At 40.4% G+C, this 70,543-nt stretch overlaps 7 protein-coding genes across 9 annotated transcripts in view; 4 read left to right on the forward strand and 3 right to left on the reverse strand.

The window, feature by feature from the left end:
* Window positions 1-648: 648 nt before the first annotated feature.
* Window positions 649-8,722, forward strand: LOC117439760 (uncharacterized). Its single transcript, XM_034075821.2, has 10 exons — window positions 649-961; window positions 1,037-1,101; window positions 1,186-1,294; window positions 2,446-2,594; window positions 2,731-2,879; window positions 3,027-3,186; window positions 4,642-4,729; window positions 4,853-4,931; window positions 5,535-5,605; window positions 7,037-8,722. The coding sequence occupies exons 1-10, from the start codon at window positions 948-950 to the stop codon at window positions 8,022-8,024; spliced, it is 1,872 nt and encodes a 623-aa protein (XP_033931712.1). The 5' UTR covers window positions 649-947; the 3' UTR covers window positions 8,025-8,722.
* A 1,155-nt stretch (window positions 8,723-9,877) lies between these two features.
* Window positions 9,878-15,486, forward strand: LOC117439821 (interferon regulatory factor 1-like). Its single transcript, XM_034075922.1, has 8 exons — window positions 9,878-9,973; window positions 10,086-10,188; window positions 10,338-10,437; window positions 12,983-13,162; window positions 13,253-13,414; window positions 13,511-13,563; window positions 14,215-14,305; window positions 14,834-15,486. Exons 2-8 carry the CDS (start codon window positions 10,099-10,101, stop codon window positions 14,950-14,952), a joined length of 795 nt encoding a protein of 264 aa, XP_033931813.1. The 5' UTR covers window positions 9,878-9,973; window positions 10,086-10,098; the 3' UTR covers window positions 14,953-15,486.
* Window positions 15,487-17,648: 2,162 nt separating this feature from the next.
* On the reverse strand, window positions 17,649-24,539 carry LOC117439886 (CDC42 small effector protein 2-like). The gene is made up of 5 exons (XM_034076015.2): window positions 24,442-24,539; window positions 22,207-22,450; window positions 19,404-19,505; window positions 19,234-19,312; window positions 17,649-18,324 (listed from the first exon to the last, which is right to left on the reverse strand). Exons 2-4 carry the CDS (start codon window positions 22,258-22,260, stop codon window positions 19,238-19,240), a joined length of 231 nt encoding a protein of 76 aa, XP_033931906.1. The 5' UTR covers window positions 22,261-22,450; window positions 24,442-24,539; the 3' UTR covers window positions 17,649-18,324; window positions 19,234-19,237.
* A 1-nt stretch (window position 24,540) lies between these two features.
* Window positions 24,541-26,878, forward strand: nip7 (NIP7 nucleolar pre-rRNA processing protein). Its single transcript, XM_034076003.2, has 5 exons — window positions 24,541-24,690; window positions 24,812-24,898; window positions 24,985-25,123; window positions 25,650-25,790; window positions 26,453-26,878. The coding sequence occupies exons 1-5, from the start codon at window positions 24,635-24,637 to the stop codon at window positions 26,570-26,572; spliced, it is 543 nt and encodes a 180-aa protein (XP_033931894.1). The 5' UTR covers window positions 24,541-24,634; the 3' UTR covers window positions 26,573-26,878.
* Window positions 26,879-26,980: 102 nt separating this feature from the next.
* On the reverse strand, window positions 26,981-35,945 carry terfa (telomeric repeat binding factor a). Of its 2 annotated transcripts, none has more exons than XM_034075841.2 (12): window positions 35,476-35,945; window positions 33,813-33,908; window positions 32,161-32,297; window positions 31,979-32,065; window positions 30,720-30,857; window positions 30,402-30,529; window positions 29,398-29,934; window positions 28,895-29,008; window positions 28,662-28,799; window positions 27,764-27,846; window positions 27,351-27,400; window positions 26,981-27,235 (listed from the first exon to the last, which is right to left on the reverse strand). In XM_034075841.2, exons 1-12 carry the CDS (start codon window positions 35,609-35,611, stop codon window positions 27,077-27,079), a joined length of 1,803 nt encoding a protein of 600 aa, XP_033931732.1. In that variant the 5' UTR covers window positions 35,612-35,945; the 3' UTR covers window positions 26,981-27,076. The 2 variants fall into 2 exon arrangements, with proteins under 2 accessions (XP_033931732.1, XP_033931724.1); XM_034075833.2 differs by having other exon boundaries at window positions 28,895-29,044.
* An 11,523-nt stretch (window positions 35,946-47,468) lies between these two features.
* On the reverse strand, window positions 47,469-58,037 carry zdhhc7 (zinc finger DHHC-type palmitoyltransferase 7). 2 transcript variants are annotated; one of them, XM_034075910.2, is made up of 7 exons: window positions 57,946-58,037; window positions 52,635-52,979; window positions 51,812-51,936; window positions 51,192-51,288; window positions 50,553-50,634; window positions 49,420-49,550; window positions 47,469-48,594 (listed from the first exon to the last, which is right to left on the reverse strand). In XM_034075910.2, the coding sequence occupies exons 2-7, from the start codon at window positions 52,977-52,979 to the stop codon at window positions 48,412-48,414; spliced, it is 963 nt and encodes a 320-aa protein (XP_033931801.1). In that variant the 5' UTR covers window positions 57,946-58,037; the 3' UTR covers window positions 47,469-48,411. The 2 variants fall into 2 exon arrangements, with proteins under 2 accessions (XP_033931801.1, XP_033931792.1); XM_034075901.2 differs by having other exon boundaries at window positions 47,469-48,615.
* Window positions 58,038-68,622: 10,585 nt separating this feature from the next.
* Window positions 68,623-70,543, forward strand: part of LOC117439844 (regulator of G-protein signaling 9-binding protein) — a 2,079-nt gene continuing 158 nt past the window's right edge. Inside the window, exon 1 of the mRNA XM_034075954.1 lies at window positions 68,623-70,543. This exon is cut by the window's right edge and continues 158 nt beyond it. Coding sequence (XP_033931845.1) covers window positions 69,241-69,981 — 741 coding nt within the window. The 5' untranslated portion in view covers window positions 68,623-69,240 and the 3' untranslated portion in view covers window positions 69,982-70,543.

A 70,543-nucleotide genomic window follows, 5' to 3' on the forward strand; every position in this document is an offset into this window, starting at 1 on the left:
TTTTACACTTTTTGCCACATGTGAAGCTTATCTTATTATTTTGTATCAAACCTTTAGGGTATCTAATCTAATCATTCTCAAGGTACAACAATTAGTGAGTGTTTTCTATTTGAGTGGAGCAATCTGTCAATTTAATAAACTATCAATTTTCGAAACTAGCAAAAGCATACAAAACTATACATTCACCCATGCAGTAAATGTGTAAGCATGCAATAAACACCTTACACATATTAATCCCAGCATTGATTTGGAGTCTATGGGGCACAAGATATAAGCTTTCGGAAAGATAGTCTAAATACAAAATAAATACAAAAAGTGTGTTTTTGTTTGTTCAAATCAAATAGACTTTGGGCCAAAAATGAAAAAGAGATGTGTCTGATATCTGATACGGATTTGGAGTCACTGGATCACATGGGAGCTGTGAGAACAACATTTAACTATTAATGAGCACGAAGATATTTAGAATAATAGTGGTTTTATTACATTTAAACTATAATATTCATGGTCCCTATCATATGTAAAACACTGTGTGTAGGAGGAGCGAGGGATCGGTTATGAACTAATCGTCCTCTAACTGCAGACAGTCTGTGATCCTTAGTAAAAAGACCGGAGTGAATGTTTGACTGACATCCTACCCATAAAACTAACTTCTCCTCGGTGAAATACATCAACTACCAATGAATGTTCCATTTAAAGTAGTCCTATTCCACACAAATCAGATGTCGTCCGAAGAGAGTGAGTTGCTCACTGTCAACTCTTCGAGGAAATGGGAGTGGGGATGAATTTCCTCTGAATCATGGCGCAACATTTCCCGTAACAGCTTTCCATATCAGGAAGCCTTTGAGACTCATTACATGCAAAACACGCAGCAAGTTCCCACGAAATGGGTCGGTGCTGCTGAGTTGGTTTAGTGTTTTTGAAATAGAAGTGGAATACATAGTTTCTAAATGGAGCCAACCAGGTAATGTGGACTTTAAGAAGTTGTTACTTCAATAATTATATCATTAAAATAACGCTGCTATTGTGTTTGATTCAGGCGAGCTCGCGACAGGATGCTTTTCGTCCTGATCATTTTAGGGAATATTGCAACAGCTCTCTGTGGTACGTATATTGGACAGTGTTTTATATTCTATATGCAATACATCATTCTCATAATGAATGTATTGGTGTTTATGTATGTTTCAGGACTGACTCTTAACTGTACCAACGACCGCGAAGAATTGATGTTCTGCCAACTTGAAGCTCAAAATTGCACTGAATACCGTATGATTCTAAAGAACCTCGCCTGGGACAAGTGAGATGTTGTTTTTAATTGTTCACCCCTGCAATGTAAACAATAGGGTTCTGCTACAAAGCTAGTTCATTTATTTACACTATCGGTTTCTGAGCAATATCAATAGTGCCGATTACGATTCAAGATTCATAGGGCAGTGGTTCCCAACCCTCTTCCTCAAAGGACACCTTTTTATTGATTAAACTAACGACCCCTGACCAGAGGTGGGAGAAGTACTCAGGTCTTGAACTTGAGTAAAACAAAAAGTACCGGAGTGTAGGAATACTCTGTTAGAAGTACAAGTCCTGCAATCAAATGTCACTCGAGTGAAAGTAGAAAAGTATTATCATCAACATACACTTAAAGTACTCATTATGCAGAGAGGTACATTTTAGAATAATATATATTTTATGTTTTGATTATAAATATTGATGCACTAAAGTGTTATCAAAGCTGGTAAAGGGGCAGCTAGTGTTAATCACTTTGAATACTGCAGGGTATGTGCATTTACTCCAGGTGTAGCTAAAGTTTGAGTTAAGTGTTAATTATATTTTACATCATTAATCCAAATCTGCAAAGTAACTAAAGGTATTAAATTAATGTAGTGGAGTAAAAGTACAATATTTACCTCTGAATTGTAGTGGGGTAGAAGTACAAAGGCTACCATATGGGAATACTCAAGTAAAGTACAAGTATCTCAAAATTGTACAAGTACAGGACTTGAGTAAATGTACTTAGTCACTTCCCACCTCTGCTCCAGACTAATGTGAAATGAGTGTGACATCTTTTAAATGTTGCCTCAGCATCTGTTTTACTCTTATCCTTTGAAGCTTTTATTTAATGTTTTTGCAGCAATCATACATACTAAATCGGCTTATTTTATTTGACAAAGTCAGTGTTTATTCTTCCTGATGCTTGATCAATATTCTATTAGCTTTGTGGGTTTAAACTGCCTACTTTACTAATGCAGGAAGAGGCTTTCTTAATATAGCTTGTGATCAGGTCTTCACCTTGCCCTTTCTTGTCAGATTTAAACGTTTTTGTCCAAAAATAATAATCTATTCTTTAGAATTGGCTATTTAGATTTTTCATAGATAAATAAAATCCTGTATAATATGCAACTTTTAGGGACCCATTTAGGTTCAGAACATAATCTATGTTGTATTCCACAGGCAGCTTGTGTGCATTTTCGAACAGTGTGATGTTGGACCGTGTTGTTGCTCTATTCAAGTGATATTCGTATCGGGGGAGACTCATAATGCGACAGTTTTGAAAGGAAACAAAATCATGGGGTCCAAAATCATTGACGTCAGAGAAACCAGTAAGTAGATTTCCCATAAATCTAATCTGTAGCTCTCAGAAATATACTGATTCAGAAAAGCAGTGAATGAATGTTAAACTGGGTTGAGGATGGGAAATAACCTACCCTTACTTTTCTTATCTCCATTCTTCAACAGTAAAGCCCAAAACCCCAACAATCGTCTCTGTGAATGAATCCAATGGGAATTTTCAAGTCAAGTGGAAGACAAACTATAATCAGAGAGAATGGTTCAGTAACAGCTTGGATGCTATAGTGACTTACCATAAAAAAGGAGACAAAGAAGAGGTAGGAGCAATGTCATATGGACTGTATAGGTGAACATTTTCCCTGGAGAAGTAGACTTTCCTGTGGTATTTGAATTATGTCATGTTGCCGTTTAGTTAAAGGAACTATAAAAGCTATCTTTTTTTTGTCTTCCTTATTTCTCCTTAGAAGCATTCTGAACCTTTCAAACCAAGTCAACTTGGTGGAGACTATTACTATGAGATACTTGGTGGACCCTTGGAGCCAAATACGAAATATGAAGTCAGCGTGAAAAGCATCACGAATAACAAGTTCAGCGACAGCAGTAAGGAGTGGGAATTCACAACCCGTAAGTGTTGTCATTTATTTATAAGCCTGATTAAACCTCATATTTCTTAGACGTGATACCTTCAGTATATATATTCATATTTATTTTGTTAGGTGAAATATGTGATTATCTGGCTGGATTTGACTTGTAATTTGAAATATTGGACTCTTAAACCTTCACAATCTCAACTGGAACCTGTATTTTATGTTTATTGAAATATGTTCGGAAATAATGAACATATTGTTGTTATGATGCAATTTTACATATTTAAATGCAGTTTGAAGTATGAAAGAATGGGTATGATTTATAGCGCATCCACCAAAAAAGTCACTTGAACCACAACAGCTTTTACTCCAGCAAGGGTGCTACCAAACTGCTACTCAAGCACACAGCAGCTACATCTGTTACATTAGATCTTTGTTGGTTTTAACATTAGCTCACATTGTCAAAACGGAAAATCGTATTTTTGAGATTTCTATGACTTTGATGCTTATGTCGGAATTCATTGTTGTTATATATTTTTTTTCATTACACTGGTATGTGAAAACAGAATCAATTTGCCTTCCTTGTCTTGGGTTTTCCCCAGGATCTGCCAGCTATTTTCCTTTTAACAATCTTCTACCAGGGATGTGCTCTTGCATGCCCTATTTTGGTATTGTGCGTCGGAGTTTTATTGCATTGCACTCCAAAAAAAGGGTCAACTTGTATCGAAGAAGCCGTCCACTTTGGGCCCCCACTGCAAACTCAGCGGTCTCATTGAAATGAAAAGCAAGGCGTTTGAACAGCTGTGCAGTGCTTTTTGTGTGATATCTCATGGATTTATTAGCCAAACTGGACTCTACTTACTCTGTGTTTTCTTCTGTGTTGTTCCACTATAATATCGAGCACACTAATTGCAACCATCCACATTCTCTACACCCAGTGGCAGTTAGAGATGCTGCGCTCTACTATTGTACTTTCAGCTTTACGTGTTACAACAAGTCAAAATAAAGTCTTACTCTTTGTTTTAGTTGCACAGAACACTGGACATTTGCCATATGTGTGCATCTGTGTACAGAATGTGAATGTGTGAACATTACGGGTGGATGTTAGGCTATTAGCATTTCTGTAATGAGATGCAGTCACTGAAACAGAAATAAGTCTTGAATATTAAGGCACTTTAAAGATGTGATAATGCTTACAGCTGCTGGGTATTAACAGTTGAATCTTCCCACATTGTGTACTGTCACAAAAAACACACGGCCAGGGCAGATTTACAGGCGAACAAGAGCCTCTTTAGTTTATATCTCTGCTGCATGTAATCTGTACACTATGGAGTCATATCTAAACTTCATACACGTTTTTTCAAAGCTGTGTACGAGGACACTGTCACTACCCGATCTGCCCCCCTGCCCGATCTGCACTGCGCATGTGCGAGATGGTCCGCCATATTTGACAACTACATACGGCAACTCTAATAACTCTAATCAATTCTAGCATCAGCTCTCCCAACCGTGGTCATCATCATCAGCCTCAGTGTTGCTGCTGTCCTCATCAGCGCTGCTATGTATGGCTGTTATATAAAGTAAGTCATACAGAAAAAAAGATATTGTGTTGTTGTACGTTTTTTGAAAGCCTTACACTGTAAATCGTGTTGTGTTGTGTTGTGTCATGTTTGTGATGTGTTTATTTGTTTGTGCAATTTTAGGCTCAAAACAAAATGGTCAGACATAGTTGCCAAATGTCCAATTCCAAAACTACTGCTTATGCATTCAAGTAAGCAAGAGGTGAGTTACAAAGTGATCTGTGCCAAAAACTGAAAACACTACCATCCGTTACTCATTCTTTGAAATATGACAGTTGCAATTATTATTAAATTACTCATTATTTAAATAATGTAAAATGTATCTACATGTGCTGGAAATCTTGGCAATGGCAATATAGGAGTATCAGTTTATGTGGTGTTTTCAAGGTTGGAAAAAAGCTTGAATTAGAGTTTTTATTTTAGTCAGCTGCAAATATGGTTTGACCCCAAAAAATGGCAACAAAAGGTTTTTCAATGTATTATTGTAGTATCAGGTGAATTTATCTTTTCACCCTTTTTAGAATGATGTCACAAAAAACAATTGTGGTTGTTTAAATCACAGGATTTTAAGTCATAAAGAAGTGTACTAATCAGTATACTGTATTTACATTTGTATTTAACAATAGCAGAAAGGTGCTGAAAAAGCTTGAAAATTCACCTTGAAAGGCTTCAAAATGGCTTTAATTTCACTTTTAAAAAGGTGAAGGAACCATTAAGTATATTTGGCTGCAAGGTTAACAGATAAAGCTCGATCAGAAAAGTTCCATATCTATATTTTGAATTGCTTTTATCATCCTTGTTTCAGGTCTTGAAGCCTGCCCCGCCGATCCTCTCCTCTGTCTGGGTAGACTCCCCCGATCCAGAGGACAGCACATGGTTAGTGTGGCTGCAATAGCAATATTTCCTTCAAGATTTCTATGGTTATATTGGCAGTTTAAGGCTGCGGCCCCACGAGGACGAATTTGGTCGTTTGCGTTACTGTTTAGTGTCATATAGACCGTTCGGCCACACGAGGACGACCGAATACGGCACTAAACGACTGAGGAAACGACAACGGGTCCCAAGGTGGATAGAAATGCATACGCCACTCTCTGGGGGGTCAAACAGCTCCGTGTGTGCGCCCTATACGGACATTTTCAGATCACTGATAGTGATTGCGCAATAGCCCCGCCTCTCCCCACCTCTTCTGCTCACCTCCGCTTACCCCGCGCCAGTGCTGAAGTGTTTCGCCACCAACAACAACAACAATGGCGGATCGCAGAGTTGCTATCGTGCTCCGGACGCTATTGACCATGCTACAGTTGTTTGTGCAACATCTACAGCAATAATGATGAGGCAATAGCCCCGCCTCTCCCCACCTCTGCTGCTCACCCCCACGTCAAAGTAAACTGCACCCTGAATTCAGATTATTTATCTTTCTCTCGCGAGTGAAGTCTAATCTGACAGGACGGAGACACGCAGCTCTGCTCACCTGCAGCTCCTCCCTCTGCAGCAAAACACACACTTCAAGTCAGATCATCACCCTTAGCTATTTTAATTACCTCTCAAACTCCCTAAACTAGTTATAAATATGTTTATTTTTACAGTCGGCCGGGTCACTGATTACTGGATGAGCTGCTGCATGAGACAGACACTGGCGCTGTCCGAAGAGAGGGAGGAAAAAGAGAGGCTCCGTGTATTTTATTATTATATTATATAGAGTCGTTATTCATTTGTTTTAAAGCTCAATAAATAACAAAGAAGACTTTTGACCGGCACTTTTATAATTTTGTCCGGAAGATTTCAACTTTAATACACGCTGACTGGCGAAAAACTCTGCCCGGTTCCCTCGGCCCCCACCGCGGAGAATAAACAGAAGGGCAACCATGACAACCTTCTTCTTCGCTGCTTTTGTGGAGGAAGTTACAGCGCCACCTACAGGCTCCTGCATATGTACTGCAGCTTCTCCAGCGGTTGGAGCTAAACGGAGCGGTCTCGTGTGGGCAGACACTATCCGGATAATTATTGCATGTGGACGGAAGCCGTTTGCGATTGCGTTTGCGTTAATCCTATGCGTTTAGCCGTTTTCGTCCTCGTGGGGCCGCAGCCTAAGGCAGCCTAAGGCTGCGGCCCCACGAGAGGCCCCCAGAGAGTGGCGTATGCATTTCTATCCACCTTGGGACCCGTTGTCGTTTCCTCAGTCGTTTAGTGCCATATTCGGTCGTCCTCGTGTGGCCGAACGGTCTATATGACACTAAACAGTAACGCAAACGACCGAATTCGTCCTCGTGGGGCCGCAGCCTAAGTAACCCATTTCTCTGTATTCAGGTCGGAGGGTTCAATGAAAGACACAAGCAGTGGGAGCCCTCAGCAAAGCAATGGAATCAGCATGGGCTCTTCTTGTCTTAGTTATGCTAATGCAGAACCCACTGACATTATAGCCAGAGTTCAGGATGCCCTTTGTTTGGCCTTCCCTGATATACGCCGGATGTCACCTTTGACTACCAATCTGCTCACAGAACCAAAGAAAGACTTTGGTTTGCCCTCCTCTCCCTACAAACCCTGTGGTGTCAGAGCTAATGACACAAATGTTGGATCATATTGCTTTGACAATCAAACCTATTGCAGCCGACTTCCCTACTTCGATGGCTCTGATGTCAAGGCTGAAATTCTTTCTGACTCTGAATACCTTCATAGTTCGGGTGACATTGTACCCCGTATTGACCAACAGGCACTGGCTTGTCCGCTTTTTAAGTTACCACCAGGGGATTCAGCTCTTATACCAATCGACATGTCATACCAGCAGAACAATACAGATTCTTGGGGTGTTTCGCATGCTGAAGACTCCAGTTTGTCCTCAGTGTCTAGTGGAACCGACACAAATGCGTCATGTGATCATGTGTCCGGAGTTAAATCTGACGGTGAGGGCTTTGATGAGGCCGTCCACGATGCAACAAAGCTAGTTGAAAAAACTGAAGGGGTGATAATATGTGATGAAAACCCCTTCTACGGCGGTGTGCCTGCAGGCTTGCAGAGCCTCCCTCCAGTATACGACGACTACCAGCCATTTCAGAGTCTGGTGGAGCAGCCTGGTCATTTGTTTACAGAGGAGAAAAGAGGTGAGAAAGAGGAACATTTAAACACATATCCAGAGGAAGCATTCCCCAAGATCCTTCAAGGCTTCTTAGGACCACTTGCTTCAGGTTTCATTAACAATGTCCAGTGTCCCTCCACGCCCCAAACACAGTTTCTCCCTGTGATCCCTGCTGACCAGTCAATGCCAATCATCACAGACAGCGGCTATCACAGGGTTTAGCTCTGACTTTTTTTGCATTCATTTTTTGTGTTAATTTCGTCCTTTTTTTAATTATATTGAGGCATTGTTGATAAAATGTAGAGCACAAGGGAGAGGGAGGATGTTACAGACTTTGAATGGTGTTCAAGCCCTTAGGAAATACTCAAGTTTAAGTTTTTAGTATTACTATTTTAAAGGCTGTCAAGGATATAAGCTGCAAATGAAAAACAAATGAAAAAACATTGCACCTTAAGAGCAGTTGATATTGATATGTTGTAAATACGTTGCAACTGTGTATGATTGATTTTGTTAAATATGCAATTTTGTACATAAGAAACATTCATGTAAAGTGTATTAAAAACAGAATATACTTGTTTTTAGTTTTAAAGGTGCGCTTGTTACTCGGTTCATAGGACATGTTTTCCATAGATGTTGTATAAAGCTTGTGTAAAGCTTGCTTAACCACCCAGTCTGTATCGTAAGTAAGACTTGTGAAACATACAGACGAGTCATTTCCGGCAGTTTACTTACAAATATGTAAACTCACATGAACTCGTTTTACTATAAAGTTCAGTTCATTATGTGCAAAGAAGACATTGCTGCTGATTGTTAAATTGTTGTTTTAATGTAAAACAAGCTATTTTCTTATTTTAATTGTGTTGTTGTAACAGAGGACATTGTATATCTGCAAATAACAATAAAAAACAAGTGCATGGATAGTCTTTATTGCATTTGAAGGAACTTATGAAAGATGGCATGAAGACTTCCTAAAATGTACTTAATTTAACGCAGTTTCTGTTGAAACTGGGTATAAGGGCATGACAGTATTTGGGGATGACAAGTATGTTTACGTTTTATTTTCTTAGGGCCTCCAAAGAGTAGAGACTTTTTGGAGTTAAGGTGACAATTGGTTCAAAGGACAGACACATTTACTTGACCTCCCAAGATATTATGTTAATATAAACATGGGTAAATGCTTATTAAATTATAAAACAGTATAGTAATATCATCTCAAAATATTACCAAGATTAAAATAAATAATTTACTATATATTGAAATGTAATGTATTAATTCAATATTATTTTAGCATGAATACAACATAATATTTTAACATCACTTATTTATCAATTGAATAGGATTGCAAGAGCTACACTATTTTATTATAAATAGCACTCCAACACATTGTACATCTCTAAAAGTGGTTGACCTGTAACAGCTACAGCTAACCAATCAGAGCAGACTGGGCTCTGGTTTCAGATAGAGGGTGAAAAAAGGTGCTGCAGCACAGGCAGTCTGAGAAAAATGTGTGAACATTAAAGCATGTAAACATGTCACAGTAGAGACACAAAATACAAATATGACACCTGAGAAATCAGCATAATAGGACGCCTTGAAACATGACGAGGCATGAAAACATTATGCTCAAAAGAGAGGAGGCCAGATGTAGCTACAAGCTAATTTTCATCTGCAGTCCCTGGGCAGGTACTGACATGACAATCAACAAACAATAAAAACATTACTCTGTCTCTACTTATTAAAAATAAAGACAGTTCAGAGCAAGGATAAACATTAGAATACCAGTACAAGCAAAACATTTAAGTTTTTTTTCACCATGGGATAGCGTAAAGGTCTGTGCAGTGTTAACTCTGCTTCCATCTGGTGGTTTTACATGAAAGCCCAGTGCCTCACTGCTACCACAGTAACTTGATAGAAAACCACATCCAAACAAATCAAAAACCACATTTTGTTTAGCACTGACCTAAACCCAGCAGGTGACTTTGAACTAATGCCGAGTCCTCAATTCAGCATGTAGAAACGCAGGAAAAGAATTAATACACTTTACATGCTTTCATACTGTACAGTATTTCCTGTAATTGGAGGAGCCGCCTAAGCAGCGAGGCAAGTTATTGGAGGAGGAGTGCTTGTCGTACCTGTGAGGTCCTGGATTGGAAGATTACAGCAGAGAAGGGGTGGGTGTCCCTGGGTAACCTCTGATTATACTGAACTCCTAGGAAAAGATCTGTTATTGCTGAAACTCCTGTGTAACCGGTGTCACTTCTCTACATGTATGTATAACTGAAGCTGTGACTCCAGTATGCAGCACCCAGGCCGGCTGAGGCTGAGGCCGTGGCTGGAGGAGCAGATCGAGTCTGGGAGCTACCCAGGAGTCAGCTGGCTGGACCAGGTAGACCCCTCACCATCATCACACATGCATTCACACCTGGGGGCAAACTGTTCTGCTGTACATCAATGTGGTTATATAAAGGACAAATAATAAGGGATTAATATTAGTATAATGTTTTCTGTGCTTCTTTTTTGCATTTTATTCAACAGGCAGCACAAATCTTCCAAATCCCGTGGAAACATGCCGCTCGTCATGGATGGAGTATTGACCGAGATGCTACACTCTTCAGGAGTTGGGCCATGCACACAGGTAGGACCCTGTCATATATCTATATAAAGGTGTTTTCTTCTCTATTGTCCACTCAGACATCAGATTTCTTATTATCTTTAGCATTGACTTTGATATTATATCAATCTGAGGGACTTCGTTTGATACCCTGTGTTAAGTTCTTACATTTACAGCAGAAATGTGTAAAAACACAACAAGCTTATATGTTGTATCAAAAGACTGCTGCAATATGTTGAAACCATTTTCATATGAGTATATGTCGGTAATGCCAGGATATATTGTGTGCCACATGTTTGAATCAATGCTGAATGTTTTAACTATAATGTGTACACATTTATAATACTAATTACTCTTGCCTCCTCATGTAATGGCATTCACCTTTTCCCCTTACATGGTTTTCTGGTAGACTGGGGGCAAAGAAACTTAACCTGTGTTCATGTCACTGGTTACATGTTTGCCCTGTCATTGAAGGTTACATTACCCCATAAAGATTTGTTTGACTGGATGGCCTAATTCATGTAAACAATTTCAAAGAATAATCATCAGTTCAACATATCAATGATTTATTTTCCTTGACATATATATATATTTTTCTAAGGTTAAAATGTGCTCGCAGGATAAGGCAATTTGTATTGCATTACTTAACACATCCTGCTAAGATTTGCATACGGTCTGTTTCCTGCTAAGCAGAAGTATTTATTCCAGTCAAGTGTAGCCACACTTGTTCTGATCATGTCTTTCTAGACTTACCACATTCATACCTTTCCAGCTTAGAGATATGAAGTGCCTAGTAGCCTTTACAGTAACAACAACAGTGTATGACAAATAAACAAATAAAGAAAATGTCAAAAGATCCGACTTTAAAAATAAAATGATTGATTGCTTTATGTTGTTTTTAGCGCTCACATTGCCCAGACTTGTTCTTACGTTTCACACGCAAAGTTCATCAGACACGTACAACTCACATATTAAGCTATCTTTGGCTCTTACCGACCTGCTGTAACAATGTACATTTCCCCTCTGTGGGACGAATAAAGGTTATTTGTTTCCGCAGTAAAACTATTTGATGGTAAACATTTCATTTATTTGACATCTTCTCATGGGAATCATGACAATTGTTTAAAGATGTGTGTCTGAACACACACACACACACACACACACACACACACACACACACACACACACACACACACACACACACACACACACACACACACACACACACACACACACACACACACACACACACACACACACACACACACACACACACACACACACACACACACACACACACACACACACACACACACACACACACACACACACACACGCGCACACACACATTATAGTCTTGGGAAAGTCACGCTTTGTGAGTGTAAAAGCATCACATCATGGGAAAGCTTCAGTTCAGTTGCTGTGAATGTGCCTGGTGATCATATTGCTGTCAAAGTACAACAGGCTTTTCTAGAAAAAAAAGATAATCATGTAAAAGCGGACACTGTACGGGGATGTTTTTAAATTCAGCTCAATATTCAAAAGTTTTAAATAAAATGAAGCCAGAATACAGACTACATTACAGAACAATTGGACAACAAAAATACACATACCACGTGGAGGCTCTGTGAGTCATGGCGGTTGGGGTTGCAGCATGTGAGTAATATGCTACCCGTGCTCCCTTTCTACTTGTTAGCCCTTGTCAGCTGTAAATGATCCCTAGTGGATCTTTTAAGCTCAAATGATTTTATAATTGAAACTTAGAAACAGAGGCTTGGTTGGGATCCAAATCATTACCTGGGGACACATGTCAGAACTCAACTCAATGGAGGAAGTCACACACTTGATGATTTATGGATCTAATTAGTCTTTAAACAGTAGCTTAAATGTGAAGGTGTCAAAAGGATCTCTGTGCAGTGAGCCAGGTATGGATGCTAGGTTTTGTGTTTTACCTTCCAATAGATTTAGAGACAAAAAAACATAGTTATTTAGGAAAGATTAGCAGAAAATAGAGTCATAATGGCCAGATTTATGCATAATACATGGAGTTAACTATACTGGAATTGTCCCACACAACACCCTGGAAATATTGTTTTGCTGACGACCAGTTGTTTAACTTCTCCTCTCAATGCAGCGCTATACAGATGTAGTCAAGTACGCCGTGACAACACTGATGGGTGTAGTTACAGTGGCAACAATGTACACTTCTGACAACACTTTATTAAATGCCTTCTTTTCATCCTTGTCCTATAAAATAGCAACTCTTTAAACATTACATGTTACTTGTTAGACGCTTTTATCCAAAGAGACTTACATACTCAATACTGTGGGCAATCCCCACAGGAGAGATTTGGGGTGAAGTGTCTTGCCCAGGGACACAAAGACATGCTGACTGCAGTGGGGTTTGAACCTGTGCTCCCCTGATCCGAACACACACAATCCACTGCGCCACACGCCTCCTTTAAACTTACAGCTGCTGAGCAAAAAGTTGTCAGAGGCTTCTGGTTTGAACTCTGGTTTGCTTGTTCAGGTAGTTGCTAATATGATATGTAAAAAAAAATGTTTTCAGGGCGGTACCATCCAGGCAAAGATACACCGGACCCCAAGACATGGAAGGCAAATTTCCGCTGTGCCTTGAACTCCCTGCCGGACATCTGTGAGCTGCGGGAGCACAGCAGAAAGAGAGGCAGCAATGCCTACAGAGTGTACAGGATGCTGCCCAAAACACCAACTCACAGACGCAGGAGGGGTAAGACAGACATGCCTTTCAAGTGTATGCATCTCTTCAAAGGTTAACATCCTCAGACAGACCTCATGAGACAGTGCTACCCTTTCCCAGGGCTGCAGTTGTTCAGCAGGCCGGGAGAAAGACATGGGAGTTTAGTTGATGAAACACAAACTACACATGCCTGGCAACCAAGAACAACAAGACCCATTTCAGACACACCGCAGAATGTTGTGACGCCCGCAGAAGGCCCATTTGGTAACATGCAAACACACGGTGAGACGCTGGTTGTCAAGCGTTTTATTGTTGTTTTGGCTGTGATTTTAAATGATGTTGTCTCTGTAGCCTGGTACAAATTATACTGATTTTCAGGCATGTGGGATGGCAGACCAGAGGAGCAGGAGCAGAATGAAGCTGTGTTTAAGGTATGTTCTGACTGCCTTAACATTTTGGGGCTTAGTCTTTAGTGGAGTTTCTTTCTCTGGCAGAATGAGTAACTCCCTTAAAATGAGAAGGACAAGTTTACTGAAGAAACTGCATTCCTCTAAATGAAAGGGACAGTTCACACGTAAATGTAATGTAGTGATTATTTTCCATCACATTAAGAAAGAAGCCTGTTATTTAACATAATACAGCTCAGTCAAGGAGGAAGACATTTGTTGTTAAACGGTTGTTGGTGTAGTTTGGGAAAAATAAAATTGATCCTGCATGAAACTGTCACTACAAGGTCTATGGATTATCTTGATTGACTGGCTCATGATTTCTTGAAAGAGAATTGCTTCTGAGCTTTACACTTGTATTCTTTTGGCGCTATAAGCACCATGAGCCTAGCGCCATTTACTCCCATCTTTATGGACGATAATTCCAACACTCAATCACACTGAGACAATCTAGTTTTTAAAATAGCACTGTCTGTAAGAGATCAGTGGCATAATACAGTGCATATACATATAATGTATTTTTTATGTCTTGTAATTGCACTGTTGAATCTTGAATTATGAATAACACTGGGATGAATCTTGGGCTGTGTAACGCTCGAGAAGTCTGACTGCCTGAAGGTGTTCTGTCTCTCGTAGTTGATGGACCACTTGAATAACACTGACGTCTGGAACCAGTCTGAGGAGCAGAGGGAATGGAGAACACACACACTGTGGGACCACTGGCACCGTAAGACTTTGTGTGTCTGTGTGAATTAGGAAGTCCCCGACTGTCATACTCATATAGTTTGCAAAAAGATTTATTATTATTTTTAAAGGTCACCTTTCATGCAAAATGCACTTTTTCATGTCTTTTATTCATCAGCAACTTTCAGGAAAAAAGATTCTCTCACTTTTTGTCCTGATCCATTTATATAAAAAACGTGTGGATAAACAAATGAGCTGATCAGATTTTGGTCACTTTATGACGTCATAACGATGTGTTGGCTTGTGTAACCATTAGCCAATCAGCAACCAAGGTAACCCCCCCTACACCTTATCACCTGCATCTCCTCCTAGAGCACCATTGTGTTCTTGTTAACCAAATATCTCTCAGAGGGGCGTGGGGAGGGGCTCCTTATTTTCATCTAAAGTAACCGACAGAGAATCAGCACTTTTGAACCAGGGCTGAAACAGAGGGGATTATGGGATGCTGCCATGATCTGTTGTAGGTAGGAGCCTTTGCATTTGGGTCAAAATGTTATTTTGTGCTCCTCAGGTGCTGGGGATGATGACCCGTACTCTCTGCACACGGAGAACTACAGTGAGCTGTTTGGTCCAAACCACATGAAGGAGCTCTCCGATTGGTCCACACACCAGCAAACACTGATGCTGTAGTTTTGCACTAAACAACTCATCGTTCCTGCAGTTTGCATTCTTGCTTATATTCAGCGTATTTCTTCCTGCTGTCTGTGTGATGAGCTGACCACTGGAAATAAGAAACTAAATTGCTCTGTGAGTCAGTCGGGCGGTCATCCCCTCTGCTGAGATGCTGAGATGAAGATCCTGTTCCAAGCCAAGCTTTTCCTCTGTCATCGTCAATTGGGTTCAGTGCCTCAAACGTACTGACATGACACCAAGCTCTCACCACAGCTCACTCTGTCTCACGCTTCACTGCAGGATCACTTATTTCTTTGAGTTTCACTGGATGTTTAGCCAACATAGAAGAAGCACACAGAGGCATGACATGTGGCTGCAACAGTTTGTAGGCTCGGGAGTGGAGCTTAAAGCACCACATAACTACACATTCATGTGATTTAACCTGCTGTATAGATGTTATGCCCTTTATACACATTAGATAACTATACCTTTATGCCTTAGGTTAACCTATTTTTAAGTATTGTCAGAAACTCAATTTTGTATATTTTTCAATTTTTATAGCTGGTTGTTTTTTGGTGAAATTGTACAACCTGTTTTTGTGTTTGCTTTGTATTTTTAAATTAAACTGAAGAAACTAAAGTATAATTTTGTCTGAAATGTTGTGTATGCATGAACTGAAGGAGATGGCTGTTATTTAAAAAAACATTTATAAGCAACAGTGGAATTAACTAATGTTGGCAGTCACCCAACCCATTTTCACATCCAAACTTCTAAGGTTTAATTAAAAAAACTTTTGCTATTCTATTATTTCACAAAGAAATATGAGATTTTTGTATTTATTTGAAGCCTAAACCCACAGGTTAAGAGGCATTTAAATAAACTATAGCTAAAGCTGCTTACAGCACAATTGAGTTAGTCCTTGTAGTAGAGTACTTGTTCCTATTGTATCTGTATTTTAGTTAAAGGACCTTTGCTTTGAGTCAATGGTCGTTGACAGGAATGCCTTGAGTATTTTGAGATTAAAATAGTTTCAAATGTTCCTTTCCTAACCCAATAGATGTTGGAGTCCAGCCTGAATTAAAAACATAGGAGAGACATTTTGTTTAAACTTGAACATTTAACATTTATTTCTCATTGTTTATTCTGAAAAATGCAGAAAAGACAGATGAACTTCCCTTAAAGTGAGAAGGAAACCAAAAAACATTGCTCCTACTCTCTGACTTCCCAGTAATGTTGTACAGAAAACCAACCTAAGATACGTATGATCCTGAAAACAAACCAACCATGAATCCATTACCTTCATGTTAAGTATTTACAGTTTCATCATAAAAGAAGTCCCATGACAGGAATCCCAAAAGGAAACATTTCTTAAGTCACATTCAACCAATGCGCTAGCACAGCCTGCTGGTCACATGATGATATACAGCAATCCCAGTCTGTGTTCACACCATGGTTCACACACCCTACAGCGTTCAGCAGAGAGCTGGAGAAACACTGACTAGTCTACACATAGGAGGATCTCTTATCACAAAGGAATTACTACAGGACATATAAAGAGGAACAGATGAGCTTTGAACAATACCGTAGCCTGATAAATCACATTAATAAATCTATGTTGGGATAGTGGTCACCAGCATTGTAAGGCTGTAAAATGATAAGATATTACAAATGTGACTATATCTATCAGGTCATTCGTGCTGCCTGGTACCAACACCAAATATTTCATTCTTTCATCATAAACATTTTGACAATAGCACCCATTGAACACCAATTGACACAGACTTTCGCTTGAATTGATAAAAACAACCACATTCAGTTGTTAGTCGATCACACGATGTATATGGAGGACACATAATCACACCTACTGACCCAGGCCGGCTGGTTTGCTCGTCACATTTGACCTTTTCATTAAGAATGACAGGAGGCAGTGATGAGCAGCAGGAGGGGCCATCATTTAATATTCATCCTGCAGCTGCTGCATCACTATTGGCAAAGATATTATCAAGATATTTTCAATTCAGCCTGGTTAAGAAATGTTGACTACATGGTGAAAATACTGAGGGATCAAAATGTACCAGCCATTCAATAAAAAGGAAAAATATGAACTGGCAACCAGCGTAATCAGGCAATAGCTGCACTCATTTACTTTCCCCTAAGAGAGGAACCCTTTAAAGAAAATTACACCTCCTTGAAAAAGGAGGTATAACTTTGTGTAATTTTAAATGCTTTTGACAAAATATTTGTTATCATCACATGAAAACATTTTTTAACGCTGAAGCAACTTCATCACGAACACTGCTACAAAGGCGGGTCGCGTTAGATTGAATGACATTTAGTAGCACGTGTCAGATTTTAAGAGATCTGGCATTTGAATTGAAGAAACAAGAAAGTATTAGGACCTCTGGAGGGACAAGATAACGACAGAATTAACTTATGTTATAATCAAGAGAAATACAAAAAAATACAGATATATATGGAGTAGGTAAATCACAGGTTGGGGAATACTGATATCTGCATCAAACTGACCCACATTTGTAGCCATGTTTGCATTTGGTCACTTCTGAGTTGAATTCTTGGTCTGCTGTTGATACACAAGCATTGAAAAGAAAAAATACATAGAAAAATATGAATCTAAGAATCACTAAGCTAAGCATTTGCAGCTTCAAGCTCCGAAACGAAACCAGTTAAACAAATAATGAACATGACTTCAGAAGGCAGATTATATGAAGTTCATCGTTTATTAAAATTCTATATGGTTCAATCTAAATGAGTATAAAAAAAACAGTTGAAATCAATGCGAAATTCCTAAGCAAGTGTGAGTGTACAATGTTTGATCCAGTGTACTCTACTCATTTCAAGTTTATTACAAGACAGTAATCTCAAACCCTGAAAGCAACTCAGAGAATCAGGAGTACTTCTCAGAACAAAACAATGAACATATAGCTTGTTGCCTTGCTACCTCTACCTGTCCTTTGATAAACCTCTGAGAACAAAGAAGGAAACTGAATGTCCCAAATCTCCAGCGTGGCCCAGCCACCATGAGGTCCGTTTACAAATCAGATAATAAATACAGGCATCCAAATGGGCTACAACAGCAAATATTTTTGAAAATATTTTCCTCATGCATACACACAAGCATACGTCTGACTGAGACTATGAGCTTTCTAAACCCTCTTATCTATTCTTAACAGTTATTCTTTACAGTGCAACAGTATGGCAGCAAATGGATAGCAGTGCTTTCATTAAAAAAAGGAATGGAAAATAAAAATATATACAACATTATGGAAAAGCAGTAGTTTCATCTTTTGGTCCTGCGTCCTTTACAGACAGAACTGCTTTTTGAAAATGCTTCCTTATATCAACAACAGTAGTTTCCACAAGACTGAAGGGCTGTGAAGGGAGAAGAGTGAAACATGTTAGGATGTGAGGTGCCAATGATAGGATGAGGGTGACGAGGCCGAATCACACCAGTTTACCATTTAATACGAGCCCGTTTGGTCAGACTTTAGGTGAATTCTCTTTGGAGAGGGAACAGGATAATAATTCAAAGTGAAAGTGACCATGGCAACCTCCAGTGGGAGTTTCTAAACAAGGCAGGGTGCAACACTAACAGCTGCCTGAGGCCAGGAGAAAGGAATGCTACTGCCCTAATCAGGCCAGAGTTGGAAAGCTAAAACTTACAAATAAAGACTGTAGAAATGAAGAAATGAGTCTGCTGTGTCATTGTTACTCACAAGGACAATGGAAGTGGTTATATCTGCACATGAGAGCTAATCAGGAGGAACAAGGACATCCAGTCCTCCATGAAGGCAGGGCTAAATTCCCCGAATAAAAAAAGACCATGTATAGAACAGTTCAAATATGTGCTGGGAGCATATCACCAGTTTCCTTTTAAAGACATAAGACAAGCCTGCTGTTGTGTGTAAGCATGATTTACCATAAAAGCATGGGTCAAGTCAGTGACTTTTAGTTGAAATAGTCAACTGGGAAGTCTTTAAACTTAAAAACGGGTGTCTTAATCATAAAGGTGTCAAAGCTAGAGGCTAAAAACTAAGCCCATATATTTGATAACACTTGTTTGATCTGGATTGAAGCATCAAAGGCAGAGGATATACCCGCTTTCTTGGGAAATGAACATGCCGCGTGTTGCTTGCATTGTTAAATCTGCAGGTGTTCACATTATTCCTCAAAACAAACTTAACATTTTATCGAAAATATCTATTTGCACTCTGGTGTGTCTTTTGGGTAGTGAAAGTTATGTGGCTGCACACCAGTTTCTCCGTGTAAAGAATCTCTCACCTTGTTACAACTGAGAGCCTTCGGATCCTCCGTGCACGTAGCCGCCTTTAGACTTCATCTGGGCCTGGACAAGGTCCACCTGCAAACATCAAGGTGTGAATGTTACTTATCTCTGTTGGCTTTACTCTGTTAATCAAATGTTCTGTAGAGGTGATGGTAAGAAATCGTACCGATGACAATCCCAGGCCCATGTCCCCCGAGCCTACGTGTGTGGTGTGAACAAAGTTTGTTGGCTCGCCGATCATGGAGCGATCGATCCGTCGTCGCCGTTTCTGAAAATGAGTGACAAAAATATCATTTTTTTAGAAATGTATGTTTAGTCGTCTAACACAGTGGTTCTCAAATGGGGGTACGCGGACCCCTAGGGGTACGTTGGAGTACTGCAGGGGGTACGTGAGATTTATTTTTATGTTAATGAAAAAAAAAAAGATAAATATACCAATTTTAGGAAAAGTAAGGAAGTTTGAGCAGTGTGGGTTTTATATGAACAGAGTTACACATATTTCTAAACACGAAGTGTAATAACTGCAGTTTGCCTCCCTGCCAGAATGACAAAGATCCTCAGTGAAGCTCAAGCCCATGTTTCACACATTGTACAACTTATTAAAAAGATCAGTTCAATGCAACTAATGTCGTCTTAGTGTTATTGCATGATGTTAAAATTGGTTTGCCATGAATTTAGTGATGGATTGTAAACATTTGAAATGTAGCATTTAAATGTTTCTCATGTGTTGTTTTAATAAATCAGACACTGATGGTGCAGCGCTGCACTGTACCTCTTTATATAGGCTTTTTCCCCCTAACAAATAGTTTTTGCGCTGATCAGGGGGTACTTGGCTGAATTTTCTTTTCAAAGGTGGTACATTATTGAAAAAGTTTGAGAACCACTGGTCTAACATGCATTTGTGTCCACTAATCTAACAGCCGAGTTGATTTGACAGACCTTTGAAACTGAGTTACTCCAGAGAGCATCACGCAGAAGCACTGCATTTTCTCTGGTGTTTACCAGAGGTGTGGTCATACGCTTGTTTAAGTAATGTCCATGGACTGCCCCCCCTCCCCCAGGGGTATTCATCCACAAAAAACACTGGACGCTGCACTAGGTCAGAAACCAGAGGAGACTGTGAGGTCCACCGTAGACGGACCACTTTCGGACAAAATGTTTATCAATTAAAGGCAGCTCTTTGTGGAATAGCCTCCCAACTGAGATACGGGAATGTCCCACTCTCAATAGCTTTAAAGGTTAACTCAAAGAATGTTTGAGAACCAAACAGACGTGCGATCACCGCTAAATGCACTTTAACACAGGGGAATCTCCTCTTGCACTTGATGTAGCTCTTGTATCTCCTCCTGCGGTAAATGCTTGTATGCTGCTCATGCTCTTTCTGCATATCATGTATTTCTGTTTGCCATGTATATAAATGTCATGTTCATAAATGTTGTATGTGACGGGACTACGGATGGAAATTAGCTCAAAGCTAAAAATCCGGCTCATTTATATTTGAAAGCATTATTTTGTTTAAAATGTTCATTAATGTGCATTGTCCCGGTTCAAATAAACGATTAAATGAAAATAGAAAAAAAGAACAGTAACAAATAGGGATGCTCCGATCGCCAATTTTGGGGCCGATCGCCGGAATCAGTGTCGGCCGATACCGATCGCCGATCCGATGGAGTGGGCGGGGCCTATGGGGATCTTCCATTGAAAGTGATGTTTAAAACTCAGTTAATGGGGCTTCCACAAACAACAACCAACATAATTATTACATTCAAATGAAGTACATTATTCAAGTTTACATTAACTTTGAATAATAACACGGGAGAAATGAGCGGAAGCGCTCTCTTGCTCTCTTTTCCTCTCTCCTGACAGCCTGTCAGTATCGTCTCATGCAGCTCACTGATCCAGTAATGCGTGACCCGACAGTGAAGATTACACACATTTATAACTAGTTTAGCTTGTTCCAAAGGTAGATAAAATAGCTAAGTGTGTTAGGTCTGACTTGAAGTGTGTGTTGCTCCTCTCAGCGGTCCGTCACAGCAGGCAGAGCTGCAGGATTTCTGCTTCACACACATTGCTTACCGCTGATACCGCTATTTTATTGTCTTTTTCGGACACCTTAAAATACTGCCAGACCGGTGAAGCCATTTTGGCGAGCTTGTTTTGCTGCGCACAGAGAAAAGTGTCATGTATTTTACCTCATGTGATCGGCTCTCACGATCGATATCGGTAAACCTAGTAAAAAAGGACATGTTTCCACTGCATGTTACGGCATGGCTCGACTCACTCTTATTTTAATTTCCATTTCAAAAAGCTGTGGATCGTACATGCCTGGTACTTTCTTGAACTACCACTTTGTCAAGTTTCAGGTATAGTCAAAATACTACAGACCACTGACTGGCAGGGAGCTCTAAGTCTTACCCCCATGTAATACATTCAAGGCTATATTACTTTTCAGTGAGGATTGAGAAGAGGCAAACATCAGCCTAAAGAAAGAGTGTGCTCATTGCTCTCCTGTACACATTTGTATTCATAAGCAGGTTAATACCTGTGCTGTGGAAGACAATCATGATGCCTGTTACCGTATCTGTTAGCAAACACACTGGCAGACGACAGTGAGGCACAACGAGTGGCTGTCACTATGGCAAAGCTTATTTAATTTGTCATTCTCACGTCAGACAGACAGGATGTGGTGAGCTGGAGGCCCAAATCTCTTTTAAAAGACGATGTCATATATATTTCAGGCATGACCCAACCACACATTTTAAGGAACTTGATCTCGGTATGGGGAGTATTTACTTCTCAAATGGAAAACATATTGGCCAGTACACTGAAAACACCATATACTGCTCTATTTATTCACCTATATTACTTTGAAACAGCATTTCATAGACGTTTTCCACAAGGTCAGCAATGCCTCTACATTAAAGATTGAGTAAATCAATGTGTCTTCCAAGTTCCACATTCGTACTCACAGGCTGTGGCTGCTCTGCAATGCAGCAGCTGAAGCAAACCCAGAACTCAGTCATTCTGAGGCCGACGTAGAAGACGCAGCAGTTTCCTCTCTCTGCTCAGACGTCTCTGTGCGCCTGTCTTCCTGTTCAGTGCTACCAGAGGCAGACACACGCCGGAAACTGATGACAGACAGACGGACCACTGGCTTCTCTGGGGCAAACCGTTGGCACAAGAAATGTTCTCCCAACAAAGGGCAGCACGCTCCTGTTTAGGAAAGAACACATCTGTTATTTTCTCATTGAATGCTGATCTTCTAAGACATATTTGTCATTATTTTCACGGTTATACATAATGTGACTTTTTTGTTTCTCTTCTCAAGCAGTTCGTGATTTGTGAAAGCTACTTTGGTGTTGGATACAGGTCTAATGTTCCAAGTTAAAGTTGTGGTAAACCACCTGTTAACAATAACAAGAAGGGAAACTGGTAATCAAGTTGATTTAGTTTTGAGGCCTGACGTGCGATTAGAGGGGCTCTCTCTTCTGGGGGAAACACAGATAATCAGGTCAAATCTAAAAGCAGGTCGCTCTTTTAGAGAAATATGCTTTATTTCATATTTGCATTTAACTTTACAAACATTTACTATATATAAATTGCATATATTCTGACTCTCACATGGTGCAATAGGTTGTACAACATGAAACATCATTTACAATCTTTAAATAGAAGAAATTGGGTCAATGTTTTCTGTACGTTTCCATGTGGGATGCCGAGCCGACACCTACTTTGAACACGGATTGAAGTGATCAATGTTTAACCTTTCTTTGCATTTGTAGTCTTGCGTAAACAATAAAGTGCTAGCATATAACCTTGTGCTTTCATAGCCTCTGATCAGCCCTTAATGTAGTTGTCATCATGACGCCTACAGCACTGTAGATTTGATACAGCATTCATTTTAATTAATATTTCCCTGGAGAGGAAATAATACAGAGGCTTTTTCCATTAATAGGGCATACAATAAAATGAAGAAAATAAAATCTTGGGCATCAAATGACTGAAATTGCATGATTGTTAATACCAACAAAGTTATGTTGCGTATTACACATCACAGGTGATAAACAGTTGCATCCTAGGTTCACCGTAGACAACTAAAGAGCAATTAAGTTTAATGTAAGGCTGAAACTACAACATTATTTACATTGTTAATTAATCCGTCTATTATTTAGTTGATTCATTTTCTTTCCATTTGATGTCTGTCAGAAATGTTAATCAGTGTTTCCCAAAGCCCAAGATGACATCCACAAGTCTTCTTTAGTCCACAACTCCTTACTGACACAGAGAACCAAACATCTGAACATTTCAAAAGCTACAATCTGAGAATCCAGACTTTGTTTCTTACAAAAAAAATTACAAAATATATAGCTGACAACTAATCCATGAATCTTGGCAGCTGTACTTTAAGGCTGTCCCACATTTTAGTTCTTTATAAATGAACAATTTCAATTGTTTTATGTATGACTGAACTGAAGCAGTATCAGATACTTCGAGAAGTGTCCTCTTAGTGGAAACAATCGTTTAGCCTGGTATAACTTTACTTGGCAGCATCTGAAAAACAAGATCAGGGATTTATATCGGATATTATTGCTGTCAGAGAGGAGGATCAAATTATCCGCCAAGTGCAAAGAGCTCGCTGACAAAGTAGATTTCCTTATTTGTAACCAACTCTGGCTGACATTACACATTGCTGACATTGCGCTGTTACTGTCCATTGCAGGTACATTATTGTATCAGGTTGACTGGTGAGTTTATAAGCCTGTGTTTTGGATCACTAACACGTACATTTAAAACAAATTAACGTTATGTAACTTGCACCGCTGCGGCAAAGACTCTCCTCTTCAAACCGCGGGTCCGAAGAAAAATCACGACCGGGCGAGACTCAATAAAGAGTCTTGTGACATCCCATTGTTTCAGAATGGATTTGAATGTGAAACGCTTAAGTGGAACAGGTTCGTTTCCCGAAGCGAACCAGCGTTAGCATCGTCAGCTGCTAACACAGTTAGCTCACCAATAGCAGCAGGTCCGTGTTTTTTTCCACTGACAGCTAGCTAACCAGGCTAACCGAGCCCGATTTCGAAGGTGTGACTTCAATGTTTAACAAAAACGGAATGTAAAACCAATTAGTGTTCAAGTAGCGGTTTTCCAGCTGTAAAATTATAGCGTAAATAACAGTTTTTATGATTGTATGTGAATAAACTTACCAGATGGCAACCGGTTTGCAGGAGTAAAAGCGAACGATCGACTGAAAGCTAAAGAAAAAAACAACCAGGAACTACCTCCCTGATGACGTCAACCAACTTCCGGTGTAACGACTGACGACTTCCGTGCTTACCCACGTTTTTCTCACAGAAGATACAAGTATTCGTGGATAAAGGTTGCTTTAAAATATTCACTATGAGGCCACTTACAGAAGAAGAGACGAAAGTAATGTTTGAGAAGCTGTCAAAATAGTAAGTTGACCAAGAGGGCGGTTTTACCTGCTTATTAGAACTCCTATTATTCTAAAAATGGTAGCATCCGTGTTAGCCTGCGTGTGTTTTGTAGTAAGCCATGTATTTTCTCCCACAACAGCATCGGAGACAACATTAAACTTCTAGTTGACCGACCTGACGGTTCCTACTGTTTCAGACTACACAATGAGCGTGTGTACTATATGAGGTAATCTACGATATATTACGTTTCATGTTCTGCTATATATCCCGAAGTCATTCTGAAATTCATACACCCTCGTGTTTTGTCCACAGTGAAAAAATTCTTAAATTGGCCACAAACATTTCCCGGGATAAGCTCGTTTCAGTGGGAACATGTTTTGGAAAGTTCACAAAGTCCATTAAATTCCGCCTGCACATCACAGCTCTGGATTTCCTGGCGCCCTATGCAAAGGTGAATGGGTTTCCATTTCTTATTTGTATCTTGCCCTACATCGTTTGCATTTCCTCCTCTCTCATAAAACCTTGTGAATTAAGTTTGGATTAAGAGATGCAGTAAGGAGAAATTAAAGCCATGCAAATGTTTAGTGAAGTGGTGCATCATTTTCAGTAGTGCATCAATTTGCATAAATGTCAAATACATTTACAGGAAGAGCAGTGGATTAACTGAGGCCAACCTGATGGTCCAGCTGCAGTTCTCATACTTACTCTCATTTGACACTTGTAAACACCATGTCACACCAGCTACTGTCATACTGAACTTTTCTAAAACATACCTCTGTCCTGTGTCACACAAATATAGGACGTCAATAGCTCTGTTAAATTCGTAGTAGAGTGGTACATGCAGGTTAATCTAACAGTTTGTTATTTAATACTGTTTGATAATCTCTAATTTAGTTTGGAAATGTATTGTGTACCTTCATATATTTTTCTAAAGAATTTAATATATAACTTGAAGCTTCTTGTCATGTCTTTTTAAGTTCAAGGTATGGGTGAAACCTGGACAGGAGCAGTCTTTCCTCTACGGGAACCATGTGCTGAAATCCGGGCTTGGCAGAATCACAGAGAACACGATGCAGTACCAGGGAGTCGTGGTCTACTCCATGACGGATGTGCCCCTGGTAAGATGTGTTACTGTGATGCTCACGGGTGTTCTGTCAGAAATCAATATCTTTTGGACCTAACCTCTTTTTTAAATTTGAACACTTTTAGAACATGGTTTTATTAACCAGAATGACCAATCATTCAGGAAACAAGAACCCTCAAAGTTGACGCATATATATTTGAATCGATAAGATTGACCTACCCACTATATTTCTCTGAGTTGTGCTCTTGCTAGAATGCTAAGGCACAACCAAGTGCGATATCATCGCTGTACATCATCACTTATTTCACAAATGAATGAACACTTAACCCCGTGCATCTGGTCCTTGTGCATACATGTGTCACCTGTATTCTTGGTTGATTAGAAAAAATACAATTGCTATAGGATGAGGTCATTTAGTGATTATTTTCTCACAGAAAGCCATTTACAGTATTGAGGGCTTATAGCTGGGGCCACTTGTGCTGAAAATTCACATTGCAAACCACTGCAATATCAAAGGTGCTGCCATCAGTTTAATGTCTTCCCCTCAACGCCTCACTCCTGAATCTTATATTACCACACATACTAAATGTTCAGAATACATATTAGCTAGAGCAGCTCAACTTGGCATCATACGACACACGTTGCCATTGTTCAAAGAGAGGATTTCCTAACCAGTAATGCGTCTTTATTTCTCAGGGTTTTGGAGTGGCAGCCAAAACTACCCAGGAGTGTCGGCGAGTGGATCCCATGTCCATCGTAGTGTTCCACCAGGCCGACGTAGGAGAGTTCATCAGGAATGAAGACACGTTAACATAAAGAAGCAACAGCTGAACTGTCAAATGCCCTTTTTCTTTGTCATTTTACACCCAGTCACCTCTACTAATATTCTCTCCAAGAATATGTTTTCTTAACTGAGTGGTTGGATATTAAGGCCTGGTTCAAGGGCACTTTAATAGCCGATGTCTCAACTCCTCCATATTTCAAACTCAGCCTACGGACTGACATGAAAACCTGCTATCCACAGAATTAGCTAGTCATAGAGGCTCCTGATCAAGAGAAAATATTTTCTATGTGTTTCTTTTGTAAATGTCCTCTTTCAAATAAATCCATAACATATTTGTATTCATTTGTCTTGTTGAGCGTGCGACTGTATAGAGGCCTGCAGTGAAAATGCGTATCAATCACCATTGCAGTTTTATTTATTTTTTAATAAGAAAACGAATCTTAAAAAAAAAAATCTGAACATTTATTGAACTACAAACTCATGAATTCTATAACAGTATCTTTAAACATGATTCCATTCTGGAGACAGGATTACATTCAAACCATTTTTGAGTTCTTCATTGTTCTCCATCGGTCCTTCAGGCTGACATTTGACCTTTCTTTGAAGGAGAAATGCAATTTTATCTTACTCCAGTTGCCTTCTCCAAATCTTTTGACCCCATCTATTAACATTTGCGTCTCCTCTTCATTCCACTTCTGCAACACAACAGGAACACAGTTACTCAGCTTTGTTTTCTTTTTTAAATGATAATGCAATCCAGTGTGTTTGCCTTGGTGCTGTTATGACCTGACCGTGTATTGTTATGCTCACCATCTTTCTGTGGCATGCAAGTGTCTGATTTACGCTTTGATTCTTCGATCCTTTAGGGGGAAGCAAAAACAAATTACTGCATGAACAGGATTTTTCACAATTTACACAGGTTTAAGTAGACGCAGATAGAATCAGAGGGGTAAAACCCCTCTTTAATGGTCACACATGCAGAGCGCACACAGTGAAATTTGGCCTCTGCATTTAACCCATCCTAGCAGTGGGGGGGAGGGGGTTGTCCGGTGCCTTGCTCAAGGGCACCACGGCAGGGCCCATGAGGTGAACTGGGACCTCTCCAAGTAGCAGTCCACACTCCATATGTTATGTCTGTTCGGGGACTTGAACCGGCGACCCTACGGCTCACAGTCCAAGCCCCCACTGACTGTGCCACTGTCGGATATTTGCTCAAATGTTACCTTTATTATTTTTGCCGCTGAAATATGTCTCTTCGTCGCTCCATGTATCCCTACTCTCCTTTGCGTTAGTGTACAGCACTTTCCTGTAAACAAGAGCAGAGTTTCTTACCTCGGGTAATTTATTAACAGCTCGGAAAAACATAATGGCCACACCTTAAGAAAACAAACACGTTTCACTTATAAATGTGCGGTAGCATGTATTGCCAGAATGTATTCACAACAGGTGAGTGAATCTATTCATACACTGAACAAAAATATAAACGCAACACTTTTGTTTTTGCTCCCATTTTTCATGAGATGAACTCAAAGATCTAAAACATTTTCTATATACACAACATAACCATTTCTCTCAAATATTGTTCACAAATCTGAAAAAATCTGTGATAGTGAGCACTTCTCCTTTGCCGAGATAATCCATCCCACCTCACAGGTGTGGCATATCAAGATGCTGATTAGACAGCATGATTATTGCACAGGTGTGCCTTAGGCTGGCCACAATAAAAGGCCACTCTGAAATGTGCATTTTAATAATGTAATGTTGTGAATCGAGTGGCCTGTGTTTGTCGTCCATAACATACGCCTGCCCATACCATAACCCCACCACCACGGGCCACTCAATTCACAACATTACCCTACCCCTAACCCTACCCCTCACACCAGATACTGACTGGTTTTCAGACCCCCCCAATAAAGAAAAACTGCACGTTTCAGAGTGGCCTTTTATTGTGGCCAGCCTAAGGCACACCTGTGCAATAATCAGCATCTTGATATGCCACACCTGTGAGGTGGGCTGGATTATCTCGGCAAAGGAGAAGTGCTCACTATCACAGATTTTTTCAGATTTGCGTTTATATTTTTGTTCAGTGTAGGTTGAGCCTCTGCTGTACTATTTACTTACCATTTTGAGTGTGCAGGACCTTTTTCCAGAGCAGAGTCCTTGTTAGGAGTAGAGCTTTTCTGAGGGACAGGGTGAGTAGGGTACAGTTCTGGTGAGCTGTCCAATGAAGAATCTCGGATATGGACTTCATCTGGAACCCTGTATAGTTACTTGAAAGTTAATCAAATGACATCCATTGAGACAAATCAATTAAGTGACTTCAAATAACGACAAATGAGCACATTTCAACTTGCCTGCGGAGAAGAATTCTGGCCTCTTTTGATAGAGGTTTCCGCACTGGGGCTTTGCAGGGAGCGGGCGACTCCTGTGGTTCCTCATTACTGTCTGATGATAACGGTTCTGACTTTCTGCATGATGAGAGTTCAGATTCAGTCAAGAAATATCTAGAAAAAGAGGGACTTTCAATCATGCTTTGCATTGTCGATCATAATCTATAACTTTGCAATGTCCTTGACCGTTTTAAACAACTCGTGTTCTTATGTGTTCTCACTGACATTTAAAACGTACACACTGAGCACAGTACGACAACTATTTGAGCAACTATTTATTATTGACATGTTTACACATATTTCTCAAAAAGCAATAAATGTAAAACCATTGCAATAAATATCTGCTGCGGTTTCACATTTGATTAAGCCCCACCTTGACTCGATTTGAAAATGAGACATAAAGATTCTGTGATTTCCTTTTAAACAAATCACTTCTAAAAACGAATATATAAATATGATTTACATACCTGCTGCAGATGTTGCTTTCTCGTCTGCGTAGCTTCCGCACAGGCAGGCTATCCTCATCAACCGTTACCACGCTCAGCTCTGCTGATTTATCGGGTGCAGCCGGGGGCTGTGGAGGCTCCTCTGTTCTGACTTCTGTCTCCTCCACTTCCTGTGAAGCCGGTGAGCTGCCCTGGCTGTCCGGCTCCACCACCAGTCGTGCCACAGTCCAAAGGCGCTTGTTTCTCAGCACTGAGGATGTCTTTGAGAGCCATTCTGCCTCCTGTGCTTTAGGAACAACATCTGTTTGGTCTGTTGGGGAAGCTTCCATGGGGCTGCCCGAATCTCCCTGAAATATCACGTCCTGCTCCGGGTCCTGATTGGTCTCCTGTTCCGGAGAGGGTGAGAGGCGCAGGGAAAGATAATTTCTTGCCTGGTGTTCTTCCTCCACTTCTTCCTCCTCTTCTTCCTCCAGCTGAGCAAATGTTTTGTCATCTGAACATGTAGACAACGCTTTGAAGGCTGCCTCCAGTCTGGTCCTCTGGAGTATTGTATGTTTACTGTTAAATGAAACAGAGACAAGAAACAGAGAGTGAACAGGGTATCTAGAATAGGAAAGGTTCTTTATAGTGGAAACATCATTCTGTCCTTCTACACACAACAGCTGTAATGAACGCTAAACATATTACAACAAAACACAACTTGGATCGGGTACGCAAAGTAATAATATATGGTTATATGGGTCTGATCATCTTTGTATTGTTTCGGTTGTTCTTGTTTTCTTTGAGCATCAGGAAAAGCGCTATAAAAATCCCATGTATTATTATTATTAAATGAGGCAAGTATGTCTAATAATTAGGGGATCTCAATGTATGTTATCCTTTCAAATACTGGAAGAGAAATGATTTAGTGATGCGTGGCTCTCTAAGAGGTGGGCTTATTTGACAGAGATGAGGATTTGTCATCTGAACAGTTGCCAGTAATGTTGAGCTTGTTTGAAATGAACACAGAGTGAATGAGAGCCTACCATGGAGTAAAATGGACGCTGCATATTTGTGGAGCAGAGGACGGGCCTGCTGCTTCTTGCTCATCAGGCCCAGCTGCCTTCGCTACTTGATCCCTGAGCCTTTTCTCTTCAATAATCCGTGTTGCAGCCTGATAAACAAAACATCATTATACACACACATTGACTTTACCAACAAATATATAGAATTGTATTGACTAAAGACATTTCATTATTTGTTGTTGTACTCATGAGAATGTTTTCAAAGACTAGTCAAAAAAATCTTGTAATTTTTTGACATTCAATCATTAGTGGCCATTGTGCTAATTGCATGTTACCTACCCTGAGGAGAAAGGGAACGTCGCTGAAGAGACTCTGGCAGTAGTCAAACATCTCTTCCCTAAAACTCTGGAAGTCGATGTGCTCGATGACTTCATGCGTTTTGCTCTTCTGATTGATCAGCCGAGTGAATATAGCTTTCTATAGAACACAGCGACATTAAAGAAAGCGAACCACATAGCATACACAGAAAGATTGCTCAAAGTCATTATCAGACTAAATGATGTATAGTTTCAGTACGATTTACAAAATGTATAAACATGCAACGAGAAATGAATGTAATGTAATAATGGAAGTTATGGCTCGACATTGTACACTATATAAACATCTTTATTTGTTTGTTCGAAAATGAAAATTACCACAAAAAAAATATTAATAAGAATATAGTGCTAGGACTGTCTTAGGGAAGAAAGCTTTTAGATGTGCAGCTCCACTAAATTGGAACAGTCTGCAAACGTGTTTAAAACTGAGCACTTTGGTTCCCCTGCATCATTTTAAAACTCGACTGGGTGACATGCTGTTTGATATTCATGGTACCCGTCACTGTAAATAGAGTTTGTGAACTGTACCCTGTACATTATGTTGTATGTCATCCTTATTGTTGTTTTTATGTTACATGTGTAACTAATGTCCTGCAGGTCACCCTTGAAAAAGAGATCTTTTGATCTCAAGGGGCATTGACCTGGTTAAATAAAGGCTACAAACAATATATTATCTATATATAATAATAGCCTGATTACATTTCACATTTTCATTGTTGGTATTGCATACATCATCAACAATTAAGCAAACAACAACATGCTTCAAGTGTTGTGTGTGGATTTATGTGCATCTCATTTAGGAGAAAAGACTGTTAATTCATCTTCCATTCTTTTGGTAGCGCCTCACATCACCATACCTGCAAGTCTCCACACTTTCCGAGAACAGATAAGGTAGGTAAATGTGTTGACAGACACACAGCTAAAGACTAAACAGAAGACATGATTTACCCTCTATGGAGGTGTGGAACTATAAAAACAAATCCAACTTGGGCATCCTTTGAAAACCCTGTGACATAGAAAGTGTTGTAAATCCCCCAGCCTTTTTTTGTCTTGTGGGAGGCGGGGCTTAGCCTCCACCTAACAGGCCACATCTGATCCCACTTAAGGCCAAAAAATGCAGGGGGATTTACAACAGAAAGAGAGGGCTATACTGCTGATTTTACTCCAACACACAATTATGATATTATTCAGTAAACATGCCATTCTATTTCATTTACTAACCTTGCCCACCCTTGGTTTAGGAAAGTGTTTGTTGAGCACCTCCTTTGCCTTGTCAAACTCATCGTTTTTGATAAACAAGCTCACCATCTAATAAAAAAACAAAAACAAACAGGTGGTTGAATCAAATCAGACTAAACCGCCTAAAGAAAGTCGTATTATCATAACAAAAGAAACCCACTTACCATCTCTTTAAGTGAAGCGCTTGCATGATCAAAATCCCTCTCTGGCAGTGGTGTACTGCAGTCCTTCACCATACTTTCCAGCACCTTTAAGGCCGATTCCAGAGGAGATACTGACGGGTCCTGCTCAAATACCACATCTGTAGACAAAGACAAACATGTATTCACTGCTGTGGAGGTACAGGCGGCCCAGGAGCCCTGCCCTTTTGTTTTAGACAGGGTAGATGTGTGAAGATGCTTTAAAAAGGTTCATCCACACAAGGCTCCTGGACCTGATGGCACCCCCGGCCGTGTTCACCAGGGTGGAGCTGCCATCCATGGAGGATCTTTACTCCCAGCGGCTCAGGAAGAAAGCCCACAGGATTATCAAAGACCCCCATCACCCCAGCCACAAACTGTTCTGTCTCCTGCCGTCTGGCAGGCGCTACCGCAGCATCAGGACTAAAACCACCGGACTCAGCGACAGATTCATCCCACAGGCCATAAGAATATTGAACACCTGAGCTTACTGTTGTTATTTTATGTCTTAAATTGCATGGTTGAGAAACCTGCGATCTAAGTTTTTCATACATTACATAATTACACCGTAGCTTTGTATCAGGGTTTCCGTTAGCCGGTAATTACCGGTTTTTAGCTGGTAAAATTGATAAAAAACCGGTAAATTCAAAACCTGACGGTCAAAATGTCTGGTAATAATTAGGGAGGCTCCGATCGATCGGCCGCTGGTCATTATCGACCGATATTCACTCTTAATAGTTTGATCGGTGCTCTCTATAAAGGCCGATCAGGAGAGCTGGATCTGATCCATATGGACATAAACGCGAGTGAAGTGTAACCGGACGCGAGAGAGAGATCAGATCAGCTGCTGAGTCTGACCGAGACACGCAGCTCTGCATAATCACCTGAAGCCCCGCCCTCTGTTTAGCGGGCTGCAGGAGCTGCATGAGAAACTGACGTGCTGTCAGGAGAGAGAGGGGAAAAGAGAGGATCCGTTTCTCCCGTGTTATTATTCAAAGTTGATGTAAACTTCTGAATAATGTACGTTATCTACTACAAGTAGTTTGTTTGAATGTAATAATTATGTTGTTTGTTGTTTGTGGAATAATTTATTGAAAAATGAATCTGAATTTTTTGATCTGTTACGATTATAAACTGAAGCAATATAAAAATGAGCCCCGTGAACTGAGTTTTAAACTGAAGCATATCTGCTCATAGTCCGGTAATTACATGCTAACGGAAACTCTGCTACACAACTATTATTATTATCATTGAAATATGACCGGTAAGTTTCAAATTAGTCCGGTAAAATGAATTCTGCCCGGACATTTGACCGGCGAGAAAAAATCCTAGCGGAAACCCTGCTTTGTATATGTCATGACGATAAAACCTTTGAATCGCGTTTTGGTCACAATATGCTAGTTGTATTACAGATTTAGGTAAAAACCTTGAATATGATGCTGATAAGTACGATATACTTTAACATTTAACATCGTGAAATATGAGACAACATTTAGTTGAACTATTGCAGAACAATGTATTGCTGTCGGGGTTGTACCTAGATGATATACTTCGTTACTACTAAATTAAATGAAGCAACAGACATTTGTTGACAAAGTTAATGTTACGTTGATGATATGCAACAAGGTTGAACTCACCAAGATTTTCCCCTTCATTTATCCGGGCGAGAAAGTGCAATACTCGTATCTTTGTTGGCGTGACATCGGAAGAGTAAACAGGACGGGTCAAGATACCTGTAACAAGATTATAAACATTTAATTCCCCTAAAATAATAGACATTCAGATAGAAAGTAGGGCTGCTCGATTATGGCAAAAATCATAATCTTGATTATTTGGGTCAATAATTGATATCACGATTATTAAAAACGATTATCCATTTACTTTGAAAACATCCATTTATTGAAAGAAAAATGGGAACAGTATGTTTTTAACAGTTGATTACCCTGAACTTTAAGTATAATTCAACTGAAAAAAAACAAAAATAATAATGTAAAATAAAAAAAATAATCGTTTTATTTCGATTATGTTGTTTTCATAATCGTTGCAAGCCAAAATTGTAATTGCGATTAAAATACGATTAATTGAGCAGCCCTAATAGAAAGTAAATATTCCGAACTCGATTGCATGTAATTAAAAGGCCACCTGGGGGATAGAGGAGGGAAATGTGACATTTGATATGCTGGTAACTCTGGGATAATGGTATGAATGTGTTGGAGCTATACATTGATTTATGTTATCTGAAAATTCAACATTTATTTGTAGCTGTTTTTGTTTATATTAAATTAATAATTATTTATTGTATAATTTTATTTGATTAAAGTAATTCTTTATGCTTACATTTTGAAGGTGGTGTTGGTTACTGAGAGATTTTTTTTGTACCAGGGAAAACACAAGATTGGTGAAACCATTGTTTGTTGGATTATTGGAATTAGATGAAATAAATACACAAAGACGACTTTTCCTGCCTGCCTGGACTTTGAGTATTTTCCTGCGTGAGATTCGCTTACTGGTGCACCAGTCAGTTTATTTTTAGTTACATTATCTGTTGCATTTCTTTATTATGAAGCAGCTACAGAATGTATTTACATATATTTCTAAGATATATATATATATATATATAAGATAAGATTGACCTTTAATAAGCAACGTAGAGAGATTCACGTGTCAAGGCAGCAACAGAATAAAAAGAAACACAGATATTACACATGGAATATACATAGGAATTAAAATAATAAAAATAAAATACAAAATAAGAAATTAAACGGAATTAAAAATAAAAGATGGGCATACATATATGTGTAGATATCTGTAGACTTACACATTCCCAAAGTTCCCTTTATTGTTATTCTCCAAACCCAATAACAAACAATATGCTTAATTGAAAGTGACATCCAAACAATTGCTTGTTTAAAAATAGCATGTGATAATCGGTTAGTTGTGAAAAGGCACGACTGTTAAACATACACCTCTGCACGGCCACTTCTCAGAGCTTGTTGTGACCATAGACTGTATATATAAAGGTTGTGACTCTTTCGAATGGATGAGCTAACTGCAAGATAATAATGCCATCTATAGGTTACGCACATTCAAATGTCACCACTTGTGTCTTTGGGCAATACCTTTAAGCACAATCAAGTTTATTGTGCTTAAAGGTATTGCCCAAATACACGTTTATTGAATAAACACTGTAAATACTCTAAATAAAAAAGCGAGTTAACTACAAACTTGGTCGGACACATTAAGCTAGCCAATAGTTTGGCGGGTAAGAAACTAAACACTGTTGAGCAGTGTGTTACTTACCGTCAAGTATAGCTACAATCCCGCAGAAGTCCTCGTATTTCTTGGTTTTAAACAGCTCTATGGCAAGGACTGAATAGTAGTCGACTATCCAGTGGTTTACAAACGCTTCCATGTCAGCTAGGCTATTAGCCGCCATATCCACAACATGTAAAAGCAACAACAGAGGTCTGTGGTAAACGATCCCTTTGTGAAAGCGAGGCAAACCGAAAGCAGTGCGTATATATATACCCTGAGTTTAGTTTTTCAGACAGCGAGTCATCTTAGTCGGCCCCACAAGTAACTGTTATCCTTCAAAAGCTGTAAATATACTCGAGGTGTCAACATGTAATTTAAATATACCCCTTTATGATCTGTCAAATTCAAATGAAACCATAGACTGTAGCATGAAACAGATGACATTTGATCAGGGCTTTGAAAATGTTTCTACCTGAAAGTCTTCATACAGTGAAAAATCTCCCACTCTACCTACTTTTTCTTCTTCTCTCACTTTTTTTGGCGGATTGCAAACAACTTTAAGGTGCATACCGCCACCTACTGTACAAGAGTGTGTATCACCATATCATCCTATCACCACTTGTGGAATTATACCACTGTGTTTACGTTGTTTTAAATTCTTCCAATCAATCCTGTTTCACTCAAATACTTAAGAATGGCCTTCCTGGTAGCTCTTATCCCCTCACCTTCTGTTCCCAGTATCCCCATCAGGCTCCACTCCCTTCCTGCATTACCTCATCCCAATACCCCTCCTCGACTCCTCCTTTCCCTCACTCGCGTCCTTTCCTTGCGTCTTAGCTCCGCCTCCGATGCGAGCGAGAGACACGAGGAGGTGACGCGAGGACAGAGGAGTCCTCAGGTATTAATTGGGATGTCCTCGTTCACTCAAACGTCACTTTTAAACGACGTCTGTTAACACTCTAAATATTTTATATTAATAATTTGATGGGAAAATGTGCTTATTTCTTCAATACCTTCCAGGTCATGTGACCGATTCGCTCAAAATCCATGTTGGGTCAAAGAACTACACTGGCTGAATAGGACACACCTCTTTTCATTGCATTTTAACATTCTAAATATTTTTATATTAATAATTTGATGGGAAAAGGTGCTTATTTCTTCAATACCTTCCAGGTCATGTGACTAATTCGCTCAAAATCAAAGTTGGGTCAAAGAACTACACTGGCTGCATAGGACACACCTCTTTTTATTGCATTTTAACACTCTAAATATTTACACACATGTATGCATTTAACCTCAGTCCCTTTTAGAGTTTTCACTAATGACATTAAACAGGCTGCTCGGGAACAGAAACTGTAATTGCAGTTTAAAGTCTGATTTGGAAATATAGTTTCTGTTATAAGTTTGTAAGCTGTATTTACATTTTTCATCTTCATATTCTGCCCCTACAACATGCACCTAATCATCTTGGGTTATATTACTTCATGTCCTTTGTCCTTCACCTCACTCTTTACCAATTTAGTCCTTGCTTTACTTTCTGACAATATTTACTTATTCCATTGTTACAATTAAAATGCTGGAGAACAATTTACACACTTTGAACATAGTAAGTCTTAGAGAAACTCACATTTCCCTGTGCGTCTTTTTCCTGTTGGTCCACTTTTCTTTTCTTCACCTTTGTGGCAGGTGGGCTCTTGGGGTTGGGAAGTGTTTTTGGTGGATTGAAGTACTTGGACTTGGACTTGATGTGACCAGCAGAACTTTCCCGCTTGTTCCACTGTTCCCCGTGGTCATCATCTGGCCTGCTAGTTTGTCCAAAGTTTTTGTCCAGAATATGCATTGGCAGATTGTGTTGCTCAATGTGCTCTATATATCTTCCTTGTATTGAGGCATACATTTTGGAGACGAACTCAGCTGGTCGCAGGTACTTTTTTTTTTAAAACGATGGAGTGTTTGACCAACCCAAACCAGAGCTCAACATGGCAGTTGGTATACCTGGTTTTATGACTTCCATCTTTTTTAGAGGTACCTTTTCTATGTCGCGACAGATCCCCAAGCAACAAACCACTCCACAATGGGAAGATCCCCGTGTAGTTTTTTAACAGTGCATCAATGACACCAGGACAGAGGTGGTGGTGTTTTACATGAACAGCATCGTCAGAGAGAATGTCACTCTCTGCTTGGTCCCGCCTGACTTGAAAAGCTTGTGTAAAAGGTGCTATGAGCATTTGTTTCCATTTTGCTTTCCTCCTCTCCCATTACATGTCCACTTTCCTCCAGTTTCAAGTCCAGAGTTTGCAAAATGCACTCGTCGAGGTACATTTTGCTCTGTTTCACCGAATGAGTGTACTCCTCTGCATCAAAAAACACACACATATGATAAAAAACATCAAGGGCTTCCTGCATACTTGTGTAGTTCAGGATGTACGCAAAACAGAATGTTGCATATTCCTGTGTGCCTCTGTCTACAGTTTTTTTTCCAAATGCTTGTGACACAGCCTTCATGATATGAGCAGAGCACAGATGCAGCACAGTGAAGTTAGGAATCAGTTCAGTTTGTCCAGACACTATCTCAAATGCTCTGTCAAGGTACACTGACATATTTTCCCTGTTAAAAGACAGAAGCACACTGTTTATCAGAGCCCAACTATAATCTGTCTCAACCTGTGCTATCTTTCTTTTTGTTATGTAAGACAACTTTCTTTTAAATTCCATGAGCCAATGGGAAATAGATGGAATGGAATGGCTGTTGGTGATCAGTTCTGTGACAGGCAAGGGAGGCTTATCTTTACCCATTCCGGGCAAAACCAAAGCATAATACAAGACCCGCATATTTTGATCAGGAATTTTCTGTATCACGATGCCCGTGGCATCAAGGTAGAGAGTCGTAGGTGTTGGCTTTTTCAAGTGCTCAGTCAATATCTTTATTCCAGCATCTGTGTATAAATGTACAGCAAACGGATCAATTTGTAGGTGCTGAAGATAGCCTTTTGATGATGCATGACTGCTGCTCTCTTTGATTATTTTTTGATTCAACATGAGTTCAAGCATCATGTCATCGTGGAGCCTTGCACTTTTCTTCACTTCAGAGGATATTTTCTTTAACACGTCTTTGGTGAGGCTTCTGCTTATGTTACCAGCCATTATTTCCTCTACTGGTGTCTGTCTTAACATAGTGTAATAATAATTGCTGACACCACTGGTTAAGGCTTTGGAAATTGTTCCTCTTCTTGTGTATTTTCCTAACCCTAACCCAACATTGATTTTGAGCGAATCGGTCACATGACCTGGAAGGTATTGAAGAAATAAGCACATTTTCCCATCAATTTATTAATATAAAATATTTAGAGTGTTAACCTGTTAAACCCCGAGCCTGTTTTTCAGGTTTCAGGCTCGAAAATGACATTCCCAGAACAAATTAGGTGTATCCTATTCAGCCAGTGTAGTTCTTTGACCCAGCATTGATTTTAAGTGATTAGGTCACATGACCTGTAAGGTATTGAAGAAATAAGCTAATTTTTCCATCAAAATATTAATATAAAATATTTAGAGTGTTAAAATGCAATAAAAAGAGGTGTGTCCTATGCAGCCAGTGTAGTTCTTTGACCCAACATTGATTTTGAGTGAATCGGTCACATGACCTGGAAGGTATTGAAGAAATAAGCAAATGTTTCCATCAAAAATTGTTAGGAACCTTGACTCAATAGCTTGGAGGACTCAAATGCACGACCCAGAGACAAAAAGGTTTTGAAGAAAAAATAGTCTTTACTTGCAAATAAACAAAATCACTCTTTTAGAGGAATGAACAAACTGACAAACGTAAAGCGCTCTCGTGGAGGGTAAAAGGCAAAACACTGACTTTCATTTAAACAATGGCTTAGATCTTACTTCTTGGAGCAATGAACAAGACGAACCGACAACTAACAAGGGGAGACAGGACAATATATACATGAGTTAAGTGGGCACAGGTGGAAACAATCAGGGGCGGGGCAGACACTGATGATGGCGGGAAAAGGAACCAGAGCAGGAAGTAAAGGGACCTGGAATGAGACAAGGCGAGTACAAAATAAAACAGGAAGTGGAACATAAACTAAACTAACATGACAAAACTTAACATAATTGACGGGACACAACAAAAATATTAATAAAACGTATTTAAATTATTAAAATGCAATAAAAAGAGGTGTGTTCAATAAATGTATGCTCTAGAGTGAATTTGCTTCACATTCACACGATCGATAAGCTGTCGATTTATTAAAAAGAACATTTTTCTTGTCTAATTTTAAAAGTCATTTGTTGATGGTCCCTAAGTGAAAGCCTCGGGAAACTGACGCTGCTGGCGGGTCCGCGAATGTCCGTCGAATATCCAACCTAAAACTAAATTCACCGCGGTAACTTAATGTATTGCTTAAAATAATACTTCTGCATACAGTATGTGACACTGTGTTGCACGGCCAGCTGACTCAGATAAGAAAATATATGATACATTATGAAGTGATATGCCGCGGACTGTACTTAATGTACTCTGATCCGGTTACTTATGTTGTGGCCGATATATAAGTAAGCTTTCTTAACGCTAATGTTATAATAGTCAGATTGCTCTGAAGATGGGAGGTGATATTCTATTACGGCCCTTCCACACTACAGCGTCGACAGCGTCGACAACTCCAATCTGCCCATTCACTTTGAATGGGGTGACGTCACGTTGCCTCGCTTTTTCGCCAAACTGAATTGTGGGTAGCATAGCGGTCCGTCTCCGAACATTGTTCAACTTCTGTAGCCAGCGCCAGCCAATCAAATCCCGTTTAGGAAAATCTGACAGCTCAAGCCGTAGCCAATCAAACCGCGTCTAAGCTGGGAGAGATATCCCGCCGTTCATTTCTATATTTCAAAAAAAGTCGGAGGAGAAACTAACTATCGCTGTAGAAAATCACCCGGTTTTGTATGACCAGACCCTCTTCACCTACCGGGATACAAACCGGAGGAACCAGGCATGGAGGGAGGTGGCAGAGACAGTGGGGGAAACTGGTAGGTTTTCGCCTGTTTGGGGAGTTTATATATATATTGCTCCCATAAAATCCCCGGGGTTTTTTGCTTTGTATGTCGGGGGCGGGAGATTACAGACACGCCCAGCTCCAAGCTTTTTTTGAAGCTGTAGTGTGGACGCTCCGTTAATGTTCACGTTCACACAGTCGGTGATTTTTGCCGGCCGTCTTTCCTGCGACGGCAGCTTTTCTGTATTTCCTTTCTCCTGTAATATGACTTGATCGCTTTAAACTCCGCACACTGAGCTCTGATTGGTCAGCAGGCAGTGCTTTCACTGAGTTGAGCTCTTAGCCTGCAACCTAACCTGGTCGCTAAGCATAAGTTACCATGGAGATCTCGCCTGCTAAAAAGAGAACCAGCTTCGTAGGACCGGAAAGCCGGAGTTTCCCCTGAATTTAGCCGGTTAAGCGAAAATCCTGCTTCGTAGTATACCCCCCTGGTGCCTCTTCCACAACTCAGCCCCACAACAACAAAGATTTATCCATTCCGCTCCAACGTCCCATTGCCTGTTCGTGGATCATTGAGGTGCAATGTGGAGAAGGGACAGAAAAACACAATGTGCACATTCTTTGTGATTAAAGGAGATGGATTTAATATTCTAAGCTACCAGATATCCAAAACACTGGGACTGATTACAATTGTCACCACAGTGTCATCCAGACCACAGCATCTCACAGTCGCAGATGAGCTGGTGGAAAGCAATCCCGAGCTGTTTAAGGGAATAGGCCAATTGAAAGACGTTCAGGTAAAGCTTCATATAAATCCTGATATTAAACCCACATGTCAACCACATCGACGAGTACCATTCCACATCCGCCAGAAGGTTGAGGATGAGCTTCACAAGCTAGAAGCAGAGGACATCATCGAGGAGGTGACTGGACCGACTCCATGGGTATCACCTATTGTTGCACCGCCCAAGCCTAAAGACCCCGACAAAGTATGAATTTGTGTTGACATGCGTCAGGCTAACACAGCCATAGAGAGGGAAAGACACATCACCTCCACAATGGATGACGTGATACATGAGTTAAACGGAGCAACTGTGTTCTCTAAACTTGACCTGAGAGCTGGATATCACCAGTTAGAGCTTCATCCAGACAGCAGATACATCACAACATTTTCCACTCGCCTTGGACTAAGACGCTACAAAAGACTGAGTTTTGGCATATCCTCTGCTGCTGAGGTGTTTCAAAATGCCATATGCCAAACACTGCTTGATCTGAAAGGTGTGAAGAATCTCAACGATGACATCATTGTTCATGGTGCCACTCAGGCTGAGCATGACAACAACCTCAGAGCCCTGTTCCAGAGACTGAAAGACAGTGGTCTCACACTTAATCGTGAGAAATGTGAATTCAACAAATCCAGGCTTGAGTTTTTCGGCTTCATCTTCTCAGCGCAAGGTGTTTCAGCTGATCCCAAAAAGGTTGTGGCAGTCCATCATGCCACAGATCCTGAAAATCAGAGTGAGGTCAGAAGTCTACTGGGCATGGCCAATTATTGCTCCAGGTTCATCAAAGATTTCTCATCCATTTCCGAGCCGCTACGAAGGCTCACCAGAAAAGACACACCCTGGGTATGGGGCCCAGAACAGCTAGCTGCTCTAAAGACACTGAAAGACAGTCTAACCAGTGACAAAGTCATGTCATACTTGTACCCTGGCAGACAGACAGAACTTATAGTGGATGCTAGTCCTGTGGGACTGGGTGCTATCCTCTGCCAGCATGATGAAAAAGGGGTGAGGCACATAATAGCATATGCAAGTAGGTCTCTAAGTGATGTAGAGAGGAGATACTCCCAGACTGAAAAAGAAGCACTGGCTATTGTGTGGAGCTGTGAACATTTCCACCTGTACATATATGGTCATCTTTTCAAACTAGTGACAGATCATAAAGCACTGGAAATCATATGGAACAATCCCATGTCGAAACCACCTGCGAGGATTGAAAGATGGGGACTCAGGCTTCAAACATATGACTTCAAGGTGGAATACAGAAAGGGAGCTGACAATCCAGCTGACTACATGTCTCGACACCCTCTACCATCAAAGACAAGTGACAGCACACGAGCAGCAAAAGTAGCCGAAGAGTATGTAAGCTTCATTGCAACTCATGCAACACCCAAAGCTATGACACTCACAGAGATCAAAGCAGAGACACTTAAAGACCCGATCCTTCAAGAGGTAATCTCTCATGTAACTCACAACACATGGCACAAGACTGATGAATCACAACACGCTGCCATATTAAAACAGTTTAGACGAGTAAGCAGCGAGCTGGCAACGTCACATGCATCAGACATAGTACTACGGGGCACTAGAATAGTGATTCCCACAGCCCTACAAGATAGTCCTACAGCTAGCTCACGAAGGACATCAAGGCATCGTTAAAACCAAAGCACGACTCAGAACAAAAGTGTGGTTTTCAGATATTGACCAGAGAGCAGAAGCATCAGTACGCAGCTGTCTTGCATGTCAGGCAAATACCCCAGCTGTACATACTGAGCCATTAAAAATGTCAAGTCTACCAGAAGCACCCTGGCACAGCATCAGCGCAGACTTTTATGGACCACTACCAACAGGAGAGTACCTGTTAGTCATGATAGACGATTATACACGCTACCCAGTTGTTGAGAGTGTTAGATCAACTTCAGCTAACACAATCATTCCAGTCATGGACAAAGTTTTCTCTATGTTTGGAATCCCCAGAGTGGTAAAAACTGATAATGGCCCCCCATTCAACAGCAGCCAATTCTCTCAGTTTGCAGACTACTTAGGATTTCATCATCGCCGGATCACACCGCTTTGGCCTCAAGCTAACGCTACAGCTGAAAGATTCATGCGCACACTGGGCAAAGCAATACGTGTGGCAGAAACACAGGGAATTAATTGGAAACAACATTTGAACATATTTCTACGTGAGTACAGATCTACACCTCACAGCACAACAGAGAGCTCACCTGCTGAACTGTTATTCCAACGCAAAGTGTACACAAAGATCCCTTCATTCACTCACACTGCCAACAAGAGCTCAGACTCAGAAGTGAGAGCTAAGGACAAGAAGGCTAAAGCCAAGATGAAATCTCATGCAGACACTCATCGTCATGCTACATCTCACACTTTCACTCCAGGTGACATTGTGCTTCATCGCCAGCCCAAGCATAACAAACTCACCACACCATACAACACTAAACCCTACACTGTGATTAAAGTCAAAGGCTCAATGGTTACAGCGGCAAGAGATGGACATCGCATAGTCAGGGACTGTTCATTCTTCAAGAAGATCGTTGGAGAGCTAATTGAGATCCCACCAGATCCAGTCAGTGATGACTCTACTGTCACAACACCCAGAAATCCCACGAGACACGATAGGCGTCCTCCTGCCTATTTACAGGACTATACATAGTGTATGGACTGCTAAACATGTGAATGATACTCTGGGTATATACAAATTTGTATATTTCCAACTGTTGTTAACTTCAAGAGACTGAGTCCTGGTTAAGACAAGAAGTAAGATTTATGTAGGAAACAGTTTTAATGCATTTTCAGTATGTATAATTTGGTGTGGAGGATGTGTTCAAAGCTAACATGTGAATGCAAACGTCTTAAAGATACTGTTCATCATTTCTGAACATCCCATCATTTGGCTGTGGCTGTGAGGAAGAGCTGTTGTCTTTGAGTCAGAAGGTGGTGGGTTCAATCCCAGCCATGCAGCTTTCATGTTGATTTATCCTAGTGTGTATTGTGCTGCTTGTTAAATGTGTGCGTGATGTCACTGCTATAGTGGAGAAGAGCTTCCAAATAAAAAATCTCAAACCTGTTAGAAATCCCATCCTTTACACTCCTGCTACTGAGTTTTAGGTAGTAGCAAAACCTTTAATAGCATCACCATTTTTGACGCTAATGATCATCAATATCTGGCTCTTGAGGGCTCTGAAGTGAAGTGTACTTATTGGGCTAAATCTATCAATCAATGTCAATCAAAGTTTATTTATTTAGCCCAATATCACAAATTGTACTTTTGTCTCAGGGGGCTTTAAGGTATATACAGAACATGAATACGCTGGATATTCCCGGTGCCGTAAGCTTAAGATATTTATTGAAGAGTGGAGACGAGTCACTGTGTTTCTCCTTGCACTGTGTAACACTTGACACAAAGCTTCCAAATAAAAGTGGGACTGGTCAGAGGAAGTGACATAAAATATGATAGCAACTCAAATATATTGTTAAAGACACATGCAGTTGTTGAAACTTTCCGATCAGTTGAAAGTGCATTTGTTATAAATGTCATATCCACAGAATACAAGGCTACCAAGCAAAACAACATTAACAACATTAATTTCCATTTCTTTCTTCTTTTTTCCGTGTGTTTATTTATTCCCGTGTTTATTTCCACAATTATTTATTTCAGTTTTTTTTCAAATGGATTCATTCTTGTATCCCTGTATTTATTTGTTACTTATGTCATGTCCTGTCCTCTATACCTGGCTGCTGGTTGTGTGCATACAAGTACAAATTCACTCAAAATCACATGCCAGTAAGACCTATAGTCGGGTGTTCATTGTTCTAAACGCACATTGGTGATCGAGGCATTGGTTTTCCATGCAGGTGCTCGAAGCTCAACGCCCAGGGGGAGGGACATCTTTTGTCTTCTGCAACGCTGATTTCAAATCTGGAGCAATTCTCCCCACCACTTTTACTAACAAAGTGACGCCCATGAGTGGGGGTCCCGGGCCTTGTTGGTGAGGCTGGTAGCGGAGGGGAAGAAGCTGTCCAGGTGGCGAGAGGTTTTGGTCCTGATGGATGAAATGCAAAATATACAAAGGGCTAGGGCTCTTTATGTAAATCAAAAAACAATGTATACAATTGAGTGAAATTCAGAATACTGTTAACCAAAGAGTTATCTTTCAAAGTGTCCAAGAAGAGACCATGAATAATGTTCTTTAAGCAAAATCCATTTCAGAGACATCCAACTGACAGTGAAAGACAATCAAAATCTATAGCTTTAATTTAATCAAGTTTATTATGTAAAAGAATGACATTAAAGATATAAGACATTAAAGATTATGACACATTAATAAAAAAAACATTCCATCTATATATTGTTAATAATAACTTTTATACTCTGTTTGTAAAGCTGAAGGACTTTTGTTCTTGAGGCTACCTTCTCCTAGGAGAGTAGGAAACACAATTTTGATCAACTGGCAATTTGAATGATAATTATGTGAACGAACATCATGTTAAGAATATTCAATCAAAATCACACAATGTTCACATTTTCTGCGCAAATCTCCTGCAAACAAGAGATAGTAAAACCCTTATCAGTTCCACATGTTTGTACATTGTCAAACAACCCCTCTCCACATGATTGTACTTCAATGAATCAAACAGCAGGAGACTAAGAAAAAACACTTAACAGAATTTAAAAAGTCTTGATTGATTGAATGTAAAACTACATTCCCTGTAACGTGACACCCATTTAAGATTCTTTAATTACAGCATCTGAGTTGAGCCATGAAACAGGACCATCATACTTTGATCAACCAAGCGTACCCACATTTAACCAGTCAACATCAAATATTCATACAGTCAAGACAATCCATCATTAGCACTGATGTTCTGCTACTTCCTACACATATCATTACAAGTTTAACAGTGTGTTAGTCTAGCCTCTGTTACCTCAAGTCCTGCTTCAGATATTTTATTATATTCCAATGTCCTGTGTTTTGTTGTATAATGCTCTAGTCCTTTTATGGATGTCGTTTTTGCCATCGATAACTGCAACCATTTGTAAAAACAGCTGTTGTGTGATTACACTGTGCATCTAGCAAACTAAACAGCATGACTTCTCAGTTTTACATGTGCATATTTACGCATATGCTGTGTGTTAGGCTGAACTTATCTTCCTTTATTTTGCACCTCATAAATAATACAATGTATTTAGCATGTCAGGGTATGGGACTTACTGAATGAACCATGCTGAATATAGAAAAAGTAGGATATGAATAGGATAGTGATATTACCCCAACATTGAATGAGAATGAGAAGCCAGCGTTAATAACATCCCCCGATATCATTTAGCTTCAGTGCTGTGTCCCATAGCACATCATTCACCACAGATATCATCATTTAGTGTAAACAGTTGAGTTCCTTCTCCTGCCAATCACAGATCAGAACAAACAGCAGGGTTTTGTCCAACACGCCATCAAAAAACGAGACTTTGAGAATCTATATGTGACAACTCAACACCAGCCAATCAAACGGGAGCCTGAAGTCGAGAAAACAAAAAGACACATTCATCCAGTGCAAACAGACCCATTGGTAATGCAGAATACAAATAGGAGACAAGTTGTCACAAAATGAAAACATTTTCATGACTATGGCAATACTGATGAAAGCTTTCAAAGACAAACTCACATTACTGTATGGTTTTAAAGCCATGGATAAGGGTTCTAATACGACTGGGGAAATATCTGCTACTCGATGTACAGGCCGGATATTTCTGGAGTGTAGTAGGAAAGGCCTTGCAAGCATCTGCTGAGCTCGGCCAGACTTTGTTCAGTGTTAAAGCTCGTATAATGAGCCTGGTGCCTCAGACTCGTTCAGCAAAGCAGCTCCTTTCTAACACGGCTGACTGAACAAAGGAGCTTGGCTCTGCAGATCGGAGTGAACTCACAAAGGGCCAGAGGAGGTTGTGCTAGTGATTTAGGTTCTCCTTCTCTAAATGTCGGAACACTCAGTGGCAAAGCAGCATGCAACGCCACGTTTTCTGTAACTTGCATCCGGCTCGATGGTGTGTCATGTAGATTTCAGAGTTTTAATGCTATGAAGTATTTCTACTTTACAAAGAAGTAGCTTTCAGAGTTCAGAGACAACTATGTATTAGCAAAACAATTAAAACGTCATGACTGTCAGTCTTTTCAGCAGCCAACGTGGTTCAAACTGAATCACGTCTTTATAAAAACACAGACGGGCATTGCAGTGGTCTGGGGGGGGGGGGGGGGTGTTCACTGGCAGTTAAGGAAACTTGGATTTTTGTCCGAAAGAAGATTCAGATTGTCATTATAATCAACACATGAGGGGTTCAATGTACTGAAATGTAAAAATGAAATGGACAATTATTTTTGTCTACTGGCATGAGTAACCTAAAGAAACAACAATCCCTGTCCAATGAATAAAAAACAAGACAGAGGATGAACGGACAGGAAAGGCCATTCAGTCTTGAATAAGAATGAGGCTTGTGTTTAGGGTAGCCTGTTCATTCAGTTGAAGAGAGTGAAAGTCTCATTTCCTGGCTGAGATGCTGACTGATTGAGCTGTTTTACAAGCAAATCAAGGCAGCACAGTTCAATTTCTGATGTCCACTGTGCTCCACATCGAGTTTCTCTCATGTCTGTGCATGTCCTTGAGAGTGATTTCCTTGTCTGGGTCCAATAGAAGGGTTTCAAGCATTTCCCCATTGATATCCACTTGTCTGCATCCAGTGATGATGAAAGATATGTTACTGATTCAAACACTTATCTTGAATCTTACAGTATGTGCGCTGCAAAGAAAAAAAGCTGCTGAAGTTGTGTACTGAGGATGCATGAGTTGAGTTCACCTTGGATATCTCACAAGGAATAAAAGACTCACTTGAGGGACATACTGCATGCTTTACCTAAAAAGAGAAACGAAAAAAGAAACAATATTCCAGTCGTTCAGAATACTCGTGCATACCCAAGGAGTTGGGTACACATCAGCATTAGAGTGATAATACACACTTTCAGTCAAGGTTAGTGATTGACTGTGGTCCCACTGGAGGAGCAGCGTGTCTCCCAGTCACCCACAAAACACAGCCTCCGGGAGCAGAGGTCCATCCTGTCCATGGCTAAGGAAGGCAATCAAGAAATCTTGCTTTAGAGAGGGTCTTGGTGTTAGTGAGCTGCATCAGTCTGCTCTCAGACGGAGAACTCAGCCCCCCCGCGGCGGCCGTAGGTCAGCAGCAAGAGGCGCCTCAGACGCAGGCCTGTGAAAGGGTTGCACCACAGCAGGGAGGGCGACCCCCCGAACACGGCTCGCATCCCGTCCCATCTCATGCGGCGCTCCCACGTGGGCTTCTCATTTTTAAGACGTTCAATCTCCTGCAAGACATGCAAACGCCTCTGTGAATAAAAGATTCCTCATTAAGTTTTATGTTAGAATTCTAACATACACAACCGTATTAGCATTGGGAGAAAACCGAAAGAAAACCGTAGGGTATACACCAGGAGTGTCCAAACTTTTTTTTACCGAGGGCCACATACAGAAACATATATGAAGGCCACTCTCCAGAAGTGAGGTATATTGCCCCTTAAGTTCAGTTATAAGTTGGACAAATCTATCCAATGTAGGTCAATTATTCTTGATACTTGAAAATGCTGTAAGAAAAAACCAGCTCACAGCTCTCCAGAGGGTTTACTTTATTTTGTTAGCAGCTCATTTCTTAAAACAGAAGCTTCAGATTGCTTATCATAAGAGGACATATGAAGAGTATATTTCAAGCTTGTTATATAAATAAGTCATTGGGCTTTTTTCTTATCAACTTATCTTAGATTTGTTAGAAAATGTTTCCAACTTTAATTGACTGAATTTATTTGAAAATTGGGCTTAATAATACATGAATACTACTGTGTAATATATTTGAACATATATATTTAAGAAGTACAACATAAGACAAGCAGAAACGTATTATACTTAAGTCATTGTACTTTTGCTGAGGGCCGATACAAAATGATCCGCGGGCCGCATTTGGCACCCGGGCCGTAGTTTGGACACCCCTGGTATACATGCTTATTCAATAAAACTGGTAACATAGTTGATGAGACTAAAGGTATTTATCCAGAGCTCTCTTTTAATCTATTTCTAAAACAACTTCATTTGACAGATACCCAAAAGGGGAAAAGCCCATGAGAGCTGTTGAAACTGACCGTCTCGTCGTTGCAGATGGAGTGGAGCTGCGTTCCAAACATCACAGCTGTAAAAGTGAGGAAGAGGATTGCTTCGAGGCAGAGGAAGATCAGCAGGAGCACAGACGCCCCTGGTGAGAAGGCACTGCACTCTGGTCACAGGAGAAGAGGAGGGAGATAAGGGGATTTGTTATTGAAAATCGGAAATGTCAAGTGAAAATCTGACTAAATAAAAATGCAAATATGAATATAGGACTGGATGTGCATACAGTATCGCCAATGTATCCTCCTAACAAAATTGCTACTGGACTAACAAGATGGAAAAGTGAATCCATACAAAAAAACTGAACTGAATCTATCGGGGTATATCAGGAATCCTGAAGTCAGATGTAAAACCTTTTAAGAGCTTTTTTAAGACCCTTTCCGTACATTTTAAGACCTCATCGCCACTTTGAGTTCTAACCGGTTACCTTGGCGACACACTTTACCTCACATTGACTATATACAGTATTGATTGTTCTTCCTCCTTATCTTCTAACCATTTAGACGCAAACTTGTATTTCCCCATAACGATGTTGTTTAACAACCGGTGTAAATGGACCTTCGCTCACTATCAAGCAGTGAGCGTGCGATGTCCTGTTCAGATGACGTCAAACCCAACGGGATGCCATCAGAAAACTACACAGAATCACACTACACACCTACGCCATGATTACATTCAGGCAGACTGTAGAATACCTCTTTGGACAATTTATATACTTATTGATACAAGCTACAACATTTTTAATAGCCTTAATTTCCGCTAAATTGATTGATCAACTTGTAATACTTTTTAAGACCCCGCGGACACCCTGTTTCAAATCAGTTGAAAGTATGTTCTTGCTTAGTCAGTCACATCTTGTACAGGGCAGCAGAGGTTGGAGTATAAGGAAAGACATACGGTCTTCATTTTCAGGTTCATTCCTACAGAGACCCACAAGGGAGCAGGAAAAGATCAATGCAGCAGAGCAGCTTTCCTCCACTGGGCTCCGTCTCTTTTCATCTCTAAAGTACCCCAGTCTCTTGTATGACTCATCCGACTCATCTCTGTGACATCCTGTGTTTGTCATTCTGACTAAAACACATGTCAACGTCGACACAAAGAGGCAGCTTACCGTTCCACTGGACTTTAATACAGGTGAAGAAGTGCATACCACTGAGCCCCAGGGCATGGGCAGAAATCAATGATATGTACATCTGCAGGAGTCAGAAGAGAGGCAGGGAAATAATGAACAAGTGACCGAGAGAAGAGAAAGAGAGAATCTACTCTCAATCTGGGTTTAGAGATGCCGTGTTAATGTTAGTTAGCTATATTCACATTTAATAACATATATTGACATGCAGTTAAAACGTGTTGTGCTGAGTTTCTTGAGTTTTTCATCTGTAAGGAGCGCAAACTAAACATTTCATCTCACACTTGACCCGTACTGCTAAACCATACATGACAGCTTTATATTCCTTTCATTAAAAGAATCCAGTCAGCATATAAAGCCATGTAAAAAGTGCTGATGTTGAGTCATGAATGGCTATCAGTGTGCGTTTCATGTCGGCCTGCTGTGCTCTACATTACTGTGAACCTTCACAGGATGGGACTAATGAACAATTCCCCCTCTAGTCTGGTTAAAAGACAGGTAATTACACTTGGTGTCAAGGCGGCTGATGACTTGTGTATTCAGTTATTATAAGTGAACAAAAGGAATCAACATATCCATAAACTCTAGAACTGTTATCCTTAGTTTTCTCTGTGTACTTACAGTGAAAAGCACGAAGAATCTCTGATTCTTTTCTCCCACGCAGTTATTGACCCAGGGACAGTGGTGATCCATCTTCCGGATACATCTTTTACAAATACTGCCGGCAGGAGAGAGAAGATGTTAATGGCTGAAACATTGATTCTGCAAAAGTACTCAACTATAGTCAGTGTTTCCCATACATAAAAAGTCTTTAAATTCTTATTTATTTTTTGGATAGTGAGGTCGGCTGATGATCGGAAGGTTGCGAGTTCAAATCCCGTCTGGAACACCACCACTAGTGTGCCCTTGAGTAAGGCACTTAGCCCTCAGTTACTCCAGGGAGAATGTCCCTGTAGTTGGTTGGAAGTCACTTTGGAATAAGGCGTCTGCTAAATGCCTAAATTGTAAATGATATTGTTGGGAGAATAAACCCCACAGATCCTCAACGCCGGTGTGTCTCACTCATTAACAACGCAACATAGAGCAACAAGAACGTTGTCTGCTCCAGTAGCCATGAATTTGCATGTATTTTCTTATTTGAGGGTGGATGCGTGTGTGCCAGATGTTTTCAAAAGAATAATTTGGATGCTAACAGCTGGTGTAAATGACCCAACTGGTTTCTGTGTATCCATTAGACTGACCTGCAGTGGTGTGCCCTCTCAGGCTTGATGCTGCAACACTTTGGGCACTTGTAGATGACCTCTCCAGGCTTCAGCTGTAAGCTCTCCATGTACTCTTTGGTCGCGTTGCCCTTAGGAACCGCGCCCTAAGGTGGGGGAAGACAGACAAAGACAAATGCTCTCAGTTACAAATGTCCAAATAAATGAATTGTTCCATTATGTCTCAGAGAAGTCAAGCTGTGTCTTTGTGCTTGAAGCAATTTAACAATTGTTTTTAGGATGTTGAAAAAGGTTTAGCGTATATATATATATATATATATATACTGTATATAGACTGCATTCAGAACATTAATATAGCATTTAAAGAACCTGTTATCTGGACTAACGGCATCATTACAGAAGGGTAAACAAAAATATCATAGGCTCAATATAACAACAAGATTTTAAAGCAGCTGTCCACGGAACTAACTAAATCAGTACATTTTTACGAGGAACATTTATCTGCCAAAGTTCTCATTGTTATGACCCTTAAATAATAAAACAAGAAAAGCATTTGCAGAAGTGATAGAAATGCAAACATTACGTTTCTGGGCCTTTTACTTTCTGGGAACATGTGGTTAAAATCCTTTAATACTGTTCTTAAATTAATGTATTTGATTGGAAAGTCTTGAGGAGCTCCAAATGTATTTATTGTCTTCTTTTTTATCTTAAGCTGAAAATGTTGACTATGTTTCTACCCCTTTTGGATTCTTTTCAAACCCTGTCTTCCTCCTCTCTCCCCCCCCCACTTTCTTCCATCTACATCTTCAACCGTACCCACTCTTGATTCCCTTCACTTCCTTACCGGGTCGGACAACATGGTGCGCAGATGTGAGGCCAAAGCGAGCACAGCCAGGGAGTTGAAGGTGGCCCCGTTCAGCAGCGAGTACCAGAAGTTCTTGCTGGGCAGCAACATGACAAAGTTCACCACAAACTCAGCGTACAGCACCAGGAACCAGGTGATGCCAGCACACACCATCCCACAGCTGTCCTGGATGAACCACAGTGTGCGGGCCCCCCCGGCGTGGCCAGCGTTGGGACCCCCGACTATCACCCCCGCTGCCAGGCTCCCTGCCTCCACATCTGCTCCTGCCGACAGCAGCGGGTGGTGCTGCTCCAGGTCCCTCAGCCGGTGGTTTGAAGACTGCATCTGGAGGGGAGGGGAAATATATGCTACTGTCTTCCCACAATAAGAAAATAAAAAAGACAGCACATAAACAGCAGCTATTTCCATAATAGGCCTACACACTGTTCTTCACAACTATTGGCATAAAATACGCAAATGGCAAGCAGCTTTTTGTATAGAAAGCTATTGAAGCTATGAAGCATGACCAAAAGATGGGGACTGAAAAAGACTGATATGAATACATAAAGGTCCACTTAAATAAAAGATACAAGGATGGGCGCTTCATTAAAGAGGCCATTAAAAACCGTAAAAATAATTGTAAACAAGCCTTAAAGTAAATAAAATGTTATCAAGTGTATATTTTCTCCTTAAGGTTATCACTTGAGCAAAGGTCACAGCGTTTTCAATATCATCTGAAAACATCACATTAGAACCCTGATGTATGGCAGTCTGACCAGGACCTGACAGCTTGTGTAAACCAAAGACAGACAAACACTTTCACTATCATTGAACAGTTCAGATTGCAGGGCAAAGGTCTTAACTCTTCATGCTCAGGGTCGCATGAGTCATTGTTGAAGAAGAGTTTCTCTTCTGTTTTAATGTCAAGGTCACAAGAGAGTGCTGGTATCTGCCTGAGAGACTATGTCCGCAGCTTTAAGATAAATCAATAGCCGACCTGATCCCTTCTGGAAACTGATCCTGCAGCTGAGGAACATGTGAGGAATACAAGCTAATAATAATCCGTAGACTAAATGACCCCCTGCTGGCATGCTTCACTGTGACTCACTGAGACAAACAAAACAAAGAATCCAAAGCAGCACAATAGCATACTCCATATTCTGTAATGTTAGGTTTCTTTGGTGTTAAAGACATTTCAAGTTAAGCTACAGTTAGATTCACTTGAACTTAGATTACAAATGTCTACCTGTCCTTGCACAAATAATCAGAGTGTAGATACTACGTAATCAAAGTATTTTATTAACTCTTGTTTTCAGAATTTAGGACAGAGTTTAGTGTTGAAATCCAAGTTTTCAAAGCTTTTTCTTCAACACAATAACATGTGAGAGGCTACTGATAACACAAGTGCAGTAAAAGAGTGTAAGTGCATAACATGTGCTGCATAATCATTGGGAAAAAGGGTGTTATACATAATATGTTGACATGGCAGTGAGATTCCTTTGAAAATTGTAATAGACTGTCTGTAATTAAAAATGATAAACTGTGTGTAATATAAACTCACTATGCACGTGTTGTGCTTTTATGACACTGTCTTTGACACAAATCCAGACATTTCTATACAACCTCTTCATTCCTGAAATACAAGTCGGAGACACAAAATAACAAGCTTACACTGAGTTATGTTTTAACAGAAACATTACCTCATGAATCGGTCATTATTTAGCCACACTATGGACTCCAGTTGGTAGGTAGAAGTGTTTATTGAATTATCTGTTACTCTAGCTGACTGTGAGTAATGCTTTGAAGCAACTAACTGCATCCTTCTCTTAAACAGTTTAATCAAATTAGACGTTTCCAGTGATATGGGTGGTGCAGCGCTAAGCTTTCAGTTCAGCTGACCAGCCAACAGGAAGCATTGAAACACCACACTGCTGTGCGTTTCTGCTTGCTTCTTAAACTTTCCATGTCAGTGGGTGTCATCCAAATTGCTTGCAAAATGGAAATGAACGTGAGGGACATTATGGTTTAAAAAAGCAGAAATCAAACCCCAACAAAGATGCAGCCAGAACAACAGAGATCCAGCAAGGAGTCCAGTTCATGGACATTGATTGAGAGGAAGTACAATGTGTGTGTCTCCTGCTAGAGGCTATTCAATCACTTGTTATGCACTAAGACCGGAAAGATAGTAAGAGGCTGGTTAAGCTGGTGTGGTCGGTTATAGACTTGTCTGGTGTCAGGCCAATAGTGTTCTCCCAGAAAGTGGAATAGTAAGTGACTTTAAAATGGTTTACCCGAGGCTATGCTGCTCTAACGCTATGTGGCGTATACTTTAAATGTCAATATCTGACATAGACACACTTCCTATCAGCTTCTGAGTTTATACTATTGTGTGAATGTGTCTGTGTATTACAGATGTAACACAGGACTTAGCCTAACAAGTTATCTAGGGGTCTTGGAGGGGTCAACTTACATCCAAATGGCACAATGTCAGGTCGCATTTTACAGAACAGAAACATGTCCTCTGTGGCTGATGAGCATCTAGTGAGCGGAGAATAAGGACTGACATGTTTTATTATTTAATTCCAACATGACAGAGACATCACTTGAAAAGGTTGACATATGAAGCTCAGCGAAGGTTCAACCAGGAAGACCTTCTTTTACTCAATCATTTACTATTTCCATGTTACTACTCTCTCTCTCTCCTCTCAATAAGTGATCGGGGGCGTCACTCCCCAGCTTAACCAATCACTTCGCTCTATTCTCACAAGCCTATCATAGCGCTCCGCTAAAACTTTTAAATGTGCTCTCCCCTCTGACAGCTATCATTTCAGGTGACTCGACACAACCCTCCTCCACCCCTTTCCACCTCCTGTCCCTCTGAATCCAGGGTCAAGCTAAGCCCCTCCCCTTCAGACCGAACCCAACTATCCATTCCCACCACCAGTGTCGACCCCGGGGGGTTTCATCGGATCGGTTCTCTCCTCCCGAATGATACTTCCTGCACAACGGGGCCTAATCGCCAAAACTCCATTACATTCATTTGTGTATTCCTGGCAATAAATATGTATTCATTTCTTACATCAAAACCGTCTCTCCTGATTGAACTAATATTGCGAAAAAATATGATTTAAAGTGTTGTGTTATTGGCTTTTTGTGCTTCAGTAGACAATTTCATTTGGAAAGGATAGCAGAGAAGTTGCCTTTCTAGCAAAAATAATACCCTTTTAGAGATTGACTGCTCAATATGCTGCTTTTAAAAAACTCACAAAAATGTCAGTGGGGATTGAGGTTAGTACAATGAAATACACAATAAGCTTTTGTGTGTACCATATAAAAAAAACTGGAAGAGGATTATCTTTGATGCGACTTTAACTCATGATAATTGTTTTTTCTTCTGGACCCCCACAGTCCATCCACATGTATGCCACTTGTTATTATGGGGCAACATACATCGTTCTCCCACCCACATATTTTGATCTTCCTTATTAGTACAAAAATAGAGTTATACCTCAACATCATTTCATCCAACTCCCAGCTGACTACAGGTGTTATTAGTCAGAGTAATTTAAAACACCAGTGTGGGTGTGTGCACTGCAGTGGCCTTTAATCATAGCTGTTATGAAAGAATGAAAAGAATGCATCAATGGCATTAGACTATATGTGTGAGCCTCAGCATAAGACTTTTTTTTAATGATTGTGAAATATATACAGTATGTGTGAAAATCTCCTTAGTAAATAACAGAAGCAGATGTGTTCTCTTTGTGCACAATGAAAGACAAGAGAGGTCTCAGGCTGATCCCAGCAGGTTTAATACCTTGGTGTTTGCTTTTCAAAGCCTGACATTTTTCTATTCTTTGTTTATTTGCTTACTTTGGCTGTGCTTGCAGTTGAAAATACCAGAGCAATCCCCATGTATTCACTGTAAAGTTTAAACACATAATTTTGTCAGCAAGTAGCCTTGAGAATGAGAGTGGACAAACAGCCGTCACAGTTTGAATAAGTGAATGTTTGCAGCACTAAACGATGCCACCACAGCAGAACTGCCTTACAGAAAAAGAGACGTTCCTGCATCAAAGACATGAAGGCAGGCAACCAGGCTTTAGGAAATCAATATAGCACTAATTAAAATGATTGAGGCTTCTGTTAAGAGCATCACCAAGTGAATACATTGACATCACAAAAATGACATGTATCAGGATCTACGAAAATGGTAGTGACTGATTCATCTGGCTGGATTTCATCAGAGCAGTGTGTCAAAATGACAGGATATGAAACAAAAAACGTTTTTGTAGGTTGGGAAATATTGGAAACAAGGGGCTGAACTAGCTTACATTAAAACAAATAAAGGAACCATAATATAGGCTGGGGAAAAATGCTCCACATCTAGCAATACCAGCAGATACAACACAAAACCCTTACCCACAGTCTGTGAAACCTAACTATAACAACTGTAAAATGGCAAGAAATATTACTGGTCAGAATTCAATGTACTTGTAAAAGTGCCTGCCAAAGAATGCCTCTTTCATTGCTTTGACAAGTCTATTTAATAACTAAAAGCGTTGTTTACCATTAATCATCAGCAGCAGCGTGCTGTTTTACATTTCGGGAAAAAACAGCATCATATCATTTTTAACAGAGCAGAAAACGCTATTGGCTAATTTAAGGCGTATTGACTTCCTGTGGTGAATCAATGGAAGAGAGGTCCATTAAAGCCACAGCAGCTGCCTGCCCCTCCCAGCCAGAGGAAACCACAGAAGAGCCCCTGGTCTGTCTCGCCCCTCTCATTATCTCTCTTTCCTCCTCTATCTGACAAACACAATCAGCAGTAGCCTCAGTGTCACCCTGTTGCAGAGTCATCACACACTCACAAGTCTTTTCAAGGGCTGGCTCTAGTGTAAATGACAATGGGATGAAACAGCAGCCCAAAATATTCCTGAAAGAAAGAGAATTTGATTTGCTAAGTGAGTTTATGTATCACCGTCGCATTTCGAAATTGCAGAACAGCTTTATGGCCAAACTACTGTCAATTCTACTGAAAACAGTGACAAAGAAAAGCTAAAGGAAGAATGAAACAAGCCAGGTGGCAAATTACTTATCAAGTGAATGCACCCTGGTACCTACAGTTCAGTCATTGTCTACTACTCACCAGTAGTAAGCCAAAATAAGGAAAGCCACCCTTCCAGCTTTTGCATAAGAGATAAACAGACATGAAATTCAACATGAGTTGCTTTGCTCTGTTTGCCCTTGTTGCACATTCTGCTCTATGAAATGAAAGACGTACAAATTGATAACATTTATGTGGGTAACTTACCTTTTATGTTCTCTCCTCACAAGAACATGATTTATTGTTCACCTCCTGGACCAGCATTCAGGATAATGTACATATGAAGCCTGGCATGGAGGCTGACACCTGGAAAATGGCCCACAAACACACACAAAATGGGTTTAATGTTGGAATCAACACATATACATACACAAAAACCCCAGTCTGTTAGTTTGTTATACACCAAGCTAAAGCTGTTAACTGAAGTATGACTTTTGTTAAGAGTGTAGACTAAACCTTAAAAACACCTTTCAATGAAATGGACATAGTTGAATCAACACTTCTCTCCAACAGCTTCAACTGAAATGTGTATAATATAGTCTTCACGTAGTCGGTTGTATTGCATTATGTTATGAATGGCATGAGCATGACTTATAACTGGCAACTGAATATGAAAACATTTACAGTTACCACACATTGCCACAGTTTGTAAAACGCTTGCTTAAGTCTTCATTGTGTACAGGACTGTGTAAGTGTTCCCTTTTTAATCCCAGGGAACACACTCATCGTTATGGCTATTCATATCAATGTAGTGACACTGCAAGTATTTACTGCTAATATTCTGTTGACTGATCACAGATCTGTACATGTGTCCTGTCCTGTCTTTTGACCACCGAACCACAGTGGTTATACTGAGATACTGACATGACTGCTATTGACCGAGAACCACTTTCAATAACATGCTGTTTTTTTCGTAAACACTATGTAAGTCTCCCTCCTTCCTGATGCCAAACCAACCGGCTGGTCGATACTGAACACTCGAAGAGATGCATTGAAGCCTCTGTTCAGTTACTTCACTCAAATATAAGAGACAGTATTATATGTATATAGATTTAATTGGGGTGGAGGAAACTCTATTTTATACACTGCCCATCCTCAAATCCAGTGAAATAATAGGCTACTGTGATTTAACCATACATCTCTGCTGCAATGATAACTGTAAAGGTCGTGACTGAAACTGAACACTATTCACACACACACACACACACACACACACACACACACACACACACACACACACACACACACACACACACACACACACACACACACACACACACACACACACACACACACACACACACACACACACACACACACACACACACACACACACACACACACACACACACACACACACACACACACACACACACACACACACACACACACACACACACACACACACACACACACAACTTGCTAGCCTGACACTTCTCATGCATTGTAAATCTGGCTTGCTAACTAGTAGCGACATACAGTACAGAGGCTAGCATGCTAACGCAGAATACGACCGAGGAGTTCCCGTGCAGAGCCTCCCGAGTGACAGCTGAACTACATACCTTAATCCTGTTAATTTATGATGGTGGGAACGCCGTCTTAATACATATTGAAGTCCCGTTTGAGATAAAGTGCCGTTTTAACACCGCCGTGCCCGCAGCAGCCAGCAACATATCGCTCTAACAACGGGCTGACTGACAGTCGGTGACCAGTAACGACGCTGCTTCCGGGGTTCGTCTCGGGTTTTTCCGTTAACGGTCGTGAATGTCCGGAAAAATTATGTTTGCTTGAAAAGCGTCACCTGGTGGATTGTGAGAGATGTACTACTACAAATCTGCGACAATTGCAGTTCTCCTCTAGTGGGTGCTACTGAATACAATGACACCCCTCTTCCAAGTAAACTTTGAGAAACAATACTCAACGTATTTAAAACAGAAGTAAAAGTTAAAACTATCATGAAGGAAGTAACAAAAACCAGCAGACTCAGGTAGAGTGTTCTGACTCCTGAGCTCTCCTTCACAACGTCATACCATTAATCTGTTTGCATCTCACATATGTTGGCCTACTATCTATTATTACAATAAGTATTATAATGTATATAAAATATAAATTATATTTCACTGTACAGCGTTTTATTTGACCCCATTTTATTCTATTTTATTTGCATATAGTCAACTTCTCCTGCATTACTTGCACATTAGTCTTGCAACATTATCTTGAACTATTTGATTTCTAGTTGCACTTTTTGTATTGTTTTTGTATTTTGTTGTATGCCTAATGTTGCATTGTTAAAGGAGCCTGACTTATATTGTTCATTGCATATCTACACTGCAGCTGTGCGTATGACAATAAAGCTCTTATTGTAGCTTGTAAAAGTGCAGTTGTTTAATGCTCCTGAGCATATATGGATGCAAATAAATATACATATTTTATAAAAAAGATGAGCAAAAGCCTAAACAAATATATTATAAGTTAGTAATTGTCTTAAATTAAAATGGTGTGCCCTTCAAGTACTTACATTTTCCAATGATTCATTTCAACTTAATTGCATGAGGGGATCATAGCAGTGTTTTTGAAAGTAGATCATCGCTGAAGAAAATGCTGATATTTGTTTTATTTTGGGATTGACCACTGAGTGATATATTTAGCTTTAACGGCCCGGGTGTCTTTTGGTCAGCTGCAGAGAGATGTCCCATGTCCCCAGCAGGGAGCAGCAGGTTCTGCTGTCACTGGTTTCCAAAGAGTGGATTATAAAGCCAAGACAAAAGCAGCTTGGTGGGTCCCTACCCAGTGTGTGCGTAGAGAAAGCTCAGGGCGTCTGCCCCGTCCAGTCATAGTTCAGAGCCAATATCAGCTGTCTGTTTTAAAGAGAGGGAGAGAGAAAATACCCTGCAATCCTCTAAAGCAGCTTAAAGGCTGAATGAGGGGACCGAAGCCTTGTCCATTTTCAGAACTGCTTTTCTCAGTCTCTCCATTATGGCTACATGAGCTGCTGACTGACTGCCAAAAGAGCAATGGCTTTATGCAAACTTTCTTCTGCATCTTCTTAAAGTATCTCTCCATGATAAACAATCCCCAAAACATATCCTACGTGGAAGTACCAGGATATGCATAAGATAGAACATCGACTAAGAACCAGGGTTTTTAGATTTGTACTCTTGATGTAATCAGGAGTCTTGTATTTGATTAAATAATTAATGCTAAGTGTTCATGTAACAAACCAAATCACCCGCCGGGGGGCCTTGGTTCCCATGTGCATTATTGTTTTGGCGCAGCCCCACCCCTTTTCCCCCATGCTCTGTTGACATGCTGGCTTTTGGAGTGAAATGAATTGAAGCAAAGTGGAGTGGAGAGCAGAGTGGTTTGGTGTTTGATGTGACTGTAGCGAGTCCCCTTGATAGTGTGTGTGTGTTTGTGTTGCTGCAGGATTGAAAGGACGTGGGTCTTTGCTTCCAGAGGGGACGAGAGAGAAAAACTCATTTGGAGAAAAGAAACAAAATGTGATTATCACAGAAATCATTTCAAGTCTTATTTTCAATGTGGTCTGGGAACAAAGCCACAGCTGGGCAGTCTTAGTATTCTTGCTGTCTCTAAGATGTATCAGACAAACAGGATAAGAATGTGTGGGTGTTTAAAGAATGTCTCTTATCTAATCTGGCAACCTGGTCTAGTGTTACCTCACACCACAGAGATGATCATTTAGTAAGTAAAAATGATACCACATGCATGTTTAGTGGAATTTTAAGGTGCAATATGAGAAGTTAAGAGACTGTTTATGTAACATTATAACTAAAATGTACAAAGGGGAAATCTGGAAAATATTCACACTAAACATCAGTACGTTTCAAAGAAATACAAAACATTTCCGGATATCATTTTTGCCAAGAGTTGGATCTATAATGCTTAGATATAACCAGAGAATGAATGTAGCTTAATATGTACTATAAAGACATGAGGGGTTCATTAATCGTCTCGTTTCACTTGCAGCAAGACACAGAAAAAGAAAATAATTGTCATTGAATTCTCATACTTGAACTACTTTTACATCTTCCCTTCCCAACGTTAAATGATATGATATGATAAAAGAGAAAAGCACCAGGCCTAAACTACAATGTCAGAGTGTGGAGTCCTTTTGAGACGTGAAGGACAATGTTTTGTTACAAATAAAAAGACAGAGTACAAAAGTCTTCATGAATTCTTAAATAGAGAGACACCTCAAGAGGGATGGCCTTGGTGTTTTGAATTAAACACAAAGACCTGACTTCACTTTATTTGTGGTAAAAAAGAGAGGGAGAGAGGGAAAGAGAGAAGATTGGCGTAACTGCAGTTTGGTGAAATGTATGATGGGTATTTGAAATCGTAGTGTCAGAATCTAGTTAATTGCCAAGGTGTTCAGATACAAGGAATGTAGTACATGTAGGATTGCTATATGAAGGTATTTACAATAATAAATTGAATATATATGGCTATAATTACAACAGAAATATGCGTTGAATAGATTTCACACGGATGGGTGATGTGTGAATTTAATATGTTCATTTTAACAGTGAGTCACACAATTATTCATATCTGTGAATATGTAACCAGTTTTACATAATCCTTGTTGTTTAATTGACACCGTTTCTTACATTTAAATGTGTACTATCCGTGAAGTTGTACCATACTATTCTGTATTTCAAGCTAACTGCTGTTGCTGCATTTCCAAACACAGATTAGCTTATCGATTGTGTCTACTCTCTAAATGTAAATTCCTAGCAGTATAGTATTAACCTATTAATTCATATTCCACACAGCAGACAACGCTCTGTTGATGCCATCTGTCTATGCTGGAGATATCCAAGAAACATGTATGCATGCCAATGCTCCTTGAGACAGAAACACATGAAATAAATGAAAGACTGACAGTAAATCAGAGCAAAAGTATCAGAGTCTTGATCGTTGGGAGTGTTGTCCACATGAGGAGGGACACGGACCTTCTAACCTGGCAGAGGCTTATCTTCGCTGCAACCACCTTTGCTTCGGCCACACAAATCCAACCTAAATGCCTTTTAGATGGGATTTAGAGTTACAATCCGTTGGCTTTACTAAAACCACATGAGTAGATTAGAGGTTAAGACCCTTTGCCCTCTTAGGCCATTGGCTCTCACTTGTTGAAGTGTGCCCAATCATTTGCAAAGCACAATTGAATACAACAATCTTCCTATGCACCTTTATAAATATAACAAGCTCCTACAGCAGGTGATTGCGGTATATGAATGTCTTTGGAGAGGACATCTTTAGAATCAGCTTGTTTGTTTCCTCCTTTCCCAGTACTGCTCTTTTTTCTGCAGAAAGGGACAGATATAATGGACTCCCTAGAGGCTTTGGTGAGAGGAACCAACAGACAAACAAGTAGCATCCATGATGACGCACGCATCAGAGTAGCATCACAAGTAGGAGACTGTGTTTTAACATGATTTATAAAAGACTTTGAAGTGGAGAGTGACAAGCAGCAGAAACTGGCTGGTAAAAAAAGTGGGTAATCCTAAACTGCAACATTCAAAGTAAATGTCACGCATCTAAGCCTGTTGTGCAGATGTTTTTCCACAGACATATCACTTTTGCTAAACATCCTTTGGGTTCGCTGAAGTTTACATTAAAGTGATAGGATTAGAGCAGGGTTTCTCAAACCTTTTCATACCAAGGACCACTTAACCAATAAAAAAACACTCGTGGACCACCTAACTCCACAAATATAAAAAAAACACATCGTTTTTCTAGAACATATTACAAATCGCCTGAAAATGGTACAAACAAGTGGCAACATGTGAGATGAAGGTGTTGCGCTGGGATATATCATGCAATTTTAACCTCGCTCCATTGCGGAGATATTCCCACGAGAGTGCGGAACACTTAAATTAATTAATTTATTTCAAATGTGAAATGTTACCAATATACTCACGGACCACTAGGGGGTGCTCACGGACCACCAGTGGTCCGCGGACCACACTTTGAGAAGCACTGGATTAGAGCTAAACCTTGACCCAGCAGATTCCGTGAATCCTTTTGGCTCATCTCAGTTTAGCATGGAGAGTATTTTATAACACACAGTTGAGAGCCTGTTAATGCTTTATAGCTAGCCAATTATCTAGAATTCCTTGTCAGAAAATCTAGAAACTCTGTGGTAAGTCCTTATTACCAATCAGACGGAAAAATGTTTTAATTCAAAGAAAGTTTGTCATTTTGTGAGATAAACGTATTTACTTTCTGGTAAAAAATAAGGCTATGGCAGAAGCTACTACCCGTTAGCTTAGCACAAAGACCAGAAACTGCAAGCCTTACTGTGATTTCAAATCGCTGTCAATGTTAACCGACAGACTATTTTATCTCTACTGTTGCATGGCAACTGTACAGAGCCAAAAATTACTGATCCTTAACCCTCCTTTAAGCAAATATTATCGTTTCTATTCTGGGTTTTTTGTCCATATTAAACCAGCAATTAATAATGCGTTAAATACTGAGCTTTAGAGTAAGTAAATACTATATAACACACACACACGCACGCACGCACGCACGCGCGCGCACACACACACACACACACACACACACACACACACACACACACACACACACACACACACACACACACACACACACACACACACACACACACACACACACACACACACACACACACACACACACACACACACACACACACACACACACACACACACACACACACACACACACACACACACATATGTATATCCCACTCTTCTTAAGTGCTGCATCACATAAAATGCTAAAATCAATAGAAAGTTTATATGAGGGCTTTTAAGGTAAGCTTAGCTTTTCCTTTTCATATGGGGCTGCAAGATTGTGCGTGTGTGTGTGTGTCTGTGTGTGTGTTTGTGTCGGTGTACGTAAGTCACGGTTGAGTGGAGTTCCTCCTGAGTCTGGACCTTCGTGAGTTGAGGCGTGACTCACGGTTCACCCTGCTGCTGCATATTGTGCCGTGTAAGAGACCACATAGTGGATGATGTCCATCAATAATTCAACAGAGATAGACTTCCTTTTTCTCTGGTTTTCACTCGCCCCCTCTCTCCCCTCGGTGCCTCTGTTTCTATCTGACTGAATCCACCTCCTACTTCCACAAACAGCCTCCATCTCTGGGCCCTCTCTCATCCGCCTGCCTTGCTGTTAATCCAGCCATCCCAAACCACTTAAAACAAGCAGACAACATGCTTCCAAATTTAAATCTGAGCAATCTTTTTTTACTCTAGTAACAAGACATAACGGCTTTTCGTGATCACGTCACGTTAAGTCTACAAAGTGCTAATCCTCTTCCAGACACTCGCTGTAAAATGTCAAATTTGGAGGTGTCAAAAGAACTGTGTTTTACAGGCTTTCAGCAGATGATATTTTGACCACACATTGACATAGTGGTTACTAGTAAACTACTACCTCACAGCAAGAAGGTGTGTACTTCACCGACTGAGGCCTTTCTGTCAGGAGTTAACCTCTGAGTTTATCCTTTTTACTTTGAGTGATAAACATGTGTACACACCAAAAAACACACGTTTAGACAAATTGGACACATTAAATAAGAAAACGGTTGTGTTTATACATTAAGGAAAGCAGCAATGGTGAGTTCGTATGCCAATAAAATGTTAGTGTGGGCCATTTCTAAGAAGTATGCTTAAATATCAGTGCATGAGCTTTACAGGGATTATCAAGAAAGCTGAAAGAGGTTATAAAGAGTTTTCTAATGTGTTTGCGCAGGATATTATGCACTTTGAGAGAAAAACATCTATATGTGTGTCACTTTTTGAACATCATCTGACATGAATTGAATAGAGTGTCAACAGGCTAAACCATTGATTCCATATGATGAAAATGCTTGAGGGACAGATGACAGCTTCCACTAAAATATGCATTAGAGGGCATTATATTGGTAATCCCAGGTCCTTTAGGAACCTGTTAATCTGGATTACAGCATCATTTTATAGCATCATTTGACCACACAGCTATATTCCTCTCCGTTGGTTTCCTCTTCATATTAACCTCTTGAACCCGGGGTTGTTTATGCTCATCTTTCATAATAACTCCAGACATTTGGTATTGACACAACAGATTTGAGCAAAGGATACTATATTTTCTCTGTTTCAGGTCAGTTGGATTTCTTTTTTAATGCAAGTTGTATACATTTTGCACAATTTTGGTATGAAAAACCTATTTTGACACAATTGGTTTTTGCAGATTTGAGTTTAAGATCTGCTCTGAGTTGAATTAAAAAAATCACACATTCCAAAGCAAACACCACTTTAAAATGTGACGTGTATAGTACATAAACATATCTGGCACCGTTTTCAAATATCACAGTAATGTGATGACCTTTCATTTACATAAAAAACTGGCATGACCATGCAGTTTGTCACCCAACAGCATGCACTGTGTCCATGACCTCTACATCCAATTTTGAAATCCTCTATAAGACCATCCATATTTAACATCAGATAATATTACTGTGCATCCCAGGATAAACACATTTTCACTTTTGATTAAAATCATATCTCATTTTAAATTATATTTTGCCTGGTCTGTTTAACTGCTACCTTTATTCTGTACTATACCCATTACTATTGTTACTAAAATGTAATACAGGATTAATGTTCATTTTGATATTTACTTACATTTAACTAAGCAATATTTTGCCTTTAGGTCACAACCATACAAAGTCAAACATTAAGAGAGAATAAATAAATGTTTATATAAATATATGTCATATAAAAATGCCAAATCTTACTAATATTGGAGTGTACATGAATTCTTAGTCAAGACAAACTTGTTCTTACAAAATAGGATACAAATCCACAAGACAAATGTTAGTAGAAGTTAGAAGCAAATGTTCGTTTTAAAAGTCACAGTAATGCATTCATCTCTGTAAAATGCATTAATAATTGGAGCAACTTGATATCTTGTTACTCTTCTCTGTGTAACTGATAACCACTAAGAGCCTCCGCACAGGAAATCACTTTGATGTTTCCATGATGAGTTCAGTCTGAGAGCAATCACACCACAGCGTTTGTGACTCATCCTGACACTTGAATTTAACAGAGCATCTTATCAGAAATCATATTATAGCAACAAAGACAGACAGACAGACAGACAGACAGACAGACAGGCAGGCAGGCAGGCAGGCAGGCAGGCAGGCAGGCAGGCAGGCAGGCAGACAGACAGACAGACAGGCAGGCAGGCAGGCAGGCAGGCAGGCAGGCAGGCAGGCAGGCAGGCAGGCAGGCAGGCAGGCAGGCAGGCAGGCAGGCAGGCAGGCAGGCAGGCAGACAGACAGACAGACAGACAGACAGACAGACAGACAGACAGACAGACAGACAGACAGACAGACAGGCCTATGTCGGTCTAATGAAATACAAAGTTAGATCATATAATTTTGAAACCCTCAAACCACGTCTTAAAGTTCTACAATTAATCCAACTGTTGTTTATGAATCTCAGATTAGAACATGTATCTCTAGATGCAACGTGAGATACTGTACAATGACTGTCGACAATTTACTGGCAGTAATTGAATACCTTGTGGGAAACATACTGAAGAGTGCTTGCCAGGAGGTGAGAGGTTGCCATGGAAACATATTCAAAAAGGTTCCATCAACCGAGATCTTAACAAAACATCAGATTGAGTGGAGATATTTGTAATTAGTCAGACACTGGCTAACCGCAGTTCACATATCCAACAATATCATAGAAATAAAGCAGAGGCACAGAGAGAGACTGTATTCATCTTAGGGGGAGATATAGGTGCAGATTAGAGGGATATGCATAATGTGTATGTGAAGGGATTTTCTATCCTATTGGGACATGTAGGTCTTATTTATTTACAAAACACTGTTATGTGGAGAGGTAAACTGTAAGATGCAAAGGTTAACAAAGGTTGGATGTTTAAGATTTTGTATATAATTTACAAGTGTAGATTCAATGATGTAGTCGCAACCAAAAATAAATGTCGTTATTAGGGGAGGTTAAAAGTCAGGATAAATATTCCCTCACAGTTTCAATGAAAACTAATATGGGCAATATGTATATTTATTTCGAACTATACTAATAAATGAAAACAATCCTTATTCCACAATAAAGCCAACACTGAGAATTTCCCTGAGATCTCTGATGCATCTTCTGCAGATCAGTCCATTAGCTTTACACTGCAGTCAGTGGATAATTAGGCCCCATCCACCTCAATAATGCAACAAGAGCAAAAACAGCGCACAGCCTTATCTGCCTCTCACCTCTCAACACAGCATCTACCAAGAAGGTAAACAACACAAGATGAGCCAACCAACAGTGGGTGTGCAACAACTGGGATCCTTCCTGACCAGAAACCGTGTGCAGGCAAGTCTATGGCTAATTGACAGTGAGGCAAGGAAGAGAAGAAATCAATATGTGATGTCACACAGTTATATCCATTCTCTACTGTAAATGTAATACATTTACAAAGCAGGTGGTTCAACCGATCAACCAGGAAAAGTGTTGAACATATTTGTTTTTCTAGTACTGGTAAGGTAACATATAAAGAATGCTGAACATATGTTTAGTCCCGCAGCTATTTGTGCACTTGACTCCGACAGATAACAACAGATGAAGGATCCTGATGACAAATGGCAGAGAGTGGAGGATATGTTGTAGGGCTTTGTGATTTGACATATCAGCTGATAGACATCACAGCACTGCCCACATTGGGAACACAGCAGCCAATGACAGGATGACTTTAAAGGCAGACGCCTGTGTGATCAAACCAATGGGAGCGCAGCTGCTTTGTTTCCCTGCCTGCATGGTTCTGTTTCGTGCGCACATGTGACCTCAGAAGGCGCTTAGCCTACTCCAAACATCAACGATTGGGTGCTGAAGCGAACAGCTCCCCATTCGGATAAACAAAGCAAAACACAATGGCTCTTTTTGGCTCTTCGTTATGGACGCTTTGAAGCCTTTTTCTCTCTTTAACTCTCAGTGAAGATCTCCATTTCCCCAGCTGCGCATCCTCTTTAAACATTAAGCTGTTTTATTTTAAGCTGCTGACGAGTAAAGCGATCCTCAAACGGCAGAAAAAGCGGATGTTGGGACACCTGTAGCTGAATCTCATTCCCCTAAAAAGTGCGGTTGGGTTGTTTCACATCCATTCAGCATCCGCCCTGCAGGAAAGGTGCTCCTGTGCCGTCTGATCTCGAGTGGGGAAGCGCAAAGGTAGACGCCTAAAGCCATTTACGGACGCATTAATATCTAAGCTGCTTTCTGTGCCTGCTTGCAGACAGGAAGGAGCATGGATAGAGAGGAATTTGATATGACTAGTGCGCTGAGGGGATTTGTAGAGCTGGGGGTTTGCTCCGGTGGAAACTAAACTGGACAGCGGAGGAAGCTCCGTCACTAACTGCTCGCCATTTATCTCCAGGCTCCTTTTGTTTATTATTTACTATTTCTGGCATATAGACTTTTTATTTAATTCGTCATCATGGGGAAAGATGAGTGCAAAACAATGCTGGACGCTTTAAACAAAGTGACCGCATGCTACAGGCACTTGGTCATCGCCCTGGGAAGCACTTCGGACTCGCAGAACCTGCGAGAGGAGCTGAAGAAGACCCGCAAAAAGGCCCAGGAGCTGGCCGTGGCCAACAGGACTAAACTGACTTCCCTGCTCAAAGACAAGTCCATCAGCAAAGAGGACCGGGCCGAGTACGAGCGCCTATGGGTGCTGTTCTCGAGCAGCATGGAACTCCTGGAGGTGGACATGAAAAGGTCCCTAGAGATAGGGCAGGATTTCCCCATCAAGGTGCCGACGAGGCACTTCATCCAAACCGGGATGACCGGCAGCACCACCACCGTGGCGGCCCGGGCCATGAGCGTGCAGAACATGAAGTACGAGGCGGACAGCAACATCGACACGGTGGACCTCCGGGAGCTGCAGTCCGAGATCACCCAGGTGACCCAGATGATGGAGGAGATGGAGATGAAGGTGCAGGTGGCGCCGTGGGCCGTTGAGGCGAAGCAGGAGGCGGGCGCGGAGCTCAAGTCAAACATGAGTGTAGGAAATTCCTCCGTGGGTGTCATCTCCATCTGCGAAGAGGAGCCGAAAGAAGAAGAAGGAGGCGGCAGCAGAGACTCTGGCATTGCCTCGGTCTGCGCTGTGTTTGTATTCGTTGTCATCCTTGCGTCCGCTGGGATTTTAGGATATCTGGTCGTCAACATGTCCTGAAGTGTCTAACAAACAACCCTATGGACACCATGCGCTCCACAAGAGAGAACGACCTTTTTTTGAGGAGCTGGACATTTGTGGACACGCGAAATTACTCATCTTTATCGGATTTGTGAATGTATTCGGTGGAGTTAAGGAGTTGCACTAGATATAAAACGTAGAACAACACAATGGACCATGGGCACCATTTCAGGTTAAGTATTTTTAAGGGGCCAAGAGGTCGTGTATTTTTGGAGAAAAAAAAGTCATGAAATTACGTGACAGTGTCTGGCCATCAGGTTGATGCATACAACTCGTAATCCAAGTGGATTAGTAGGAAAGCTCAAGCGTAAATGTATCCTACTGTTAAGTATTCCCCTTAATGTTCTGCAGATTGATGCTTTAAATGTATCATTCCAATCCAAAATCAGGGGGCATGTAGTCAGAGAAGGGTCATCACACACCCGGTTGGATGTGATCAAATCTGCACTGTTCCACACCCTTAAGCACCGTTTTAATACTACATAAATTCTGTACAGCAAGGTTTTTAGTAGGCCTGCATCTACTTCATTGCATCACATCA

Source organism: Pseudochaenichthys georgianus, chromosome 3, assembly GCF_902827115.2.
Source record: "Pseudochaenichthys georgianus chromosome 3, fPseGeo1.2, whole genome shotgun sequence".
Taxonomy (NCBI): domain Eukaryota; kingdom Metazoa; phylum Chordata; class Actinopteri; order Perciformes; family Channichthyidae; genus Pseudochaenichthys; species Pseudochaenichthys georgianus.

What these genes read in the sequence shown, in the direction of transcription:
- nip7 (XM_034076003.2), top strand. Translation starts at nt 24,635, where the DNA reads ATGAGGCCACTTACAGAAGAAGAGACGAAAGTAATGTTTGAGAAGCTG. An exon ending in GAGCGTGTGTACTATATGAG is followed by an intron (nt 24,899 to 24,984) that starts GTAATCTACGAT and finishes TTTTGTCCACAG; the next exon opens with TGAAAAAATTCTTAAATTGG. An exon ending in TCCTGGCGCCCTATGCAAAG is followed by an intron (nt 25,124 to 25,649) that starts GTGAATGGGTTT and finishes TGTCTTTTTAAG; the next exon opens with TTCAAGGTATGGGTGAAACC.
- terfa (XM_034075833.2), bottom strand. Translation starts at nt 35,611, where the DNA reads ATGGCGGCTAATAGCCTAGCTGACATGGAAGCGTTTGTAAACCACTGG. An exon ending in GATTGTAGCTATACTTGACG is followed by an intron (nt 33,909 to 35,475) that starts GTAAGTAACACA and finishes ATCTTGTTACAG; the next exon opens with GTATCTTGACCCGTCCTGTT. An exon ending in AAATGAAGGGGAAAATCTTG is followed by an intron (nt 32,298 to 33,812) that starts GTGAGTTCAACC and finishes CTTTGTCTACAG; the next exon opens with ATGTGGTATTTGAGCAGGAC.
- LOC117439821 (XM_034075922.1), top strand. Translation starts at nt 10,099, where the DNA reads ATGCAGCACCCAGGCCGGCTGAGGCTGAGGCCGTGGCTGGAGGAGCAG. An exon ending in GAGTCAGCTGGCTGGACCAG is followed by an intron (nt 10,189 to 10,337) that starts GTAGACCCCTCA and finishes TTTATTCAACAG; the next exon opens with GCAGCACAAATCTTCCAAAT. An exon ending in GAGTTGGGCCATGCACACAG is followed by an intron (nt 10,438 to 12,982) that starts GTAGGACCCTGT and finishes AAATGTTTTCAG; the next exon opens with GGCGGTACCATCCAGGCAAA.
- LOC117439886 (XM_034076015.2), bottom strand. Translation starts at nt 22,260, where the DNA reads ATGACTGAGTTCTGGGTTTGCTTCAGCTGCTGCATTGCAGAGCAGCCA. An exon ending in TTGCAGAGCAGCCACAGCCT is followed by an intron (nt 19,506 to 22,206) that starts GTGAGTACGAAT and finishes ACTCATTTTCAG; the next exon opens with AAACGGCGACGACGGATCGA. An exon ending in TGGGCCTGGGATTGTCATCG is followed by an intron (nt 19,313 to 19,403) that starts GTACGATTTCTT and finishes TGATGTTTGCAG; the next exon opens with GTGGACCTTGTCCAGGCCCA.
- zdhhc7 (XM_034075901.2), bottom strand. Translation starts at nt 52,979, where the DNA reads ATGCAGTCTTCAAACCACCGGCTGAGGGACCTGGAGCAGCACCACCCG. An exon ending in GCACCATGTTGTCCGACCCG is followed by an intron (nt 51,937 to 52,634) that starts GTAAGGAAGTGA and finishes CCCCCACCTTAG; the next exon opens with GGCGCGGTTCCTAAGGGCAA. An exon ending in TATTAAAGTCCAGTGGAACG is followed by an intron (nt 49,551 to 50,552) that starts GTAAGCTGCCTC and finishes TCCTGTGACCAG; the next exon opens with AGTGCAGTGCCTTCTCACCA.
- LOC117439760 (XM_034075821.2), top strand. An exon ending in TATTGCAACAGCTCTCTGTG is followed by an intron (nt 1,102 to 1,185) that starts GTACGTATATTG and finishes TGTATGTTTCAG; the next exon opens with GACTGACTCTTAACTGTACC. An exon ending in AAAAAGGAGACAAAGAAGAG is followed by an intron (nt 2,880 to 3,026) that starts GTAGGAGCAATG and finishes ATTTCTCCTTAG; the next exon opens with AAGCATTCTGAACCTTTCAA.